Here is a 57272-nt window from a genome sequence, read left to right on the forward strand (position 1 = left end):
AGTACAAAAGATGCTGACCTGGTGTGCTTCCTTGCCCACCATACACAGTAATTCCGTAACATTACAAGCAGAGCAGACTAAGGATGTCTGAAGGTGTCCAGTTCTTTTAAAAAAGGCTCGTTAGGGCAACATTTACTACAGAACCAGTTGGAGGTGGGGGTGGAAATAAAAATAATGGATTTCATTGCAAACACTAAACAGTTAACTCTTCAATTAACATTTTTAAACCACTAACTTTTACCTAGTATGGTCAAGTAGATCATTAAAATCCAGCAATCTAAAAATCAAAATGACTATTACAAATAAAAAATTGTTTCTGTGAACAGCTACACAAACAGATGTATTTCTTTTAACAAATATAAACAAAAGTCTAATTTAGACTCCAATACAGCATTAACAGTTCAAACTTTAAGATGTTGAACACTCCTTTTCCACTTCAGTGCAGTGTAGGAAGAATAGCACACGTTAAAGTTTGTTACGAAAATAGAGTTTATTAAAAACACATCCCTATTGTTTTGAGGAGCTTTCACCGTTACCTTTTCTTAAATTAAAAAAAAAAATAGAAAGCACTTCTACTTCTGATTTGTAAACTTTTTAAAGTCAAAACTTTAAAAAAGTTACAGCAAAAATGGGTAATATTTTAATCATATCTTCAGTATCTCATGTTATGTTGTGGCTATTTTAAATAGGAGGGAAGCAATCAAATTGCTTACAATTCCCCACCAACTATCGAGGGGCTGTGATATAAGCAGAAGCAAATATGATACAGCAGACTGTACAACTCTAAAGCTCTACACTCCAACAAATGTCACTGTCATCTCTCAAGGACTTCCAGTCTTTAGCGAGGAGCCTCCGCCACTGAGCCCATCTCCTTCTCCGCTTGTTCCACAGATGAGGTAGCCTCGGATGTTAACTCTTCAGCAGGCTTTGCACCTGCAGGTTCAGACTCTCCCGCAGCGAGTTCTGAAACAATGTCTGCGTCTTTCGTTTTGCCGCTGTGGGAGTCGTGGTTTTTGTCGCCATCTGCCCTGTCTGTCATCTCTGCTTTCTCCTTTCCTCGATTTTCTTCCTTGTCTCTGCGGGACTCCCTATCTCTGGAATCCCTCTCTCTGTCTCGATGGCCACTGGACCGCCTGTTTCTGTCCTCCAAGTCTCTGTGCCTATCGCGCTCGGGGCTTCTTCTCCCCCACTCTCGCCTGTCGCGATTACCAGGTCGCTCGTGATCTCGGTCATCGTTGCGGTTCCCGTAGCGGTCGCGATCGTTTTCTACCCGATTGCTGAAAGATCTCCTTCCGTATCTTTCCTGGTCTCTGTTAGATGTGTACGTCTGCCTGTCATTCCTAAACTGCCTCCCATCTCTGTTATCCTCGGGTCCGCCTGGCCCCCCGCTTCCCGGCATCCCCCCCGGTCTCACAAAGTGACCCGGCGGTGGGTAAGGGGTTTTCATTCCGTGGGGGGGTGGCATCCCAAAGCCCCCTGGCCCTGGCGGGGGCCCTCTGTGCATCATGTGGGGAGGCATGTGTCGTGGTGGCATCAAGGGAAACCTCTGCAGAGGAGGGGGTGGCATTCCTGGTGGTCGCTGGAGTGGTATCAAACCAGGCCGGGCTCCTAAAAGGCCAGTGGAGGGAGTCTGCAACCCAACCACCGGGGCTGGAGGGGGTGGTGCAACTCCTTGAGTGCCTGAAACAAACAAACACACACAGGGGCAAAGTCAAATCAGAGGCTGGCAAGAAGGGACAATACAGCACTTCATCATTTAAAAAAATGCTCTGAAACTATCTCGTGAAACAAGTGACATTGAAATTGGGACGGAGAGAGCAGACTGCAGTTTGTGCTGGTTTACTTACTGTATAGAGATCACTGTCTTTAAGAGAAGCTTCTGTTGTGCTAGGCATAATAGTCAAATGGCAGTAAATAACTTATCCCAAAGGCTTCCTTTTGTGAAGAAGCCATTGCCAGTATGCAGGGTCAGAGCTCTTCCTGATCTGGTTGGGGACAAAACACCTTCCCAATAGATCATGCTTTCCAGGCTTCCTGATTAAAGATACCTCACCTCCTTTAGTTAGCTTTAAAACCTTTCTCCTCTATTACAAACATCAGTGAAATCATATCCAGCTACAGTGCTTGCAATTTGAACTGGGTCATAAACACCACTTTCAGCAGGTAAGAGGCACAGTATGCTGTGAAGGAAGAGGCAAGATCCCAGCCTGGCTGGAGCAGGAGCAGGGGATTACAGGGAATTCAATTTGCTGTTGCAAAGAAAAGGGATTCATCCAAGTTTAATTTTAATAAAATAAACCTTGCAATGTAAATGGGAAGGGAATGCAACAAGTGATTTCTGAATTTTATTTTTAAAATACAATTACCCATCCTTTATAGCACATACCCAACACCAACTACTTGCAATTGTTACTCATGGACTACTGCTTTAGCATGGTCTTTAGAACAGAAAAACAACTCTGCAAACATACCATTTGAGAAAGCTCAGCCCAAAGCCTGCTGACATCAACACAAGGAGATGAACTGAACCACAGATAACCAAGCTCCAGATGAGGACTTCATGCCAAGAAGCATAAGCCAGTTTATCTTGTGGACCTCCTTTTGTTTTAACTCTAACATTACTGTCTCATGTTCCCTGTAGCTTTAATACGGGATTTATCAGCCCTTTTTGCTCATTAGCAGTTATTTAGCAGACAACAAGTTCCATATATGAAAGTATGTTTGCTTTTTTTTTTTAAACTCCTGAACTGAAATTTAAAAGATTTGACTTTTACCAGCAAAAGCAGCGAAAATCTCTCCTAATCCATCTTGTGCTCCTTTGGACTATAAGTAATGTTTTATTTCTGCCCGTTTAATTAAATGGAAATTTAAGAGTGCAGGTTACAGAAAATTTTCTAACTCCTGCCCTGGGTAAAACCAGAAAGTGAAATATCTTTGTGAATGAACAGTAGAATTAAATACTTGGCAATATCATAAGTGAAAACTGCACTTTGATTTCAACTTAATGAGGACAGTGGAGCAGGCATCCCAGGTAACCTTCCATTCAGCTGTTATATCTTCCCTCTTCCTCTTTCTGAAACATTCATTATTGCAACCCCCAAATATGGCTGAACTTTCTGAAGAACTTATGTGTTGGCCTTTCACCATAATGCTTCTTATGTTTAAGAACATCCCTAACAAGACCTTTTCATCTGAGTGCTATTTATATTCATATTACAAGGAAACCAGATGTTGCTGATCAGGGAACTCAGGTAACAAAGTAGTGAATATTCTTCCAGTCCATGGTATCACCACCTTACCTTCCCCTCCAAGCAGTCAATTTTAAGACACGGCTTGACAGGCAACAAACAATCTTTGAAAGAAATGGTCCAGCAGCAACAGCAAATTTTATGCTGGTTTTTCCTTCTTTTTTTTTTTTTTTTCCCCCCTTCTCCTTTTTGATTTCCAAAGGTACAGCCCTCTTCCTGTTCATAACCTGGGCTGTAAGTCACCTAGTTTAAACTCCTCCCATGACTTAGCACTACAGGTCTGACAAGACAGGCATATGGCTGATGAGGTCTTCCATGGATGTTTCTTTACTGAATTCTGAAGTTGCAGGTTATTTTTGCTGATGACTAAATTCTTCAGCAGAACATCACAAGTAAGGGAAAAAGGAACAACTGAAATCTAACGAGCTGAGGAGAATAAGCATATGCTGCTGCTTCATAGCAGAGAGTGGATGTGGGTTATGACAGCATGAACATAAGGCAAGTGTGAAAAATTTTAGAATTCAACAAGTAAGAGTTATTTAAATTCTCAGCCTCATTTCTTCACAAAATGCAGCACAGAAGCAGCATAATGGTATCTGAAACCATTCTTTTCCAATCTCAACTACATCAGCAGGGTAGCTGAACACTTTTAAATCAGCCCACTCACATTCTCAGGCAGGCTGAATTACCCTGTAGGAAATGCTATTAAGAGCTTTTTTACAGGGCTGACAAACCAGGCACTAATTGAAAATTTACTCCAAAACACATCCAAGTTTACTGAAAATGCTCAGTAAAATTTGTGCTCCAGATTGCATGTGCAATGTCTCAGAAATTTAAAGCCCTTACACTTGTCTTACACAGGGGAAAGACCCTATGTAAAATTTAAATAGTTTGTCGAGTTTGAAGACATACCAGGGCTCCTAGAGAAGCAATAAAGTGATCTCATGACCTTCTCATACCTGTGCTGATGAGCGATGGAATTTATCTGCCCCAGCCTGTATTTTAGTCATTTGCTTATTTATAACTGCAAGCTTTCTTGTGGCAACTAACCTTGCCATCTTGCTTATGGGTATGAAATAACCATCCCTTTCAGCAGCTGCTTATTCTGCATAACGTGGCTAAGACATGGCTTTTACTGCATGATGTGGCTTTTAATATTGCTGATACAATCCTCAGATGTTAACACCTAATGTATTAATTCTAGTCAGGTGTGCAAAAATAGTTTGTTTTCAGAACTTTTATTTTTAAAATAACTTTCATGTGTGATGCACCGTGAAAGGTCCTCAGAACTCAGTGTTTGGCACAAAGGATGTGGATGCAAGTGTACTAGGAAAACCCACCGTCACCAACCACAAGTGTTGCTTCAGAGGTGCAAGAACAATCAGTGTCAGCAGTTTTGTAGTTTCACTTTACTAGCATGACAGAGCCCAGAATGCTACAGTTGTCCTGAAGAAGTGTCTTCTGTCCAGAGAGGTCACAGGAGTAATCCTCACTGTTTTGATAAATTAGGTGAAAAGCTAGATTTCTGTGTCACTGTAACATCATTTCAGTGTCACTGTAAGTTCACTTCTGAATATCTTCTCTGCTGGCTGGACAAATCCCACATTCTCTTGTGATAATTGCTAGTTACAAAAGCTCACATAAGAGAAGAGTAGCATTTGGTTATTTTTTTTAAACTTCTTTCTACTCAGTAAGTGACTGCAAGTGTCTCTTATGATCTGTTAAATTACTGTGCTGCTTTGCTGTTATGAGAAAGCAAGTGAAGGAATGGTGTTTTCTGATTGTGACACAGCAATCCTGCTTCAAATACACCTCCTTTGCAAATCTGATGGAAACAGGTATGAGAATATGAAGTCAAAAGCTTATGATTCCAGCAGAAGAGGCTAAAGGTTTATACTTTGAGTGTGATGCTGATATTCTTCAACATTTAGCACGTCACATTAAATCTCCTTTCAATCTCCAGCAGGAAATGTTGCATTTTAAAACTAGAACATTAAATACTACCACGAAATTACTGACAGAAGGACAATGCTTTAGGTCTTTTGTCTTTTTCTGGAGCTGGATACAGAATCCTTTAAATCAGGCCAAGACTGTAACAAAAGAAGCCTAAACTTGAGAGCCTAAATATCAAGTCACTATTTAAACAACCTGCCATAAATACCAGCACTTTTCAAGGTAGTCAATGTCCATCACTGAAGCCAGTAGGAGCTTGATGCTATGCACATAAGATGCTTGAACAAGGAAGTAAGAGTAAAACTACATTATCTGTACAATGCTGGCTACTGGTATTAAGATTCCTAAAATTTGTGCCCTAAAAACCCACTGAACTGATCCAGGTCAAGGGAATCATCAAGGCAAAACTGAATTCCATGAATGGTGCTTGAGAGTTCACATTCCCTTACCTCTGAGCTCTCATTCCTTAGGAATATGACAGCAATAGTCAGATATAAAATAAGCAAACACAGTGTTTGTTATGCTTTTAAAATGGGCTACCACAAGAAATCTGGAAATTTATTAAGTTGATCCCTGTATTAATAAAAAGCTCACCCCTCCTGTGAAGGACTTCATAATATAGTCGTACTCTGATGCAGAGAATTTTGTAGTCTTTTAGAATTTAATGCAGATTACAAAAAGACCATGTAGTTATTTAAGAACAAACCAGCAAGGGAGAAAAGAAAGTAATTCCACATGCATAAACAGGAAATGAATACCAAGTTTGATGAGAACTACAGCATAATCTTTGATAATATGTAATTATCATTGTAGGAATTTTGGTAAAAAGAGCACTAGACCAGAACCTACAAACTGCAATATGGTGTATTTAATCAAGATAAGAGATCACAGAATCTGAGTATTTGAAACAGAGCATCTGCAACAGCAGTTTATTACTGGTCCAAATTACAGCATTTGCTCAACACTAAGAACAAGTTGGCAAATCAAAAATTATTTAAAAGCCTGTCACTTTCTGCAATATGTACACTTAAAAGGAGTCTAAAACTATCTGCTTTGCAGATCATTAAAAAGAATTACATATGAGCATACACTCACAAAACCAGTTACAGTCTGGATAATCTTGTTCAAATTAAGAACAAGAGCTATAACAGCAGCAAACACGATCAAGGATACAACTAAATCAAAACAACCTGATGGTGGTTTTTAGAAATAAGCACAAAAAAATTCAGACACAATGTCCATGAGGACTCACTCCTCTGAAGCACAAATATGTCTCTGTTGGAAGTGATGAAAGAATTACACTGGAGGAACGAATGGTATTAGTGGAGATGAAACAGAATGTAACTTACATTACCAAGAAAGCATAAGAAATCTTACAGTAATAAATTTAGAAATACTTTGTAACATAGCTTCCATATAAAAAAATGAACAGATAGAAAGGTAAGCTTAATTTTTAAATTACAAAAATCAGAAAAGAGCTCCTGTGTTTGTACAGATTACATAAGGTGTTCTCAGGAAAGGTTATGTTTAGATTTCTATGGCAGTCTCTTCAAAGCCATCTTCACTCCTTGAATTCAGCCTGCTGAGGCAAGTTTCCTGCCCAAATATCCGAAGAATATTTCTTCATTCTTCATGTTATATTACTCAAGCCCCTTCATACCTATTTCCCCAGGCAGATTCCTCATGACATACTTCATGATGCTGTCAAACAAATCTTTCTTCCACCTTCTCATCTCAGCTTGGAGAACATCATGGGAATGTTTTAACAAGCAGTTTGAGGACTTCGTGAGAAACCAGTCACACAAACAGCCACCTAATTCAGATTGCTAAACCGTGTAAATGTTGAGGTCCTTTAGTCTGAAGCATTCCATTTCCCTTGTCTGCACTTTCCCATGGCTATCTGAGGATGCTGCTGTACCTACTCATTTCTTTTCTCCAGTCCGTTTGCCCCTGGCCTGTACAAGAGCACAGGTCAGATACTAAGCCTACATTTCATTGTCAAGACTGCAAGTACTTCTAGGCTCCAGGACCAGGATACATATGTAGATTGCATCTCATGTCCACACACGTGGTGAAAACCTGGCATTTCCCATGCTTTGATTTCCCTAGTGACACACAGAATGAAAAGGAAGGAATGAGGATGCATCCCAGCCAGCTCTTGAACTCAGAGGACAGGGAGGGTAAGACTTCAAAGGACACTTCTTTGCTATCTAGATCAGCAGGAGTGGTGGAAAACAATTTCTTTCATGTTTTTCTTCTAGCTTAAGGAGAGACCAGATCTGGACTCTCACATGCAGAGCTAAGCTCAATTGATAAGTGAATCAAAGTGATTTTTTTAAGAAGACAGTTTCATTTGTGTTAGGGAAGTTTCAGAAGCAAAGACAGCTAATATGAATATTTTATCTTTAATCATGTAAATGTTATAATCATGTAAGTATTATAATCTGTTTCTTCTCATTTTCTCATTTCTTGTAACAGATTGTGAGGAGTCCCCCTTGACCCCATAATGTCAGGCTAGAGGGATGCACGTAACTCCTTGATTAGAAACAACTTCTTGAAATGAGACACTCATCAACATAGAATGCTACTACTTAAGCAAGCACACAGATCTCTAAGTCACTACTTCAGCACTACTCTTTTTAAGCTGACATAAAAACTCTTCCACTCCCTTGTTGATAGGCCTGAACATTGAGACAAGGCACACTGGCCACACGAACAATTTCATCTCCCTCAACTACTCAGTAAACAAGTTAATAAAGACAAAAACCAAAGAGAAGTTCTTGATTTTAGATTCATCAAATTCAGCTTCCTTGGACTTTTAAGAATAAAACCAGCTACTGTTCAAATAATTGAGGGTATACAATTTACTTCAATCTAATTTTGTAAAACCTCTTTCTTTATGTGTACAGGAAATTGCTGAGTAACTTAGTACATTCCAAAGGCTTGGAATAAAAAGTTCACCTTATGTCAGACAAGATATAATATCACAAAAGTAAAAAAAAAAATCTGATAATACTGTATTGCAATTACAAGAAGTGTAACTTAACCACTGAGATGTGAGTGTCCTAAAAAGTACAGTCTGATAATCCCTATCACTACCAAATTCTATCAATTTGTGGTGTCACTGCAAAATTTTTTAAGCTCTTTCTCTCTTTGCCAAGTGTCAAAGATACTCTATAACATCAACTATTGGATTTGAATATCTTCTCCAATAGATTTTTAAAAGCAGACTGGTTTTCAGAGAGAAGCAGTTCTTTAGTTTTTGAAAAATGTCTTATAAAGGGTCTTATTTCAAGTTTTCAGCATGAAGGATCCAATAATCACGGCTGGAAAATTTAGCCATCAAATCCCATAGAGCAGTTAGTTGTCAGTGAGACAAATCTTTGAGTATTTTTAGTGTACACTGTCAAGTTCTGGGCAGAAAAACACTGAAACAAAATTAGCTTTATTCATTCACTCGTTATGCTCTCATTCAGAGGCCTGAAATCCCATAAATGTAATAATTTTATTAAAATTTGTAGGAAACAAGACTCAAGTATATTCTTGAGATTAACCCATAAAAGGCCAACTCTAAAATTCAGCAGTCTTCTGTAATATTTAACAGTATGCACTGCCTTTAACATTCTGACCAAGTTAACAGCATATAACGAAAAAGAATTTATGTAAGATATCCAAAGTTAGCTTGGTTTTGCTAGTCTAAATACCATTTTGTAATGTTTAAATGAGGTAACATTGTTAAAAAGGTTGCAAAAGCTGTAATACTACAGGGCTGCCTTCTTTTTTCTTTTCATTTTATTAAAATTATTTACTTCATACATAAAATGTATACTGTATTTTAACAGATACAAAGTACAAGAAGAAAATACTGTTTCTCTGTAAGCTAAATCTATACATTTAATAGCAGTGTATAAACATGTCATATAGATGTTTTGTTGTAAGTTAATTTTATCTATGGTATAGACCTCAATTTGTTAGAGGTAGACAGCATTTTGTTCTGTCTTGAATTTGTAACTTAAACGTTACGGTTTTTTTGTTTCTTCACAAAACATCTTTGGTAATAGAAAATGAGTGCACCATCTGTTCAAAATCTCTAAAAATAATTTAAAAGCCAACAGAAGGCCAGAAATCTCAAATGAGTTTAGAAAATTTAGCTTCACTTTCCCACAATCTGCACGTCAGGACCAAAATCAAAATTGTATTTCAAATTCAGAGAATAATAAAACTGAAGCATATACACAAAAATTAACTTACCAAGAAGTGGAATTGCTTGGGTGACAGGAGCAGGTACATTAGTAGGTGCTACAGGAGGTGGAACAGTCCCATACATTTTGGAACTATCAGTAGTTTCAGCATTCCCTCTGGCTCCAGAAACCACTGTTGGGATGGGATTTCCTACAGAAGAATCTTTTGTAGTGTCTTCATTCACACCAGTTGCTGTAGCTAAGAGATAATGCATTGACATATTAAAAAAAAAATGTCAGCTTTTCTGCTTTTCTGCCACCTGCCTAACATTTGTACACTTACAATTTGGGATGTTTACTGCTGGAGTGTGAGGAACAGATACTGGAGGAGTTATAGGTGGTGGTGGTCCAGGAGGAAGAAATCCTGTAAAAAGGTATATGTTGACACTAAGTACCACTTCACCAAAACATACCTGTGCAGTTTATATGGCAGATGCTTTTATTCACTATATGGTTAAAAAAAGGACTTGCAATTCCTAAAATTATGTAAATATACCTGGGGGTAAATGCATTGGGTTGAAACCAGGTCGTAAAAATGGAGGTGGTGGTGGTGGTGGCACTCCAGGAGCAAATCCAGGAGGTGGGATTCCTAAAGGTGCTGTGAAAGCAGGTGGTTGGAGCGCACCAACCACAGGAGGACCCGAGGGATGTGGTGGAACCTAGGAAAAAAGGGAAAAAATGTTACCTCAAGATGGAATGGACTATATGTTGTTCAGCTGTGGATTGCTGTCTTCTGTGCTTTTTCTATCAAAACACAAAAATTTAAGCTACTCTAAATTACTCTGCAACAATGTGACTTGTGTAACTGGTCTAGTTAGCAGACAAGGAGCTCCTACAACTTAAAACATGAACATTGATCTCATTTGCCTTTGTTCTTAAAGACAAAAAGTATTTTCTGCAATAAATTGATATTCATACATGCTGGTAACTCACCTAAATATATCCTTTACACTGTAGCTGGAATTATTTTTACCACCCAGCATGAAACACTATACTGCACAAAACTTAGGAGCAATTAAAAACCTAGTATTTTTTTTCCTGTTACCTGAGATTCTATATTGTTTTAGAGTGACTACTGTTTCCTTATTCATTAATTTTTTCTTAATTCTAGGTTGTAACGGGCTTTGAATAGAAACCAGTTTAAATTAAGCTGGTCTTTACACTCATAAGCTTACTATAAGAACATTAAATACATGGGAAATAAGTATTATCAAAATATGCTCCGCATTTAAAATTGATTTATTAAATCAAAGGAGAGCTGTGTACTCAAGTGATCATAACTGATTTACCTCCATGACCATCAAAATTTCAGAGCTACTACACCAAGACCCTTCATAAAATGCTTTATTTCTATAGTAAAGGAACAGCCTTTACTGTTTTATTCTCAGAAATTAAAGAAGCAGCATTAAGCAAAATATTCTCATTAAACATAGAGAAGATGCTCAGGCTGCCAAACACAAGCTGCTGACACAACTTCAAACTTCTGTTCCAAGTTCTTTACCAATGGCTGGTTTAGTGAGCAGAGGCACATTACAACTTGTACTATTAGAACTCTAAAATCAATTATATACAGCAGCCTGCTGATTAGGCCTTGTTCTGAAGTTTAAGGTAACTGAGCAAGATGTGAGAAACTACTGGACATGGCACAAGACATTGCCAGACGTGACAGATAAAGTGAGAAGCTGACAGAAGTTACAGATGGCACCGTAAGGGACGGCTGCATTCTGCAGGTGGTGAAGGGGGTGGATGCTGTGTGAAAAACAGCCAAATTTCAGAGAGAAGCAGAAAGGAGCACTGCTGACTTTCTGGGGACTAGAACCTTGCAAGACCAACAGTACACAAAAGTGTATCTAGGATACCATTTACAGCCAAGACTACATAGACAAACATCAACTTTGAGTAACCCTGGAGTTGTTTCCATTAATCACAATTAAAGCTTTAGAGAATGAGCTCCAAAACCACAGCAACCTAACAGTCTCAGCAGGTCTTTCTGCTAGTTTTACAGGGCACTCCTTCAAAGAACAACTTACAAATAACTCCTGGGCATAACAACATGACTGCTGATGACAGGCTGAGAAGCCTGTGGTTGTGTACAGATTGTGTCCTTAGCAGAAGGAATCAAGGAGATGTATCAAGAAGACAAAAAGTTTTCAAAAGGTGGGAAGCTTGCTAAGTACTGTCAGTTCTTAAGTAGCTAAAAGCTGAGAAAACTGTGGATGAAGCATGTGTACACAATGGCTTGAGAAGCTAAAATTAATAGTAAAATATTGTGATGGAACCAGAATACAAGAAACACTGAAGAAAGATGATTTAGATACCTATTAGAAGATATTCATACCTAAATATCCAAGCGTAATGGTATGTATTTTTTTCAAAGTTAACCCTCTAACACATTACTGTAACACATTAAAACCTTTCCTTTAAAGCAGAAAGAAAAAAGGAAGATGGTAAGAATCTGTCCACGAATGTCTCAACATCAAATTTAAAATACAATCAGAAGTATAAAAGTTTCTCTGTTAAAGAGATTAAACCAATGGCTAATAAACATTAACAGATACCAAACACAGAGGACTAGTGAACAGTTTCAGAATAATAGCTAATGAACTGAGTAACACAAAGTAACAGTAATGCTAATAGGGAGACCATTTTATTAATTTTTACTAATGACGAGACAAACACTGGGAAAAAGGTATTTTACTAGCACCACGGTAACTGTAGTAACTGACCTCTCAATAATTGAAACATGGACTTCCAGGTGCATCCCAGTGAACAGTTCTTGGGGTTTGGCCTGTGTCCAGGTGTAACTATTTCTTAACTGCACACCTTTCAGATTAAGATCTGAAGTAGAGTCACTGCCCCTATGAACTAAAGGAGCACAGTCTACCTACAGTGCTCCAAGACAGGTAAATATCTATTTAAGCACACCTGGAGTGTGCTACCAGCATAAAGACTACAAAGAAGGAGTTTTCCAGTTTCAATAGGAAGTGTATGGGATGAATAATGCACCAATGCCTAACTCTCAGATGTAGTTACAGGGAGAAGCAGCATGTGGGATTGAGAAAACAGGAAATGTGGGAGGTACACACTCCACTTGGACTCTGGTTTCTGGCTGAAAACCCATTAAGAAAAAGAACTTTGGGTTGGATTAGGAAACTTATGGAAAGGGTGGCCACGGCAAATTCCCTGGACTTCAATGTATAATGCTGGCAGGGTCTGAGCCATTGTAAAAGAATGGCAGTTTTGGTAGGGTAACATGAAGTTTTGCCAGAAGAATGGAACACCAATTACCCAAAACTTTGTTAATGAACATGCAACATAAGTGGTATCTCAAGTGCTGTTAACTGAATCTGACTCAGCTACCAAGAAATAGACTTAGGCTGATCCTGGAATCTGCAATGACTTCAACATCAACACAGACCTACCCTTAGGGCAGACCACTGAAGTGGATTACTCAGACATGCAGGAGTGGGACCGGATTCAGCAACAGCTCAGAGATCTGAATCTATAGGCAAGAAAAGGTCTCACTCCAGCAGCACAATCCAACAGAAGCATTCCACCTATCTTGCAAACAAGCTGGAATCCTGGGGCTGAGAAGACACCATGAGTGCTACTGGAGGTTGCACTCACAGATCAAGGTGATACTGGCAATAACAGGAAGTCATCCTGCAGTTAGTTACCTGCAGAGCAGGGCTCCATCCAGCCCATGCAGGGGGTAGCACAGAAAGCCAGCTCTTTCCCATACTACCTTTAAGCATGTGATTGTCAAGGCTGTGACAGGACATAATTCAAGGACAGTACTTAGGTAATTAGATCAGAAATAGCAAGTAGGGATGCAGCAAAATGGAAAACAGCAAAAAAATAACTAGGGGGGAATTTGTTTTGTTGGAAGGAGACTGAAGTGGAGAAAGGGCAGAAATAAAAACACAACCAAAAGGAAGGTCAAGAAGTGTAAATAGCGAGCAGATTTTGAGAATCATGCAGTCAAAACTGTTTGGGGTTATCTGTCAGGCAGAGCTATGCTTCATCACAGTAAGACAATGCATGATGCCTGTTCTGACCTACCACCAAATCTGCTTCTCCAACCAGAGGGTCAGCAGGGCCTAACAGGGAGCACCCAGATGGATGCACCGAGCAACCTGGTATCACTGTACTGGTTGTGCTCATTCAGAGCTATCCAGCACTTAGAACAACTTCCACACCTCTTACAGTTCCAAACACTGAAGCCAAATACAAATGAAGGAAGTTCTACTTGTATCAGAAGACAAATACACATCAGCTATATAAAATGCAATGGTGCTTTACAAGTTAATTAAACAAAAGAAATGGATTATAATTAGCTTTTTCTTTTAGCTATAAGGTCACATTTGCATACTACAAAACATGTTACTTTACCACTAACATCATTACAGCTGAATTTCATAGCATCATAGAATCACCAAGGGCTGGAAGGGACCTTTAGGATCATCTAGTTTCAACCCCACTGCACAGGCAGGGACACCTCCCACCAGATCAAGGTGCTCAAGGCCCCATCCAACCTGGCCTTGAACATTTTCAGGGATGGGGAAGCCACAACAAATTTACTTTATAAATATTAAGAACTATTTACAAATTATTAAACTATTGTAATTTTATGTCCAGAGAAAACAATGCTGTCAAGTATGAGACAGCATTAAAAAGTTCATCATGAAAACAAAGACTCTCATGATGGCATGAATTTGTGAAGACACAAGTTTCTTTGGCCACAGTGAAAAAATTAAGTTGATGAGGCTGAGACAAGAAACCAGCACACCCAATATTCTGAAGTTGTTGTTTTTTCTTTACACTTTCTTTTTCAGCATGGAATTAAAGTACTACTATTTAACACAGTTAATGGCTAGTAAAGCTCCCTGAAATTAGAAAACTGGCTTCATTGTTCATGTACTAATAATACAGCAATTCGGGACTTCTGTGTCAGAACAGCACAAAATGTACTGAAATCACATATTTGGCTAAATTATATACATCTTCAAAGAATTTGAGTTGTTGATCTTTTCTGAGTGTCTGCCATACTGTAGTTCATAAATCACATTTTCTCAAGATTTAACAAACCTTTAATTCACACCTTTTCCCATTTGGGAGAAGAAATACTACTGCTTTAACAGTGACAAGAAATAAACTATTACTATGAAAGTAGTAATGCATCTGTCAATAACTAAATCTAAAAGACATACAGATTATAAAGCACTGAAGAGAGTAATTCTTATTACATGCTACTTAAACAAATGGAAAAATTTCAGTGTTGTTTGATAGCTTTGATAAAAGTACCATTATAAATATAAAGGAAGAAAATGAAAATTTTTATAATAAATTCCCAAAGGCTTATTCAGTATGCACAATATGAAGGAATATGAAAGCAATGTGCATATTTTAGAAGGTCTGTAGCTTAACCCAATAGTGAAGAAAATTAATTAGGAAAACAAACAAATGCAATCATAAAACTGGAAGGATGCAATTCAATCCATTGATAAAAAAATGTCCAGTGATAATTTACCCAGGACAGTGAGAGCAGATTGTAAGTACAGTCTCACAGTATTTTATCATTCCCACTGACTCAGTTCCCAAGTACATGCAAACTACATCACTTTTCAGGGAAATCAGACCAGATGCTCTGCTCCTGCTGGACAAACAGCCTAATGGATTCAGGTTTTTTCAAGTCTTCCATTGCCACTGTGACTTAGAAAGTTCTTCTAAGAGACTGTATTGGTCTTTCACATGAACACTCCCAGATAATGGATTTATGACACAGGAAAGCTATTTTCATAAATGGACAGCATAGCCAATCTGCTAACACGAGCATTTTAAACCAGGGACAACATGACAATCACACACACAAAATCAGCTAGTTACCATTCACTGTATTTCTTCCCTCTCTTTAACTTAATAATTACCATACTAGATAATTATTTAAAATAAGTTTTTGTTTAGATAACCAAAACAATGGGAAGCAACTCTCACCTGTGGAGGAGGTACTGTTATTGGGGTGGGCATGGGAACGGGAATTGGAACAGGTAAAGCTTTAGGTATAGGTGAAACTGGCTCATTATGTGTAGCTTCTGCACCTCCATTTTGAGCTACTTCATTTTCAGATTTCTTGGGAATTCCCTTCCACTCTGTACAAAAAACCAACAAATCCAAACATACGTGGATCAGCTCAGCAGAAGCACACAGTCAAGTAACTAATCAAGTAAAACTACCATGTTTTGTGATACAAAATACATAATTGAAAACATTCAGATAATTAGAAGCACTGAGCTAAGAAGCAGTTAAGCGTATTTCTGACAACAAAAATTCCAAATTACTCCAAATACAGCACAGCAAGTCACTGAAGCATAGCAAGTAAATTTATTAATTTCACTGGTCATTTAACAATTCATTGCCCTGACAGCATTTCTACATGCCCGGGACTCTGAAACACATTATTAGTAACAAAAACAGTAAGGCTGCCTACGGACAAGCTTTCAACAGATTCATTTCATTGCTCTACAGAAAGAAGGCAGTAGCTTTTTTACTAATTTGAGAAGTCATTTCTGAATAATCAACATTTTCAAGAATACAAGAATAAAGAATTGCAGCAAAACAAGTGAAACATCAAATACAGCTTTTAAACTAATTTTACTTAAGACACATAGCTCTCCTCAGTGTCAGAACTTCGTGGGAAAAGACAACATAATAGAAAAACAGGATGTTAACAGACATTATGGATAAGAGAAAAGCACTGAGAAAACTGGAGCAAATTGAGGTTATGTTTATCATTCATTAGACTTTAATTTTAAGTATACATTCAACTTATTTTCCTGCATTTATCATGAAAAATGCTACTATTTAGATTAACCTGCACCTAGCATGGGCAAACTGGACGGAGTGACAAAAGCCTGAGGTAATTTTTCAGTAATTAGACAGCACACTTTACAATGGTTAGAACCAACACAGTAGTCAAGAGTACCAATTCAAAGGTCTTCAAGCAGGATCATTATATTCATTGTAATTATTTAGCATTACTTTTAAAATCACAAGAATCAGCACACTAGCAGCTCTATATTGATTTGAAGCTTGTAATTGACTTGAAGCTCCTGACTGTAAGAAGTGTCATTTTCTTAGTGCAACCACAGAAGCCTGCTATGTTCACTGCTTACATACAAAACAACAAGAATTCTCTTTAGGCCACTATAAATACAAGACTTGCTAAAGGAACTGAAAACATCACAAGTGTGAAAACTATAGGCACATTTTTTAGAAATTACCCAGTTGCCATCAGCTCATTTGCTACACCATTACTCCACAGGCAGGCTCCTTTGCTAAGGGTGCCTAGTACAAAGTGGGAAGTGGGGGAGAGGAGGTGGCATAGGATGATGACACCCAGCCTGGCTCTGGAGCTAACAAGCACAACACACTTGCATCAAGCATTATCATCAAGGTTAAACACTAAGCACGGTTGAAAGGTCATCTGGTAGTCACATGCATTTTTAGCCCAGCCTCTTGTAACACAGTAGCACACCTCCTGATGAGGGATTGTCATTAACTGCTTCCCATCTTTCCCCAATCTATAGTTTACACATGCTGCAGTTTCTGCATATTTTGAGGATTTTATATGCACTTCATAGTCAGGAAAATCAGCGACACCAACTGCACTGCATTAGCACAAAGGGCACTTTTAAAAAAGAATTCTAAAATGTAGCAATAATTCTTTACCTGGACAAAGAGTTTCATTATCCAACATTCCTCCTTCACAGAAACTTTCAAGATCTTCAGGTTTCACTTTGTCCCATGGTATGTACGTAACACCTAATTCTACATCCCAATACTGTTTGTAATCTGGCTTTATTCCTTTATTCAAAGCCCATGCAATCTAGGGGAAAAATACACATGGTCACTAAAATGTTTCCATTTTAATGGATTTAATATTTAGTTCTCTCTAAACAGCATTTCCATTTGAGGCTAAAAAAGCAAAAATAATATTCTAATTGAAGGAGCGGGACAAACAGGTTACAAAACTCTAAAGTAAGAAGTTTTTAAAGCAAACTTAGTTCTTATTTCTTGGTTTGACACCTGCAGGCAATTTGTAAAGACAAATAAAGGCAGTTTCTTCAAATATTACTCACTAAGACTAATTCTATTGCCCTTGAAAGTGTCACACTCTAAACATGGTGTTCTACAAAAGGAAGAACGTCACAAATCAAAGCATTCTTCCTTATTTTTTAGTACTCTTTGTAGGATCAATCATTATATGTAATTAAACTCAGTTATAAGACAAATAACTAGTAACAAGAAAAACAGAGTCCACTGTAATGACTAAAAGGACAGCATTTTTGTTGGTTAAATAGGCAATTATCAGCAATCCTTCAAGGAAACTGGTATGAGTTCCATGAGTCACATCACAGAACAGGAAGAAAACGTATCTATATAAAAGTGGTACTCTCACATAATATTACATAATACCACAACAAAAATATACAGAAGTCGAAAATAACCAAAAGTCTAAAAGAGAAGAAAAAGGATTATTACAGTAACTTTAGAACAGCTCAGCATTTCCCAGCAAGTACCTTTATAGATTTCTGATTGACTTTGAAGTTTCCTCGGCTCAGTTTTTGTAGGGCACGGTAAGCATCTTGTCTGTGAACCATTACAATATAGGCACATCCTCTAGGTGGTATCATCTGTTTGTATTTCAAGGGAAAAAATGGTTTTGCTAGAACATTAACAAAGTATTGAACAACATACAACCATTCAATTACAGTAAGATGGACCATCAGAAGGTGTTTAAAAAGGACTTTGGAAGTATGAAAGAATGTAAGCTCAAGAGGCTATGATACACACTATCTTCTGGAAATAAAAATTTCTAGTAAATTAAAAACAACATACGGGAAAAATTTTAAACTCTGTTCTGTGTGAGTATATGGATGACTTGTATTTTTAAACCTTTGAAACTTAAATATTACTGTAATATAAATGCTATGATCATGTAATTGGGTATTCTGTTAGAAGAAAGACAACACTCAGTATCTCACTTCATTTCATGTTCCACAAGCTGCCAGCTGTACTTTCACATTCAGTTTTATCTGCACTTTTGTATTAATTTTTATTATTTATAATATATTTGCAAAAAAATTTCTACATTCATTTACAAAATTTAGGAATAGCAAGAAAAGAGCCACTTTTTCTTTGCTTAAATTTTTTATCTACCAAAACAGCTATCATTTATATATAAAAAATATTCTTAAATACAACAAAGCATGACAATAGTTGTCCATGTTTTTGACTGAAATGACAGAAGAGAAACAAGAAAAAGAAACAAAAACACCACCTCAGAGTCCACATCTCTAATCAAACAAAACTGAGCAGACAAGGAACTTGCTAACAAAGTATGTATTTGGTACTCATCTACTCAATAGCCCTCACATTCAATTCTCTCCAGAAAAAACACAATTTTTATGAAAACGGGTAACTTTCTCTCTTAATCCTAAGAGCATTTACTAAGTTGCAAGAGACTAAAGCAACTGCCTTCTTTTTTTTCTAAAAGGTTGCTAAATCAATAGATTCTTCATGTTACAAAACACAACCATATAATGAGAGATCTTGCTTCTTTTGAATGCATCAACAGCAAAGCTGTCTTAAAACAGTCTGAAAAGCTTTTTGTAACCAAGGCATATCAAAGTAGCACACTGCACCATTCATACTTACATTTATTGATTCAATTGGGCCAAACTCCTCCAAAAGACTTCCAACATCCTGTTGAGTAGTCCTTTTGTCCAGTTGTCCTACCCAAAGCGTAGTACTACAAACTACAATCAAAGAATTAACACAGATTGTAAGAGCATTTGGAAATACAAGTCACAAGACAAAATATCAAAACAGGGATTTAAAATAGTCAGCTATTCACATTTAAAAGCTAGCTAATATTAAAATACAAAGTAATCTTTGGGAGTGTTTGACAGAAACCTTTTTCTTGTTTACCTCTAGCTGCATTAACCAGCTAACATCAGCAATTACACCAGAATCACTGTCACAGTACAACTCAATACGAAGCTCACCCGGTAACTAATATTGAAGTGACCTGCAGATTCTGATGATCCTGAGCTCTTGTAAGCTCTACAAATCATCACAGAAAGGAAAACCATGTTTTGCTGCTAATACCACATGGCATATCCCAACACATACAGTGGGTATTTCACAACAAGGTAATTCACTCTGCTTAATATGAAATCCAAGCCACAGGCCACCATCTCAAACTGTGGATGTTGCTTACTGGCAAGATGGCAATTAGATTATTTATGATGATACACCCTCTACTAGCATGATTTTCCTCCAAAATGTAGTGATAATCAAACTACAATGACCATCCAAACTTTTAACCTCTTTAGTGACCTATTCAATGCCATTTCTTTCTACAGTTTAAAGAAAGAATTTTTGACACAAGATTTTTCTTTCAGGAAAAGAGTAAGCAACACGCTTATCTCACTTCATTCTATCCAAGGAAATTAAGCAGCAGATGAGTTCAAAGAATCACACTTGCCGAAGACTATCACAGCCACCTGTATTTCCCCACTAAGTGATGAAAAACCACAAACCCCAGGAAAGCATTATGTGACAAGGAGAGATGCTAGCAAAAGCATATATTACCCACTGTCACAAAGCTTTTAATGAACAGCTACTAAGTCTCAGTAGTCTTTTTAGACTAATTGTATGTTATTCACAAGGTTTTGGCTGGTTAAAACTCTGAGTTTTTGTCCCTTTTATATTAAAAAAAATGTTCTGCTTTTATTTAATGACTCCAGCAAAGTGTTCACACTCTCCAGAAATATTCAGAAGACAATACTACATTTTGTCTACAAGCATAGGCAAAGCCAGGATTATTTCAGAAACCTGAATGTTAGCTTGGGTGTTTTCCAGGTCAAAGCTCCCCTCCAAGTTTCAGACAGAGATAACATTGAACCATTAGAAAAATCATAATAAAGTGCTTAACTTATTGTTGTACAATGTGCTTTACCTGATGTATCTCAAATGAAGGAAAAGAAAAATATTCTGTTTCAGCTTTTTTTTTCCCCTCCTTCATTTTGCAGCCCAAATATTTCCAACTTGGAAATATTAAGAAAACACTAAAATTAGAGAACTATTTAAAAAATGCCAAATTGTCTACTATGAGTAAAGGCAGGCACATGCAATGAATTTAATTCTTACCAGCTTTAAAGCAGTTCAGAAAACAAGTCACAGTACATTTTAATTTTGTTTGGATGAGTCTTTGAACACATATCAAATAGCATTAAACCCAAGGATTAACAAAGGAATAATGAAAAAACATAAAATAACACACATCAAATTAGCAGCTGTCTTCTGGGATAACCTGAGCAGATATCATATACTGAAGGTAAGTGGTCTGGTCAAGATTAAGTTTTAAAAAAAACCCTCTGATAACAGAAGTTTATTTCTTACAGTTTTTCTAAAATCCTCATTTGCCTTGTTAGCATTACAGTTTACATATGCATAGTATTTACTGTAGTACTTCCACTTGCTCAGAACTCTAAAATTCTTTAAAGAAAACATTGGGCACAGACAAAAATAATCCATATATAAACCAGGAAGATGTCGAGCATCTGAAAAAATGATACTGCAAGAATTTGTTGCATCAGCAACAAAGAGAACTTACCACTAACAGTTTCTGATTTGATCTGAGGAAGGCCTTTTGACCTTCGTTCTCTCTCCCTCTCCCGTTCCCGTCTCTCCTGTGACCGAGACTTAGGAGAGTGCCGGCGTCTGTCCCTGGACCGAGATCGGGAGCGGCGATGACGCGACCTTCGGGAGCGGGAGCCAGATCTTGAACGTCTCCTTTTAGGTGACCTAGTTTAAACCAGCAACCATTTATGCTTGATCCTTCTGACCCAGGCATTGACAGCTATGTAACTACTTCAGATATCTATTTAAATAATCAGGCACTTTCTCATTCAGTAAAAAAGAATAACATAAATCAAAGTTTCTTCACCTGACATTAGACCTAGAACTACTGCAGTAGCTTATTAATGACACAGGATAGCTGATTATTCTTCAATTTCTTATCTTCTAATAATTTTGTATTGAAGTTGATCATCAAAACATTAATGCGGAAAAAAATGGTATCTACTTAACTCAGGAAAATATTTATTGCTTTTACACAAGAATGGCTAAAAAAAGAGATTAAAAAAATATTCTGCCAGTGAAACTATGTTTTACATCATGCTGAAGTTCTAAACCACTCAACGTCTGGGAGTAAACCTTCAAAGAAATTATACAAAACTTGGCAAAAGAGAAGATTCCTGGTAAGAAGATAGCTCTACTTTAATACTGGAGCCAGATCTGTTAGGTTAGCATTTGAAATATTGCCTCTGACAGTGAGTCCATAGCACACTGGATCACAAATTGATTCATAAGAAAATTTCTTTAGAGCACAGACAAAATTAAACTATCATATTGTGCTTCCCTAAAATTTTCCCAGTATTGTTGAGCATTGAAGTTACTCTCTTCCAAATAAGACAGAACTGTACAGGTAGTCAATTTTCTTCAGAAGGTAGATGACTTGCAGAGGTTCCCAAGTCCTGTAAGTCACTAAACTAATCTGCTTCTCATTGCTACAGCACTGAAGCACATACAACATTTAGCTGCATTTTAATACAACTCCCCTTAGAGGTAAGACATTGAAAGCGGTTTTTTTTTTAATCTCTTACAGAAGGGGAATTCAACTAAAGCCCATGACAATTTTGATTTTACCAATAAATTTCACTAGTGTTTTCCATACGGAGAAAAATTCACAGACAGTACTTTCCTGCAATTAATCCTTAAATGAAACGGAAATGGATTCTTCAGATTAATCTATCTTTGGCATTTGGTCACAGAATGCAACCTGTACAGCAGCGATGGGTTGCAAGAAACCACCTCAAAGGCATTAGGCTGACCAGGACACCCAAGAAGCCAATTCAAAATACGGGTGATAACAGTATGTCCTAAGGCACTGAAAAAGATCTCCCACAATATTTCATGGAATCTGCTCACCTCTCAGCTATTTACTGTCATCTCAGTTAGAAGCTACCATCCCCATTGTAGAACTGGCAGCACAAAACGAGATTCTCTGAACTCGAGATAATCAGCGTAACTCTCCTCAGTATATTAGTTGTACATTAGTACAATTCAAGTCTTCAGACATACCACACAAATTCCTTGTGTTAAAATCCGTTACTTGATTTAACATATATCCTCACTGTCTGAACTTCCACTAGTTTACCTTGATGCAGACCTAGATCTCGACTTTCTGTTGTCAGAAACATGTCGTTTTCCCTCTTGAACAGGCGGCTGTTCCACTTCCATATCCTAAAATGTTAAATTTATCAGTGTTATAGGTGAGTCGCACAAGCATTTGATTTCATTTTATGCCTAGACTAGATTATTTAACAACACTAAAATGATACTGAATGTTCTCATATATGAAATTAAAATGTAATGTGACTCTCCTCAGAAGCTTCAACACTACTTTGTAGTTACTAATACGGAGACAGTCCAGTACTAAATTAACACAACCACAGCAAAATCATAGCAAAAATAATTTACACTAAATTCTCATTTTCAATTTGCATGTTATTGTTTTTCCACAGTTCAGTCAAATTCTGTAATGCACGTATCTCCACAGAACGTGACTATATTCCTTAAAGTCAGTCAGTGGACTTATATCCGTGATCAAAATCACAGGCAAAATAAGATCTTCTAGTAAGCCTTTCACCAAGACATTACAGGAAACTACTATAAGTCACACATATATATAAGTACATTACAGTACAATCAATTTGAAAAAGGAAGAAGTACGTAGTCAACGTAACACATAAAACACAAGAACCTGCTTAAAAAAGCCCCTCTAAGTTCAACACAGCTCTTCCTTCCTACCCCAAAAACTACAGCTTCCCACTCCAGATGATACTATGTTCCTGCCTAAAATTTCAATAGTCTTCATGATGAGACCCTGAAAGGGAACATCCAAACAAGCAATCTCTCAGAATGCTCTTGATCCCACAGACTTCAAAACTAACAACCCATCATGAAAACTTCCTGTCTTGAAATGATACACATCCAAGAAGGACAGGTATCAGACCACTTACATTAGGTTTATTGCAAGGAGTCCTCACCTGCTGATGTGGTTTTTGCATGTGTGATTCACTTTGTACTGGAAAAGGCGACTGAAAAGTTTGCTGCACAGGTGCTGTTGGTGGAATCACTGGCTGAGCCATGGGTGGGAACTGTGGGGTAGGCAGGAGACCAAAACTTGACATTTGCCCATTAGGAGGAAGAGGAACCTTGGGAGCAGAAAAAATACAAAAACTTCCATTTAGGAAAAAAATTAGTAAATTACTTTATCTTTCCCAATTCACTAAAGTAAAATTCTATCTTTGCTCCAAAGTCACAATAAAAGACCAGAAGCCCAAGAAAGATGAAGTAGGCCAAGCATTCAATTGCATAAAATAAAAATCTTGTTCTTCAAAGATTTACTAGGACAGAGAACAAAAATATGTTTCTTGAGAAATTTAGAGGACTAAGCAATAGTCACTCTCCACTATTAGGAACACCACATCTTTACTTCTCTTACAAAGAAAACAAAAAACCCTTAAACTGTAACACAATAGAGGAACAAGGGAAAGCGCTGAAGTTACCTGGTGACGCATTGGATCCTGTGGCATTCCCATCATTCGCTGTTGGAAAGGATCCATATTTGGGAGTTGAGGAAACACTTGCTGCTGTATACCTTCTCCTGGAAATGCACTAAAACCAGTAATAGTTTGGAGAGACATGTCAGTAGATACACAGATTAGGTGTCTTAATTTTAAATAAATCAATATACATTTACACTTTTTTGCTTCTAAAAATTTAGACAAAAAATTATTTTTATTATGATCTCATTTCTCCCTAAAAAAGTGGAAACAAAAAAGGCAAAAGAATGGTTTCCTTTTCTTTTCTCCATTGTGAGCATAATCCTTTAAAATTTAAATAAATGCTACATAAAAGTTTAAGCCACTATTCCCCCTGTACTTGTAAGATCTTGCTAAAGATCTCAGTTTAGGACAATTTTTCTTTAAGGCTGTCTGCCTTAGACTAACTTTTTTCCTTTCCAGTTCCTCTTTTGGACAAAAGAAATAAGCCTTTTCTTCAAGGAAAATAAACTGGCCATACTTTTTGCTGAAAAAAAAAAACCCAACATTTCAGTTTGGGAGGAATTTAGAGCAGAAGAGAAAGGGATATGTATATCACACAAGGAGTAACGTCATTCACTTCCTGATTCATCACACAGAATGGACAGTGCTCAGGGAACTGATGAGGCCTGTGCAGTTAATGGGATCTGTTTACAGTTTGTGGAGGGAGTTTGTGTAAGAAACTAAACAGGAAGATAAAAAAATTTCATGGTGATGTGAAATGGAATTTGGTTGTATTTTAAGACACAAGTGCCATACAATTCTTGGATAATTCTGGACAGATAAGTTTTTCTTACAAAGTATTGGTAATTTTGTGTGCCCAAAATGAGACTACTGGGATCCAAGTCTTCAGAGACATCTAATGAAACTAGAAGGTAATAAGGATGGAAGCTTTGAAGCATTACAAACAGAACTAAACAGGATAAAAAAGTCTACTCTAATGATGTCTAGTGGGCATATACAAGCAGTGATTGTACTTGATGCACCTCATCCTTCTGTACTCCAGATTTCCACCTGTATTATACGAACATATACTACCAATTTACTTAAAAGGTATTTTAATTAACTAATACTGGTGGATTATTGTATTCAAGGTCATAAACACACCAAGAAAGCTTATGACAAAGTTAGTGATTCTGGTTTTGAGAGAAGGGTTTGGAAGGCATATACAGAAAATAAGACATGGGGCCACATACTGAAGCAGGGAAAAAAAAATAGTGACTAACCCAGGTATTGAGCACCATCCAGCCTGTGCACTGAATGAGAGAGAGGTCCTGTGGAAAAAACTAGTATGTGATCATGTAATTTAAGACTTGATCATAATGCATATCAAAAGGGCAACAGGGGTCTGAGTTAGTTTGTGTGGGCATTTAATGTTTGAGAACAAAGCTGCAAAGCCAATTTTAATTTTTTTAATAGTCAAAACTACCAGAATGTTGGAAACAGCACAAAGCAAACCAGCTGATGACTAACAACACCCTAACACACTCAGCTGTGCAACAAAACCATGGAACTCACCCTGAAACCAAAACTGAGTTTTTCTCCACAGAACACATTCCTCAATCAACATGCCAAATACAACCCAGCTCACCAAAGACAAGAAAAAAAAAACAACCAAAAAACAAACAAGCAAACAAAAAAAACCCAACCAAAACCCAACAAACAAACCGAACTTGAACCCAAATCACCAGATATTGTTTGCAATGTTTTAACTTTGGACTGTAACAGTTAAGCACTGAAGTAACTTAAAACTTTATTTAGCTTTCTGAACTAGAACACAGATTTGTTAATTTTATTATGATATAAAACTTACAAAGCTGGCTGAGAAACTGAAGGAGAGGGAGCTGAATCTTCTTTCTTTGAATCTTCCACTGCTTCTGGTTCATCATCATAATCAAACCGATCTAGCAGCTTCTGAAAGAAATTACATTGAGCCAACTATTTTTTCAGTATCTTACACAACTGGGAGCCAAATATCCCCATTATTGAAGCCTTACTACATATCTAACAGCTCTGCAATTAAAGACAGGATTAGAATCAGGAAAAAACAACCAACCAACAACAAAAAAACCTGACAAACAGAATCAGAAATTACCCAAACCCAGTTTTATTCAGCAACAGCTATAAAACCAGTAATGCAATCTTCAAATGGAAAGAAACAAAATTTGTACCACTTTTCCTCTAACAAAGGATAGGCATTGAGGCAGCCATCAACCAGTCTTCTGCTGAACTGAGGAACATAAAGAACAAATGAAGACTTACTTTGTCAAATGATGTTTTTTGCTCAGGGGCTGGGAAAGCAGCTTTTTGTTCTGTTGGTTGTGCTGCTGTAGTTTTCAACTGAGCAGTAATAGCTTGAACCTGAGCCATCACAGTGTTATCTATGACTGGTGACTGGGGTTTTTGAGGCTGTTGAAAAGTCTGAAGAATCTGCTGAAGCTACAAGAACATGTATGGTATTAAGTAGATATTCGTATATAAACACATATTATTTAAAGAGTTATAAGATACAAATGTCACATCAAACCAGACTACAGCATAGGATAAACATGACCAACGACCCAAATCAACTATGGAGAACTTTCGGCAAGGCCAAAGTCACTCTCTCAATACTTCAAGTGGCAAAATTCAGCAGATCCCAAAATTTCAGTATTCAGGCCTTTCAACACTTGCAAACGTTTAAGTGGACTGAACAATAAAAGTCAACATCTTGATATATTCTGTCTCTTCTTGAAATTTTGTAACTGCATCAATTCAGAACTAATCCTTTAGGAATATATAGCCAAATTTCTCAAAAACCACCATTACTGAGTAGAAGCATCACAGATCAAATACTGATGATTGCTTTTACATGTTTTCCACTGAAGACTCCACAGATGCTTTTTGTTTGGCTTCAAATCAAAGCTACTACACTTCCTCCATTGCTTCCCCTCATGTAACATGAAAACTGAAGTCAGAAGGGAACCAAATATAAAATGGTTACCTGTTGTCCTTGCGTTGTCTGGAACAACTGGGCTACAGCTGCAAAGGCATCAGAACTGGGCAACTGTGGCACAGTGGGTACTGAGTTAGCAGTAACTTGAACAGGTTCTGAAGCAACTTTTGCTGGAGGGGGTGGTGAGCCTGCGAGTTTCATAGGAATTGAAAAAGCACTACGTTACTCCAAAACATTCACCTTACTCTTCAGTACTTGCATATACCTCATCAAAACAGCTGTCTATCTATGATACTCTATTTAACTGAAAAAGTTCTAATTCAATTATCCCAACTGCATATTTGTTTTGCCTTTAACTGCTTGCTCCATTCACTGCTGTACAATTTTAGAAAATTAAAAACTATTACTCAACTAGTGTTACACAATGTTTATCAACACGCTTAAGGAGCTCCAGAGGGCTGAGCATGTCTCCTGTGAAGACAGGCTGAGAGAGCTGGGGTTCTTCAACCTTGAGACAAGGCTCCAGGGAGACCTTACAGCATCCTTCCAGTACCTGATGGGACTACAGGAAAACTGGGGAGGAACTTTTGCTAAGGGCATATAGTGACAGGAGGAAGAATGGTTTCAGATCAAAAGAGGGTAGATTTAGATTAGGCATTGGAAAGAAATTCTTCTCTGTGAGGGTGGTCAGACCCTGGCACAGGTTGCCCAGAGGAGCTGTCGCTGCCCCCTCCCTGGCAGTGCTCAAGGCCAGGCTGGATGAGGGCTCTGAGCAACCTGGTCTGCTGGGAGATGTCCTTGCCCATGGCAGTGCAGGATGGAACTTTAAAGACCCTTTCAACCTAAACCATCCTGTGACTCTGTGATTCTAAAATATTAGTTCTGTTTGCAAAGTACCAGACTCATTGTTTTGGATGGGTATTTCAAATTTGTCATGGTTCATTTTAAGAGCACCTGTGTTCTCTTACCATTTTTTGTTTTCTAGCAGAAACTGAACTTTTGCTGAAGTGTCTGATGATAATAAAAGGGTTTTTAATTATTTCAAAAGAACTTCTTCCTTTGATTAGGTTTGTTTGCATGGCACTTTTATATAGGCACAAGCCAAACCTCCATCTGATAGATAAATCTTCCTACCAAAAAAATCAGTTTTTACTAATTCTTCCAGGAAAAAAGCTCCTGTTTCCACTAACCTTTATTAAATCTGAGATCACATTTTAAGTCATGTTACGACAAGTTTTGGCGACTTGTGCAGCTTTCCCATTCTCTTTTCTTTATAAAGCATTTTTTAAGAAGCATTTTGTCAGTACAAAGTAAATGAGCTGAAGTACCATCAACTCGTAGGAGTTGATGCTGTGAGCAAGTAACTTTTCTATAGCAAATACATTTAATGGACTACTATAAAACTGTATGACAGACAGTTAAGAAAATGCCACAGATAGAAATATTTTTTTTTGTTTGAGACACTAAACAAACACTATACAAACTTCTTCAAAGCCATTCATCTGCTGTTTGAGTAATGGCAGTGTTGACATGCGGCAAGCAGAGACAAACATGTTGAATAGTATTTTCCCATAAGTCAGATGCTACATAAAAATACGGCAAAAAGATACCTGATTGTTTTTTAATACAAATTAACTCCCAAATTACTTCCTGTATATATTCAGGAGGATATTTACTTGCCCAAGGGAGAAAATTTGCATTACTCTCTCTCTCTCCCTCCTTTTTTGGCTAAGCAGACTTTATAGCATTATAAGGTTCAACTTCACATAGTGCATTAACACATTTTTTATTATTATTATTGATTAGCATGTATATTTTGGGGCAAAACTTATCCCCTCTGGTGCACTTGAATAACTTCACTGAAAACAGTCATTCTATACACAAGAATCTATGCAGAAGGCACCAAACCATTTAGTTCCTAGTGATGAGACAAAGGTGGAAAAATATGGCCACTCACTTGTCACACCAGAATGAAATCATATAGCCACCAGTCTGCACCCAAGTTCAGACACTAAGACATTCCCTCCCCCTGCCATGTTTATAAAACATGTTAATAGTATACACTTTCATAAATACTCCTAAATACCACTGGAATGCTTTCACTTATGCTACTGTGCATCATTATTTTTTTGTCTGTCATGACACCTTGTTCACTGCACTACATTTTACTCCAGTCCTGCTCACACACACACAAGTGCAATAAATAAACAAATAACCAAATAACCAAAGCTAAGTCTGAAACACAGAGTGCAAACTCAAGATGAATGCCCTCCAGAGAAGTAGAGAACTGTGGTATGCACATTCTTGCCCGCAATTCAGTAACCTCATCTTTTTATGTGGCATAAAACAGATCAGTGAAAATACTGTGGGCAGACTGTCATTACTTTTCTCTTTAGGTCAGTGGTATTCAACCAGAAGTCTGTGTAAAAGCCTACTGCCAGGCATAAATTTGCTGTTGCTTTCAGACAGTAAGTTAATTTAAAGAAAGATGAAGCTCTTGGAAATGTAAAATCATGATTTAGTTATCTGTATTCTAACAAAAAATTACATCAAAATTTAAAAATTCAGAAACAACAGGAAAATATTTCAGACAAAAAAAAAAGATTTTTATAAGAGGGGACACTGAAGTACTCTGTAAATGAAGTGTGCATATATATACGTACATATGCATGAACACTGTTAATTTCAGATATTTTCCAAATAAGTGTTCACATTCTGACAATTTCTGAAGTACAGTATCAGCATTTACTTAAAATTAGTCCAGCTGTTCCACATAATTGTGACAAGAAAGTTAAGTTTATTAATATGTTACTGTTGAAATGAATAGGAGAAGCTTTACTCTGAAAGCAAACAAGTTATTTATTATTCAGCCTTTTAGAAGAAGTTATACTGTCATTCATACCTTCATTATTAGTAGCATTTTCTGTCATTGGTGCAGTGGCACTAGTTCCTGCTGCCATATCCAGAAGAGGTTGAATTATTTCAATTTTAAATACTCCATTTTTCTGCCAAAGGTTCAGGACACGGACTATTTTGCTCTGTTAAAACACAAGCAAGCATCAATGCTAAATATAGCTTTCCTAAATTCACAAATTCCAAATTTATCTTCCATACATTAAGAAGCATTTGAACAGCACAGGACTCCAACAGCATCAGCATTTAACAACCCTTGCATTGCCACACAAGCCAGCAAGACCTTTTATATGGCAAAGATAAAAACTGTCAACTTGTTTTACTATCCACTTTAACAAAAACCAACTTGTTTCATTTTACTAAAATTGTTCTGGCCAGTCACAAAATCCAGTTTTGATATACCATGGAAGGCAGTTACATCAGCCCCACCATTTTTTCACAGATGGTCATAAAGGGGTGAAACAAACAATGCAAAAAGAGAGAAAATGAAGATGAGCTGGAAAGCCCTAATGAAGAGAAGTGCAATTAGATCATAAAATGCTAGAAAGAAAGCTTTAATGTTCAGAAGATGGTTTGCTTGAATTTTTTTCTACTAATCCAACCAATTCCATGTTAGCACTAGGAAACTCACTTCTATCATTATTAAAAAGATCAGGAAGGCAACTGGAAAACATTCTGATACTGCAAAAAGCTTAAATTAGAACCTCTGCTTGTCAGCTATTATTTCAAGCTCACTTATTTTTTTAACATTAAGTACAGTGAAGCTTTGAAGGAACAAGCTGGAAATCAATTTTTTCCGTCTTTAACCCAGTATTAAACGATAATATCTAAACAGTTACGCTCCTTCATTTGGGATGTACAAGCAGGTAATAGTCAGAATATATGCTTTATTGACATACTTTTCTTATTTGTATCTGAAATATGACTTACAGATTTAAGTGCTTTTTACTTCTACTGTAGCTGCTAAGAATGAATCTATTCTGTTCCTTCTTGTATCAACAATAAAATTCCTTACTGTGACTCCATTATATAGAACCAGTCATGCAAACCCACATATGCTTTTATGAGCTACATGATGAAAGAATTTCATAAAATGTTTTCTACAATAAGATCAGTTAGAGAAAAAATTGAAATGGCTATGACAAAATAAGATTTTTGGTCTGAAAAACAGTTAACTTTAAAACAGCTGCATATTTTTCGTTTTCAGTATTCTTTCCCTTCAGAAGATTTGAAAATAATATGAAGGCCATAAAAATGAATAAATCAAATGCTCTTGTTTTCAGTCACATATTAATCTTACAAAAAGGATGTTAAAAAAAAAAAAAAAAGATAGTATCACCCTCTTTAGACATCAACCACAGGCACTATGTATCTGCAGGTCAGTTTTTTTGTTTGGGAACTGGAAATTCATGAGAGCAAGCATGTTTCCAAGTAGCAGTATTATTCTCCTAGTGGAAAGCATTTTAATTACTTTAGCAGTGAGACATCAGGTAGTTCCAGAAAGGAGATGGCTAATCTAATTCATTTAGATGAACAAAAATGGCAACCACAAAGACAGAAGGAAGAAAGAACTGCTTTGTTTCACCCAGATATTAACCTAGAAGCTCCAGAACGTCAGATTCAAGGCCTAAAGGTCTAAATATTCCACATTCAAAAACTAGAGCCTCAAAGCTTTCCAAAAGCTTAGTTAGAAAGTTTGAAGAAAAGTCAGTTAGAAAAAGTGCATTTTGTTCTTGAAGGACTACAATTAAGAAAAAGACTCAGATTTTCTGGAAACTAACTGGCAGCTCATAAAACACAGTCTTCTCAAACTGTTCTGACACAGGGGATAAAAGCCATCTTCTGTTGGTAGCAACATGGACCACAATGAGTTCAGGATACCTTTGAGCCTCTGTTCTATTAGCATAACAGTAAAACTAAGAAAACCAGGGCCTTAGGTCTTGACAACAGAAAGCAGCAATTAAATTCTCAAGTATGGGATTTGTAAAGCATGAAGAAATTAACAGTGATTTTCTGAGAAAATGTTTGGGAGCATAACCTTTACTGCTTACAACACTGGAGCTTTTTTTTGTGGGAAGCACCACCTTTCATAGTAAGCTTTCCTGAAGGGGTCTCAAGAGTAAAAAATCTGGCACAGTCACACACAGTGCTGAAGTGTTCATATAGGCAAAACAGAACAGATGAAGTTAGGTAAAATAAAACATTTTCATTAGAACTTCCATTTAACTATCACCTTAGATAATCTTTCTCAGCATGTTTTCCTATTCCATGTAACAACATTCACTACCATCAAGAAAGAGATGCATGGAATCAGCTTTCACATAACTGGAAACACCAAGGCAGCACTGCTACCAATTCACAAGATCACTCTGGAAATTACAGATGTACCTTGTCTTCAGATGGACAGAGATACAAATACTGGAATGTGGCAGTAATATTTTTTGAGAATCTTGGCCCAAAAACATCTTTGTCTGTTCCAAACTGGTGACGAGACTGACGAACAATAGAGTCAATAACGTACAATCCAGGGACTTTATATTCTGGTTTGCACTGAAAAAACAAAAATAATAATTAATTATGCAGTGATACTAACAAAGTAACAAGCATTCACATCATATCCTTAACACAAAATCTGTATTTAGTATAACTGGGTAGAAAAAAAAAGTTAATTTTATGTAGAACTCTTAGTGCTTTACTTTTGTTTATAGAAATGGAAAAGAAAGGAGAAAAACACTGCTTTCATATTTGGGACAGATAAAACATACCTGGATAGCTTGAGGCAGCCTTAATCTTCTCTATTACTGTTTCTAAACTACCTTTAGCTTGACAACATACAATCACAACAACAGGTGATTGCAGCAGTAACCATCACAACACATCACAACTCTGCTATCAAGCCACCTCACACTCAATACGCTGAACTACTTCTACCAACCCTATTTTCCAGCATTTAATGTGAAGTTATTCTCTTTGAATGAAAAAGAGTATGTTTTCTGTTCCCTCAGAGGAGCTTACTTTAGGCAGCACAATGGTTTGGTTTTAGAGAGCATTACATCCTAGCTGGTTCTGTACGCCTATGCAAGCATGAAAAATGTATTTTCTGAAAATATGTTATCTCAGACAGCAAAAATTAGTTTGAAGTTCAGTACCTCCAGTTTACTCCCTAGCTGCTGGATGGAGAAGGAAGGACAGAATTTTACGTTTTTGTCTACCCTGCTTAGTGTACTACAGAAAACTAAAGGAGATTATATACACAAAGAGATACCAAATGTAGGAAATGCTAACAAAACATCATTTCCTCCCACAGTCTCTGAATAACAGAAGCCTTTCTGCTTATTTACTAGCCTTATTAATTATATCTAGTAATGGATGCAGATGGTATCATCTTTAGCAGTAGATTTTTAATTTTTTTTTTACCTTTTTGATAAACTTCTCTACAATCTGGACAACATGCTTGTAGAGCTGGAAAATAAAGACATTAATTAATCATCTACTCAACAGTGGCTCAATTAGTATTTCAACTCTTTGTGCTTACCAGCATTTAGGAAAGATTACAAATAAAATATTGTAGTCGCATTCTAAAAATATGTATTTTATTAAACTAAGTTAGTCAAGCAGAGAGAAAGAGACTTCACTAGGGAACAGACATAAATAAGATATGCTTTCTTTCCAAAGTATGCCAGTATACACATAGAACATACACAACTTCTAAAGCATTATTGATAGCTTTCTGGATTTACTTTCAAAGCAAGCTCACTGTGTTTTAATATGCTTCCATGCACCTGCATCCTGCAATATTTAAAAAATTTTTATACAGAAAATCCCAGCACCCTAGTGGGTGTAGCATTAAAAAGCAATGATTCAAAAATAATCAAGATGGCATTATGCTACTTGTCTAAAACCAAGAGATGACATATTCACCGCCCACTTTTTTCTAGATAACAATATTAACACTAGGCTAGTACAAAACATCCATGTAGCCAAGACTGGGACATTCAGAGATGTATTAGAAATGGAATTATAAAACACTGCTACTGTTCCAGTTTTGTGTTTGCTTTCTTGTATTTTACCTTAATAGCTTTAATGGCAGCTTTTGTGATGAGAATCATCTTTGCTCGGGAAATAGGAGGTTTCATCTCCATCAATGAAAATAGCTAAACAGAGAAAACAAACATTAAAAATGTATTCTGAAGTTTAAGCAGTTAACCAAAGACAACATTTCAGAAAACTGATTGACTACTGACATTCCAAAGTACCACCACAATGCTGGCCAGTCATTGTAACAGAGACTAACAGGCAAATCTTTCCAGGCAATGTTCAAAACTGTCTTCCATGTGAACTAACCCATATCCACTGATCTACCAGATTTTTGCTGCCAAAGTTCCATTTGTCTTAGAATTAGTATCTGCTAACTTAAAGTACAAGCACTGCTAACCTACAGCATGTGAACTTGCTGCTTCAAAAGAGCAATATAAACCAGAAATAACTGCAGCTTAATGTAGTCTGAATATATGCTTACTAAACAGAAATATTAGGATGGCCCTACAGATAGCTATATATTATCCTATAATCCTAAAATAATAGGCATAGAAGTATAATAACTTTCATCCATCAAGGTGATCAAATCAATACTAGGCTTTCAAATTATCCCTCTATATACAGGTATTGCAAATGCCTTTAATGAGAGATGTTTACCATTTTGTTTGCTTTCACCATACCATATTACTATTATTAACTGCAACTGTTTCGCAGAATCCTCTGCACTATTATCCATACTAATGTAGCCCAGTAGAAAAGTTACTTCCTCAAGGACAAAGCTTTCAGAAGCTGCGACACATTTATATAAGACAATTTCAGGCATTCTGTGAACCCAACTTAGCAAGTAATTCTGATCTGACTTCAAAAAACATAGTCCAGGCATATTACTTCAAAGGGGTTTAATCATATCAGAAGTTAAACAGTGCTATTCTGTTAAGACCATTAAACACAGAAAGGGATTCTTGCAGTGCTAGATTTAACTTAATTTTTTTTCTTAAGTTTGGATTCTGAAAGCATATTCTATATTCAAATCCTGTACGATACAGGTAAGAAGTTCAGCTTTTCAAATCTCAAAGTGTAACTCTAAACAAAAAAATCATATGAATTTAATTTTCAAAAAGGCATTGCCATGACTTGCATCTCATGTGTGAGGACATTTATTATACAACACTTTCAAGATGTCCTGAACCTGATCATTCAGAAAAGACACCACTCTGCTGTCCAGTATTGACCACTGTAGAGGTTTAAGGCTGGGCCAGCAACTTAACCAATGACTGATGTTCTCTATTCTCCCTTCCCAGAAAGGGAAAGGAGAAAGAATAATAAGGGAGAGAAACTTAAGAGTTGGAAACTACACTACACTGTGCTTTAATGAAACAGTAACAATGAAAAACAATGAAATATATAGACATATACAAAATCACTATCACGCTTTCCCCAGTAACAGTCCCATCACCACCAAGACAGGCAGGCCCTGGGAAAGTCCCAGACTGGACTCCTGAGTTGACCCAGGAACAGACTGGAACACACAGGTAAGAATCAAGGGCAGAAAAAGCCAGGAATCCTCACAGGATGTGGGCCCACAGATGGAGAGACCTTCACCCTCATGATCCCTCAGATACAGAGTACAACACCCATAAAATGGAATACTTAATTTGGTCAATTTTGGGCCACCTGTCTGGTCTGCTCTTCCCCACAGGAGGGTCACAGGTGTGACCCCTTTACCTCCCTTTCATTTCCAGATCACAAGTAGTTTAGCAGAACCCAGGCTTGCTTCTGCATACCATTCCCTCCAGCAGTAACTATAAACATCAACATTCATCCTGCAAGCAGTGACTGTAAAAGAGCTAATTTCAGAAAGTGCAGTTACTTAAAAGAAACCTAACTGAAAAGTAAAATTACAAAAAATAAAATTTTTTCTGTCCTGGCAACCAGGACAACCATAACTCTAAAAACACACTTCAGAGACCAAGAGAAACAAACTTGCACACCGAATGGTCAGAGCTGATGAAACATCCATGAAGGGCTGACAACAGAAAGCTGAGGGAAGAGGAATACGTTTTCCTCAGGTCCTCAGCACTACCTGAGCAGTATGACATTCTTTGTACTTAGCCTCCTGTAGAGAATTTGAAAAGAAGAGAGAAATGATGAATTTGGGGAAATTTGCTTTTAAATAAGTCAGGCACTCAATAAGCATGCACGTGCACACACCAGAAAACACCAAAATCCAGTGCATATTTCACCAGTCTCTAGACCACTCTGCCTAGTCTGGATTTACAATGAATTCTAAATACACCATAAGCTGCTGTTGTAATTTCACATCATAAAACAATCAGCTGCAAAAACCACACCATATGCTACACTAGGTTTTTACAGCATACTGTGCATGCTTCTGTTATACTTGTCATTGGACCTGGAAGCACACTTTGGCTTGTTAAGACTTTTCTCCAACTTCCTTCCCATCTTTCAAGCAGAAGGAGAAGCCAGGACATCCCGGTACTAATTTTTAATTCCTCCTTCTACATCATGGTTAGGTGCTCTGCTTCACTAAATAATATTTTCTACTCTTCCCATAAATCTAATTTGCTATTTCAGCTATGGCTTACTAAAAGTAGAAGAATTAAACTGTCATGATACGTATGATGCAAAAAAAAAAACCAAACAAAACAAAACTATGAAGATCTTCAACATTTCCTATTCACACAATCATGTTTACATTTAAATATTCTCCAGAAATTATAGAATAGTTTTACATTACATAATTCAACTTTGCTCTTCACAATAAAGAAAAAAAGAGAGTCCTTGCACACTAGCCAAAAATGTAATCAACTGTTTGCCACAAAGCATGAGAGAATAGAAGTATCTTCATTTGATATGTAATGGAGAGTAAGATGTCATTTTATAATTTCTTTTTTTTCTATAAATTTGAAATTGCAAGATAACTCTGAATTACCACGCTACACAGATTTCCCCAGTGTCTGGGGGAAAATAACAATGCAGAAGAAAAAAAATAGCCAAATATTTAAAGGCAGGTAAAGCGATAACTTTTCAGCAATACAGAATGATAGTCTTACACCAGTCAAATACAAAAGGAGTAGACACAAAGGTTGTTACTTTCTAAATTTGATTCCTATTCCAGGATATGAAAGCAGAAAAACTGTCCTTAGAGACAGAAGGAGACAGATACCTTTTCCAACACCAAAACCAAGTCAAGATCATGACTTTTCATTACTAATCTCCATAAAAAGCAAGTTCTACTGCCAGAATTTTTTATTTTTTAAAGCCATTCTAGCTGTAAGACATACTTCAGCTAACACCCCTGCTTGTAAGAAATCACAGTATGGATAACTAAAAATTGTCAGATAAAAGACAGGAGAGATGTCTGTAAGTTGACTTGTTTTGTAAAAAAAAATTTTTTTTAATTTTATTTCTCTAGAATAAGTGCAAAGAGTCTTGATTATTAAAGTCACTGCTATTACTAAAACCCCGTAAAATTTAAGAGGTAATGATACATAAATAAATAATTCCCAAAATCCAATACCCACCATCAGAAAGTTTAAAAATTACATGAAAGAGAAAAAAACCCCAACATTAAGACAGGGACCAAGAAGCAACTGGCCTTCCAAATAAGTACCCAGTCCCATATAAAAAGAACAAAGATGACAGTGTGAAAGCAGCACTTCAGTGTTCATACTAGAGGAATGCAGTCAGAGACAACCAGAAAACTGGGAGAGCTCATAGCAGGGGAGAGGATGACAATAAAAAAGTGGCAGCAAAAAAATAAGTGTTTTAAAAAGGTATTTCAAGAATCATGTTGCAACTAGGGAGGGAAAAAACAAAAATAATCCATGGAGAAAAACCGACAGAGGGCAGGAAAACGGGAAACTGGCTAAATCCACTGAAATAGCCAGAAAGGATGCAACAAAGAATATGGTTGCTTGGATAAGTCATTAAATAAAGAACACAAGAGGCTGCAACTAAAGCTAATACGGCAGGAATAAACAAGAGCTTTAGAAGAACAGGACTGAGCAGAGCACTGGAAATTACAGTTACACTCTGGGCCACAGCAACAAAAACACAGTAAAAGCAAACAGGTTAGCACAGATATTTTCAGCTCTGAATGATCAACTGCTGGAACATGCAAATTGAGATGCAAATTTTTAAATATATAAATACATATGCATACACACATATACACACGTGTATACGCATATATAAATATGTGTGCATAGATATGTATTGTTCCTTCTCTTCACACATACCTCCATCACTCTTCCTCAGTATATGGAAGCTTTGTTGCCTTTTTAGTATTTTGGTTTTCTAAAATCTTACAAAAATTTATCTTAAAGCTCATTTTTATTTAGTTTTCAGTATCATAGCTATGTGTGCCAAAACCATGTTTTAAAGATGGGTAAATCTACAAGTTAACTACCTTACTAGCCCCTTGCAGATTTCACTGTTAGAGGGAAAACTTATCAGTAATATGCCCATGTACTTTAGACTTGGCATTTGTTCTTGGATCCTCTTGACTTGGATCTTCTTTCATACATATTTCCCAAACCAATAAATGAAGAAAAAAACACCTGCCTCACAACAGGAGCCTGTCCCTGCAGTTCTCTGACACCTAAAGCTTGACCTGCTAGAAAAGTGGATGTTCAGTGAAAGAAAACAGCTCTTAGTTGTTCCCTACCCCTTCTCCATAAGTTGATACCACTGGCTAAAGAAAAAAAGCATTGAGCTCTGCTTCTATTTCTACTGCCCACTGCTCCAAGTACCCAGGGAATCCCACTCATTAGGATGGGGTGGTATCATGTTGCGAGAAGCAGGGGAGATAAATGAAGTGAAACTTAATTTTTACAAAAGTAATTAATCCAACAACTATTCAAGCTACCTTTATTCAGTTTCTATAAATTCAACAGTTTAAGAATGGTCTCCTGCTGTCTGCATTGATTTTTTCATACGCAAGGAAGAACTAATGCAGAAAAAAAAATCCAAACAAAAAAACAACCCACAACAAAACCAACAGAGTAGAAAGGCTTAGCCACAATATTTTATCAAAATCATTAAGGCAAAGGTCGTAAGAAAAACTTTACTATTTCATAAAATGGTTTGGGTTGGAAAGAACCTAAAGGCCATCTATCTCCAACCCCCCTGCATAGTCAGGGACACCTTCCACTAGACCAAGTTGCCCAAAGCCCCATGAAGCCTGGCCTTGAACACTGTCAGGGACGAGGCACCTGCAACCTTCCTGGGCAACCTGTGCCAGTGTCTCACCACCATTTCAGTCTCACTTGTTGGAAGTAGCATGAAAAAACAAGACTTTTGTGTTACACATGCTCTAGTACGGGAAACAATTTCAATTTAAGAATTCCAAAACATTTCTAGAATGCCCTTCCCTCTATCCGAAAAATCCACAGAGAAGCAACAGCACAGATAGAAGCATGAGCTACTCAAAGAAACAGTGTTGGTTAGTCACATATATTTTCCTTCCCCTGTGAAACTCATTGCTTCCTTCACTCTTCAGGTCCCTAATCTTCCTCAAGCCACTAAGGAAAGAAGAAAGATAATGATGTGTTAGCTAAATTTGTGTAGCTAAACTGTGTCTCAGAGGATCAATGTAAGTTTTAGATTCTTCACCATCAACTGTGAAGAATTCCAAGTATTAGGTACTGCTGAAGGTAGCAGATCACCATAAAATTCATGGCTGTCAGGCTACATTCCTCAGAAACTAAAGTAAGATTTTAATTTGACCAGATATGAACCCCAGGCAAGGAAGCTAAATAGTACTTAATCAGCTACACTATTTCTAGTGGCCTAAAAAAGACCATTCACAAATTCTGAATCCCTGGGGAGAAATCTCTTTACAAAAGACACTCATATGAAAATGACACCATAAAAGTACACAGAGCAGAATTTTGGGTTTTACACAATTGTTTTTTGAAAATTATCTGCCACTTCAGATCAGTGCTGTGTTAAGTAAGTAAAGCATGTCCCCTAAAAAGCTGTTCATCTCATTTATTTTCTTACCAAGAATCTCTAGTAGAATGCCACAGTTCTCAAAACTCCTGGAAACAGTTCAGTCCAGAAGCAACAGACACAGCTCTTTCAGGATCACAGAAATTATGGCCCCTCAGTTACTGTGATAGTCATAAAAACAACAAAGCAACTTCCATGCCAAGAGCTGTACAATACTTCTGCAGTAATTTCACTCTGGGTCTGACAGCCTGAAAAAGGGACTAAATTCAGCCAAACTCTAGTAGCACTCTCCTATCTTTCTTTCCTTGTACCCCATCCAAATAGCATTTGAACTGCTGCTTAAGCACACTCTCAGGACACGTGGAAAGCAGCAGTGATGCAAAAATACAATTTATTGCACCTACTGGAATATGGGTGTAATTTTAGGCAGCTACAACATGCAGCAGCTCTTACTGTTTTATGAAAAAGACAAAGGGTGCCAAAATGCACAAAAGACCACTGAATTCAGTAGCTGTGTCCTTGCTGCTTTGCTGTACAACAAAAGATAATCTAACTAGGGTTCATGAATCTCAGTAGCTGCTGAAGAACCACTGTGAAGGATATCCTGCTAACCTCTATTTATAGGACCTGGGGAAGGGAAGAACAGGGAGCAACAGATTGTTATAGAACATGCAAAATGAAGTCTTACCATCAGCACAAGGTAGCTGTACTAGATAAAAAATACAACTGTCCAGGTTACTGGATGTGAATAAATTGTGAAAAAGAAAACCAGTTCTAATTTTAAAAAAGTCCACAAAATATCCATCCTGCTTACGATCCAGGCACGCTTAAGTGGAATATAAACTGCTTCAGTGGTATAGATTAACTATTATCAACCTGAGAAGCACAATTATGTGAATATCCTGCATTACTCAATGCAAACATAACATTACAAAACAGCAAATTCGACTTTATTCTACTTCTAGCAGCAAGACTGTGAAGAAATCTCATATAACCAGTAAATTATCCCACAAATTTTTCAGATTAAAGGAAAGACATAGTCTCTAAATTAAAACATAACGAGGATTAAAACCTTTTTAAACCATGGCAGATGTGTGGATCAGTGTTTTGCATTTCTTTAGAAAAATATTAATTTGTTTTCTTAAAAATGTAAAAAAAATTTGAACTGCTATCAAGCTACCTTCTTATTTACTAAGACCCTACTATTAATTTAACACACCATATACACCTAACCAGATATGAATTCTAACTTATTCTTCCAGGATACAATTGGAATTAATTTCCTCAGGGAAAATAAACTATTACTACATAACTGTCAAACCCCTCCTATACAGTCAGTGCTACCTGCTTAGGGTACAGCTGAATAAAAATAAAGCAGCAAATGAGTTTGGTCGATACAAAAACCGTGCTAGCTCCCACAGAAAAAATACTTTCAAGAGGCACATTCAGTGGTAAATTTACATTCAAAATATAAGCACAAAGAAAAGGACTAAAGGAATGGGGGGCAACACAATCAAACGTGATCAAACTATACAACCCGTGTAAGTTACCACCCATTGCAAGAGCCAGACTATTTGACTCAAAGTGTGCTTGCCACAATTGTTAAGTGCAACATGCTAGCTCAAACCTCTACACTTAAGTTTCACCTCAGAGTTCAGATAGACAGTTAAGATCACATATTTATCACTATTAGCTGACAAAATCTTGCTACTTCACTGCAGCATAATCATATATATCATCAGAAGCCTATGACCCAAGTGGCAGAAACTGAACTTCCAAGTACAACTGGAACCTGAGTCAGCCAAACCTATTAAAGATTTCTACCAGACTGGGTGAACAGCTTCAACCAAATCAAAATGGTTCAAATTGCATAAATTAAAGTGGTTTTCTCTTCCTCCCTCAGCTCTTTTGTCAGAGAAGAGGATACCAACATAATAGCTTAGAGGATGTCTAATTCACAGCCATGATTTGAACTTTGACTCCCACTATTCAAGAAATCACTGGAATCATCAAACCCACCCCCAAAAAATCCCAAAGGATGGTATCACCTGGAGCAGTTATGTGATACCTCCTCCTTCATGCAGACTGGCAAAGAGCTGATGGCTGCCACCTCCAGAGGAAAGAGCAAAGCCAGAAGCACATCATCTCTAATGCACACTGGAAATCCAGCACAAAACTGGACAATTCTCTATCAACAGCGGTGTTGTGCAGCCATCACCCAGAAAGTTCAGGAACTCTTGACCTACAGGGTATTCTGCAGACACCCCAATTTTCACTGTTGAAGGTATTCCACTCTCCATAAAACAATTATTCAGTGAACAGCAACTGGTATCTCTGTAGTGCTCACATCTCTGCATTGTTAAGACAGTCTTAAAGGCAATCACAAGTTCACACACACTCACTAGCCTGCACTGTTCTCACCATTCTGTGAATAACATTGGGACTTCTGAAGAAAAGCTCTTTTACTTTCTCTGCTTTCGCTGCAAAAGCACAGAAAGGGAACAGTATCTGTCTGTACATCTTCCTATCTTCAAAAAAGTTTGAGATAATTTATTCTAGTATGTACTGTTTTGCACGCTTCAAGGCAACACATACTTGTAAGCTAAGAGAACAGTTTAAGAACCGGACTTTATGTTCTTAGCAAATATCATAAACATGCCTCCCGAGAACAGGACAACAATTATACAAATCCTGAACTTATTAATCTGGTAACTTTACCCTGTAAGTAGTCCTGTGAAACCAGCCGTATGTACGAATGACTGAAGATTTTAAGTAGTGGTTTTCTTCCTCATAGGTGGAGTTCAAATGAAATCCAGTGTTTTAGTATTTTTCAGCAGCTAGACAGCATTTCACCCAGTATCTGACTTTATCAAACAAAAGCTTTATCCTCTTACTAAATCTTAGAGAAGAACATCTGAAATAAAATGCTCCTACTTCTAAAATGGGGATTAGTCACAGAATTCCAGAAACATTGCTTTCACTCTAAAATTACACATACTTCACCACCAGCAGAAGAGTGGTTTTTATTGTCTGAAAAACACTAAGCACTGCCTGTACAAGTTTTATCAGGTAGTAACATGTTGAAATTAATTAAGTCAATGCAATCAGCTACTACAACTTATGGTTTTATTTATGCAGGTAAGTATATTTTTGTTGTCTGTCTACACAACAACTGAAAATGCCACATGCATGTCTTTATTTTATTTGAGGTGGTCGTTTTGTACCATTCTATATCCCTGGTTCAAAACATGCAAATAAATAAAAACAAAACTGTTTATAAGAGGGATATGCTACTAATTTTTCCCTTTGTACTTCTAGAATTGTTTTTGAGGATGAGTAGATTTTCAGTTTGTATCTGCATGAGGAGCAGTTACAGGGAGTGAACTTTACACAGTTTGACTTCATCACATGAGAGTCGTCTGCCATTTTTCCTGTTTCTGTTCAGTAAACATTCACAGCTATCTAACCTTCAAAACGTATAAAACATCGTGGAATAGGTTCTAGCTCCACTTTTAACGGATTATCTGCACTGATAACGTGTGTGTTCTATAGTCCATACAGGTCCTGCAAACTTCCAATCAGCAAACTGAAGTGGGAGTGTCATCTATTACAAAAATCGGTTTAAGTCGTGTATAACTTGTATAAATGTTTCAGTGTTTTGCTATACATTACACAAAAAAACCCAAAACAAACAAACAAAAACAAACAAAAAAAAAAACCCAATCAAACACAACCATGGCCTATTTTATTTCCAATTCCGATTGGCTGATTAAGGAATGGATAAATAAATAAATAAACGTAAGAAGACAGGAATCTTCCGTGTAGCATGAAAGGAGGCCTAATTTCTAACCTAACACCCTAGCGCTGGGGTCGATCCCTAAGTGTCCCTCCCCCCCTCAAGCGTTGTTTCTATACGGAGATAAACCCCCTCGCGGTTTTCCCTCTCCCTGTTGAACACCCAGCCGATCCTACGTGCCGCCTCTTCACATGGCAGGTCTCTCGCCAAACCACTGCCAGGAAATAAAAAGTGCTTGCTTCGCGCCCCGAAACGCGGCTTCCCCCTCCCGAACAACACGCACGTAGTGGAAACGCCTTGTAACAGGGATCCCAACTCGGTCGGTAACAAAACTCGGAGGGGGGCGGGAAAAGGGAGCAAAGAAGGGAATCCGAAAATCCCCCCTCAGCACCTCCCCACCCCCGCCCGCTGCCCGTGCAGGAACTCGGGCTGCGCCGTCGTTTGGGTAACGCTCCAGGCCGTTGCAACGGCAGCGGCGGGACTGACCCCCTTCGCCTCCATTTTACTCAGGGGACCCGTTCTCCCCTCACCATAGCCCTCCCCACCCCGGAACCGCCGAGAGGCCCCGGGTCGAGCCAGGCCGTGTGCTCCCCAGGCCCTCGCCAGCACAAGGCCTCTGGCGGCGCCACACCGGGCCCGCGCGGCCCAGAGGCGGAAGCCGAACACGGGTTGGGGCGGAGAGGGGGGGAGGAAGAAGGGGGGAAGCGATGGCGGTCGCCGCGGTCCCCGACCCGACCCGGCGCGGCCCTCCCCGCTACCCACTCCCTTCCCCCCGGCTCCTACCTCCTGGTTGAAGGCGTTCACGGCCTCCATGTTGGCGGCGGCGGCGGCTGATGCGGGCGGGCGCCCGCTCGGGGGAGGGAAGGGGGAGGAGGGGCAGCTCGGTCCCGCTCAGGGGCTGCGCGCGGACATGGCCGTTTGGCGGCAGCGGGGGGGGCTCGGGCTCTTTTCCCCACCCCACCCCCCCCTCCCCTTCTTTCCCTCGCTTCGCCCGCTCCGGTGCAGCGTCTCGCTGGCAGGGCCCCGGCACAGACCGTCTCTCCCCGCGGGATGGCGGTGCCCACGCCGCGCACAGCACCCTGGGATCGCACAGGCCTCCCGGCCCCGCGCCACCCACAGGAGGGAGAAGGGGAGGGAAGGGAGGGGGAGGGGGGGTTGAAGGGGAAGGAGGGAGGGAGGGAGCGCGCGCGGAGCGGCCGGGGCACCACGTGACCAGGGGCGGGGGTTCCCTCCCCGTGCGCCGCCATGTTAGCGCCGGCCCCGCCCCTGGGGAGGGGAAATGGCGGGGGGGGAGGCGGGGGAGGAAAGGGAGGAAAGGGGAGCGGCTTCTTATTTTTGCTTTCGGCGGGGTTTTGCTGCTCTGTTTTTCTGTGGGGATGGGCAGAGCACCGGTGGCGTTGTTAGGGTAGGGCCCGGCTCGGTTCGTTGAGGGACGTGGTGGAGCGCGAGTCCAGGCCGAGGAGCTGCGAAGGGGCTGGGGTGGAAGCGGCGCCCGGTTCCGTGTGTACAGTTAAAAGGGGGTTTTGTGGGTTTTTTTTTTCGCTAGTGTCGCAGAGCACATGCTCCGAACCACGGGAAGAACCGGCGTTGCTCCGCTGCTTCGGATCGAGCGTGTGGCCGGTGCTGTCACAGTGGAAGAGACTGAGCTGTTCACTTAAATATTAAGCAGCAAAATTCAAAGGCTCGGAGTCAAGTGTGTTTTCAGCAGTAAAGAAGATCTGAGTGAATACATTCCTGCTCACAGTGGGAGCTGATCTTAATGGGAAAACTGCATGGGTGCTCGAAAATGGAGTTTCAAGGGCATGAGCAGGCTACAGATGTTAATTAATGTTTCTTAAGAACCCTGTCAAGTACTATAGTATTTTGTTGGTGTTAGTGTCTAATCAGTGATTTGAGGCTTGAGGAGTCCTGTGCAATGTAGTCAAAGTTTTAATGTTTGATTTGACTCATTCTAGTCCAGTGCATCTGCAAGCCACTAAATTGGAAAAAGGAAACTCGGATCGTTAGAGAAATCTCCCAGAAAGTGCAATTGGCTCTATTTTGCATTCATTAAACTGTCCTGGTGTTAGAGCTGCTAATCAAATGCAGTTCACTTTCAGAAGTGTCTTCTCCCTGTCACCAGTGTATGTCTGTCCAGTAGGTAGCTCTCTGTAAAACCAAATATGACATTCAAAGAAAGCTGACAGAGTAATAGGAACTCTTTTTCTACTTGGGATATTAAATGCTTAAGGGGTTTGCACAGAGTTACATGGCTGATATTCAGAGGAATTTTAATGGCAAATGGAAAGCTTTTCTAGATGTAACTAATTTCTATAGGTTGATCTTTTTACTGGAAATAAAAATCAAGTGTGTATAGTTCTTTTTTTAAAGAAAGCTGTCAAGCTAGAGAAGAGTAGGGGTGGAGGGAGCAAAAAGATGCTCCCCATCTGGACTCAGGGTCTGTGCTTTTTGTGGTTTGCCAGTTACAACATGGTAAATTACGTAGCTTTTGCTACTGTTCTTGTTCAAGTCACTGTCCAAAAATTCACAAAATGTAGCTCATTCTGACACCTAAAAAGTATGAACTGCAATGCAGAACTGAAATACATGGTGAGAGATTGAAAAATGCAACTTTTCTCTGTCCAGTTGTTGCATCAGGTAAAACACTTTCTGAGAAGGATGATTTATTTGAGGGCTTTTATGTTGTGGAGGGAGGGAGAGAGAGAGTAAGTATCCTGCACTGGTGATCAATTTTAGGGTTTGAAACCTTGGTGTTAAAGAGGTAATGTCTGTTTCTATAATGCTGAGTACCTGACATTATGCCAAATACAAATGCAGCTCTCTCAACACACCATTAGGAGCCTATACAGAGTACAGAAAAACAGAACCACCTCAGGACAGAAAAGTCTGCCAGTGATTCTGGAAATCCAAATTTAATCTGGAAATTCAAATTTAATTTGGGTGTTCTTTTCTCTATTAAAACTTAAGTTTGTTAAATAATATATTTACCTTTCACAGGCTGAGACTTCTAGAGCTAACTGGTCTAAAAATTGGGTGTTAAGTACTTTCAGTTTTATTAGTTGCTGGTTTTGTATTGGACGTTGGTTTAGTATGAGTTTTATTTTTTAAAGAATCTGCTTTGTAGCATTTTGCAGTCAGGCTTTGTGTGTAATTGGATTTTATGTGATCTATAGGGGAGAGAGGGGGAAATACTGTACGTGTACCCCAGTGTGTTTCAGAATTGTCCAGTTCAGGTGCTGGTGAGTGCAGTGCCTTGGTGCTTGGTGGGCCAGCTGTGTTATTGCTTACTTTGCTGTGCTAAACACTGTCTCTGTTCCCCTACCAAGCTAAAATCTGCTGTTGTTGTGTCTGTGCTCTGTACTATGGTCCTGGTTCCACCTGCACTGTAGACAAATCCTTAGGATCTGTAGAATTATCCCTGGCAACTTTTGTTCATTGAGAATTAAACTCTGATTCCCTGGGGGTTGAATGTTAGGATTTAGTGGTGGGAAGGGGTGAAGTAGGTTAATTACTGCAGCTATAGACTTAAGTCTGGGCTTTATTAGGCTACAGCTTTGCTGTTAAAAGCAGATCTGCTTCATCAAGATAATATCCCAAGTAATTTTGAAGTCAAATTTGCTGTTCCTTGCATTGTGTTATATCGGCCTATAGAGAAAGGAGACAATCATATAATTTCTGAATTAAAATCATATTCTTTTCATTATGCTTTTTTCAGCTTTACATTTGCAGGTAGTTAAGGTTTTAAATACTAATAAACCTGGCTGGGGGTAAACCATGGCAGGTTGCTTTTATAACATTAGGCATCATCTAAATGGTGTATGGTGTATGCTGCCCAGCATTATGTTGTGTATTTGTACAATATAAATGATGGACCCTGCTTCAAAGACCATTCAGTCCAGCGTGGCTCATAGAGCATTTAATAACATTCTTATCATTCATGTAATATATTTTTTAAAGTACCATTCCATATGTCTTTTGTTTAACAGTTTTAACTTGTGTTAGTGCATGGGCTTAGTTTGTTCAGCTTGCTTACTTCTGTTTCTGACAGATGGGCAATAAATGGGCACACCAATGCATGGAAATTGCCACTGAGAACAAATTATGGTTACTTGATGTAATAATTCTTTTTGTCTTTGTACCAGCTGATGAAATACACGTGCAAGTCTTATTTGAGCTTCTTGAGAGCTGAAATGGTTTTGAGTTCAGTATAGTCCTTGTCACTTTACACACAAGGAAACAGAAGTTTAACTGAATTTGATTTAGCTTAAGCATTTAAAGATTTTTACATAATGATATGTCTGTCATTTTTTCTTGCAAAAACATTAAGTCTTGGTCTTTGAAGATGTTAAGAATCCTAAATTTTGCTCAGTCTCCTAGATTATTATTAGCATTGTGCATCTTTATTGAAAAAGAAAATGATTGACAACGATCATACATTAAAATATCATATTCCCTGTTCTTTGATTATCTGTGTCTGCCTTTCAGTGTTTCTCTGACTCATTTGGTAAGGGTTAGTTATCGCTAGCACATTGTGACTCTCTAATTTAGTCATGTAATTCAACTTCTGGTGCAACTGGGTTTTTTTACTAGAATGTCCTAGAATCCTGTGTTCTATAGAAAACAGGACTGGTTTTCCTACAATGTTCAACGTGTTGCTGTAGCTTTGTACTCTTTATTAAAATAATACTGTACATTTTTACTGAATTTAGAAGTATTACCAACGTTTCTGGCACTCTGGGTAGCTCTACCTCACATCATGGGGGGGAAGGTGTTTACTTATTGTTCTCTAAATGTTGGTGTCAAATATAGGCCACTCTAAAATCAGATCCCTGCAATCAATGGGTCCTTGAAGGAAGGGTTTCTTTCCCTTGCTGTTTGTACTCAGGCAGGATTAAACTTGTAGACCTGGCACTATACCAGAGGGTTAAACTGCTGCTTATCATTGTCAGTATATTCCTCTGATATTTGTAAACCTAGAGTATCACAGACTAACAGACTGTAGTGGCTGTGCTTTGAAAGCCTTTTGGAAATTTCACAGGACAGGGAGCATTTGCCTGCTTCCTCAGTGGAGTGAATCACTGTGCACAAGCTTTGGTCAGAGCTAGTTTTCAGTTTCATTTTACATTCCACCCTAAGTGTGCAGGTATAGTTAAAGGTTCTGAGTTCTAACCTAGGAGGATGTGTCAGGTTTAACAGCTGGTGGGTTTGGAAGTCGTCTGACTTCATTGGCACTGTTGGAATAATTTAAGTGACCAAGGTAATTTCTGCAGGCACCTTTCTGATGCAGACATGTGGACCTGATGTTTGCACTTAAGATATTCTTGGGGGCTTTCTCTTGTATTCCCAGTGAATACCAAGATTTCAACCTAGAGTAAAATACTTCTTTCTGGACAGGAAGGTTCTTTTGAACTATTTACTGTGGGAAGTTGGAGCAGGGGGATTTTTTGTTTTGTCTGTTAGAAGTGTTTAGATTTTTATGCTCTACCATAATTCTACTACTGTAGACTTGGATTTAGTGTTAAATAAATCAATAATTTTTTTTTCTACTGCTGATTAAACATTGTTTAAAACTGCAGTTGCTGACTAATCACTGAGGGTGTGGCTTGGCTGTGTCTGATGCGTGGTGTAACCATTGTAGAGGAAGCCTCTACCTTTAACAAAATATCTTGGATATGGAAATAGTACTGCCCGCTAATCCCCTGTCTCCAGTGGATCTTGAACATGGCCTCTGTTTACAGAGATTCCACATCATACAGCAAGATAATAAGGAGCTCACTGCACAGCTTCTTAAGTGGAGGTTTTGCACTTGAAAGATGATGGGATAGAATATTAACTTGGTAGAAGACAAACCACTGTTCAGGTTTTGTGTGCAATCTAGACTCGCTTTTGCCAGTAGACACATGAGAACAGAGTTCCCACTTTGCTCCACTACAGTTGTCTTACCACCCTCTTCTGGTCTGATGTGGAGGATTGACAAGATAGGGACTAGACAAGGTTTTATTGTAGATGCAACACTGCAGATCAAAGTATGTCAGAAATTACTTCCCTCTCCAGTAATACTGTGGTACTGCTGTTCCTGCTGTCCATCAGAGGCACAGAGACTTCTGAGAGCATTAATTAAAGGCTAATTCATTCCTTTGAAAAATTCGGTGTTTAACTGTGGTCTAAGCAATGATATGAACAGGTGGAATTTAGGACATGGGGCTTGGAAACAGATACAGAAATACATGTTATATGTGATGGCTAATAGACTGTCCAGCACATTGTGGGGTTAGTAAGAGCAATTGTAACAGATATGTTCACATCATCACATTAAAATTAAATATTCACTGCTTTAGAAAACCTACACAATGAGAAGTTGTTTTGTGCTTGTCTGTGCTTGTCTGTGCTTGTTGTTTTTCAATTAGGAATCACAAATGACATGGTTTTAGTTAATCATTTACTTGGGAGGGAAAAAAAAGCCTGAAACCCCTAAGGCAGCTACCATGAGTTTGAGTAAATTTCTAGGCATGCGGATAAGCCAAGAGCAATAAAAATTTTCAAAATGTAAAACTCTTCCTGGTAAATTTGTGGCCCCTAGTTCTTTGTCCTCTTTCTGCTTAGGTATTTTGAAATAAAATATTTAATTGTGGTTTAAATGAAATTTGACTTTGAAAGTTATTTCTTACCCCTTCTCTAAGAGAAGTGACAAGAAGCAAAAAAATGTCCAACTCCTTAGGAAATAGATCTTTTGGGGTTTTTTTTTGTGTTTGCTTGTTTATTTAGGAGAAGAAGATCAGATTACACAGTCAACAGAAGCAGAAAATGCTGTCGTTATGAAGCTAGCTTTCAGGTTACTGTGTTTCTCGTGATCAAAGCCTGGGAACTACTTTTTTCTAGCATTGATACTAGTTTTACAAAATCGGTTCTGAATAGGATCAAACCCTGGTGTCCTTATTAAAGTTCTGTGCTTCTGAATTTCACTGAGATGATGCTCCGATGTTTCAGTAGGTTTCAGTGACAAGTTATTGCAGGCCTCCAGGTCATCTGCTTTGTACTTTGTACTCCGTTTGTTTACTGTGTTCTTAACCTCCTGCTGACACCCTTAGGTCAGGAGCATTGGGGGCTTTTTTCCTTTGTGGTTATCACAAAACCCATCTCGATCACTTCAGGTCTCAAAAGAACTTGTGTCAAACACCTTGCACAGAAACAATAAATAGTTCCCTGTTGTTCTTTTTAGCCTCTCTCCTTCTCTTCCCCTATTATCTCAGGCAAAAAGTTTTCTGTATTTTACTGTGATTTCTAGTTGAGTATTGTTTGCAGTATATCGAATGATCTGTGTTTACAGTAACACAGTCTGTTGAACCTGTATTGAAGTGCCTTATTTTATGTTGTCTATGTCAGGCATTCAAAAAAACTTGCTCGGTCCTTTTTTCCTTCTCTGTAATGAGTGAGACTCACCACCAAGAACAGTGGATGTGTGCTGTAATGATCTGTGTTCTAGCTTTTGGAAGTCTGGTTTTTGTTGTTTGGTTTTTTGGTTGGTTTTTGGTTTTTTTTTTTTTTGGGGGGGGGGTGGTGTTTCTTCTTCACACTGATGAGAGAGATTCATTTTTTTCAGCATCAAAATGTTCATGTAGTCATCATGTAGTCACTGTTTAGAAGATGGGATTTTACGGCAGCTAGGTGTCATGGGGTACAGTAAAATTATGTGTACAAGCAATGATACTTGATTTACTATGGGATGTCACCACAAAGTGTTTAAGACTAAGAATGAATATGTAACTAATTAATGGTTAAGCTTTTTATCCCCCAATATTCTGGTATAAATCTCTAGTTTGATTACACTTGAGGGAGGAGAAAGAACTCCTATGCAAGAGGCAAATATTCTTAGGCCTAAGTTCATAAGATGTGGCAATAGGTAGGCTTCTCAGCCTTCATGGGACATGCATGGACAGATTGTCAAGATTTACTTGATTCAGCTGTGTGTTTTCAGTAGAGTTTTTTGTTGCTGCAGTAGCCCAGCAACACAGTCCAGGAGTGACAAATGTCAGGCTCCCTGAAGTTCTACCAAAGTGCCCTAAGAAGGATTTGAACATTTTTCCTTGGTACTACTGAGAAGTCCTGGTGGCACAATCCTCATGTGTGGCATCTGTTCAGCTTTTCAGGTTACAGCATGTTGGTCTTGGGAACACAGGAAAAGGACTTTCTGAACCACTGGCTGCAGCTATTCCCACCTGGGATGAACTACATTATCTGATTAAAGATGCACCTAAAACCAGAGCTTTTTGTCTATTTTTCTCCACTCTACCAACATTAGAAACATGTTTGAAAATGTGACTGCTCTGAACTTCAGGAATAAGCTTTTACCTTCCAGATTAAATTTTCTTCACATGAAATCTGTAGACACTTGTTCTTTGTCCACTGCTATCTCTAGAGCGAACAATTCTTCACAGGTTTTACTCCTTAGCTTTAAAACCGTTGGGGTTTTTTGGTGGTTTTTTGGTTGGGTGGTTGGTTTTAGTTTTTGGTGGATTGGTTGGTTGTTTTTTTGGTTTTTTTTTACTATCACCACTTCTCTTACCGTCCCTGTTGTGGCCAGAAGATGGCACTTAGGTACGCAGTAAGAAGGAGTAAATGAGGCTAATACAATTTAGCTTTGCTGATACTGTGTGGAACGACAGTAAACATCTTGGGCAAATGATAAATCACAGGATAAGAGATCACTTTGATCTTGTAGCACATGAGGGGCACACATTCAAGAACAAAGTCCAGGAACTTGTGACTTCACATAGAAACTCTTTATTTCCTTTTTCAATAATAAGCATCTGTTATGTCCCAGAAGGCAACTGTTGCACAAAAATACTGCATGTTTTTGTGTTTGGTTGGTTTTTTGGTTGTTGATTTTGGGTTGTTGTTTTTTGGTTGCTGGTTTTTTTTTGTTGTTGCTGTTGTTATTGTGGGGTTTGGTTTTTTGGTTTTTTTGTGGGGTTTTTTTGTTTGTTTGTTTGTTTGTTTTTTGGTTGTTTTTTAAGGAGAATAACGTAAAAGCGGTTTCTAACTCTTAACTTGTTTTCCTATTCCAGATGAGACTTTGTACTTCACATTCAGGCCTGGTCTAGAGATTATTTTCCACTGAAACAGCTTTGTCACCTATGTCCTTTATGCTTCTACTTACCCTTCCTTCCCAAATAATGGTATTTATATCCATCACGTAGACTGAGTTGTACTGTTCTACAGCAAACTAACTTCCCATGCCCATTCATGATAAAGCCATCATAGCATGAATATTTTTATCCCAGTGTAACTTTATCAAATGTCAGAGACAGTGCTCTCAGCTAGTCTTGTTAAAGCAATACAGCTTTTCTGTGTAGCCAGGTGTCACGGTTTAACACTGTCCCGGCAATTAAACCGAATAACAGACTCTCTCTATTAATCTGTCTCTCCTTGATAGAGAAAGGAGAGAGAATAAGGGAGAGAGACTTATGGGTTGGAAACTAAACTACACAACTTTAATGAAACAGTAATGATAAATAGGAAAAATTACTAAATATATACAAATATACAGGAAAATGGAAACCACATTCCTCCCCCCTCTCCCCCAGTAACTCTCACGTCACCACCGAGGCTGTAGGGCAGCCCTGGGAAAGTCCAGGCTGGACTCCTGGAGTCGGCAGCAGTCGGGAACCGGAGGCAGGAACACACAGATATGGGCTGGCACGGATCAGGACCACAGGCAGACGAACGGACAGGATCCTTCCAGGATGCCAGGAAGGAAGGGAAGCAGGAAATCAGGAAAAGATCTGGCTCGGCCCTCGTGATGCCTCAAATTTATACTGAGTGTGACGTATATGGGATGGAATACTCTGTTTGGTCAATTCTGGCATCTATCTTGTCTGTTCCTCCCCAAAGGAGGGTTCAGGTGGGACCTCTTTACTCCTTCTGGAGGGTAAAATGTTTTCCTCAGAGCTGAGCAGTGTCCTTGGCTCTGCATACCAGTCTCTAGCAGTAACTATAAACATCAAGTGTTATCAATCCTAGAAACACACACTGTCTGAGAAACTTGCTGTTAATTTCAGTAAGTGCAACTATTTACAAGAGACTTAGTTAAAAATAAAAGTACAAAACAGAAAATCACCTTTATCCTGGCCCAAACCAGGACACCAGGTTTGAAGGGATGGAGCTCTGAACATGTACTTAAGAGGTCAAAGGGGAAGGAGATAAAGTGGCTGCAATTCATCTAGGCAGTTTCCCAAGGCTGTCAGAGTTTTTTTAATTATTATTATTCTTTTTGTGCAGATCAAGGCTCATCTAAACATGAGCAGAAACCAGAGCTGTTTGTCTGGCCTGCTGTCCATGTGGTGGTACTGCCTAAAATCCCTGGACTTATGCCTGTGGCAGTCTCACAGGGTTAGGATTCAGCCTCCCTATTATTGTCAGCCTCCCTCTTTTATCAGGGTCTGCCAGGGGTTTGATGTCATTGTCAGTTCATTATGCCAACAGCTGCAGTCACTGATCCTTCATGACCTTCTGTCTCTTTCACCTGCCATTGCCCACAGCCTTCTTCCCACCACCATTTCTTGTCACTGATTTGGTTTCAGAGTTTGCTTCCAGACCTTTTGCTTTGCTCTGTCAAAGCAGTGTTGTAGTGGAGAGTGCGTCTAGGCTTCCCCAGACTGTGAGTCCTCTTTCAGTCAGAAAACTCCTAAGTGTGAGAACAACTTGAAAATCTGTTTCCTTTGTGTTTTCATTGGTTATCTCTTGGTAATAAATAAATAAATTAAATCATTATTTATATGTATGTGTATATATACATACCCACACGCACACATATTGCACTATGGTCACTAACAACCAGATTATTTTCCACATTGCTAGGGTTCTTGCAAGGGATGCTTCATCCACTGTCTCTGGTAGTAGTTTTTCTGATTCAAGACCAAATTAAGCCATATCAAACCCCAGCCTGAAGTCCTTTGAAGATCTACCTGCAAGTGCTAAGCCCCTAAACAATCCAAAGGGCTCCTGGACCTTCTCAAGTCTGAAGGAAATGGTCTCAAGTTGCACCGGAGGAGGTCTAGATTAGATATAAGAAGCTTCTTCACTGAAAGGGAGATCAGACACTGGAACAGGCTGCCAAGGGTGGCTGTTGAATCACCATCCCTAGAGAAGTAGAAGTGGTCCTTAGAGACATGGTGTAGCACTGGACTCGGTAGAGTTAGGCTATTTAGACTCGACGATCTTAAAGGTCTTTTCCAACGAGAAGATTTTGTGATTCTCTGATCAACGAGTGATAAAAAAGACTATGAGCTGTGAAAGGAGGCAGGACTGCAAGGAGCACTGGGGATGGGCTAGCAGGCTGTATCCAAACCCGCCACAAGGAGGCTGCAGTTTAAGTAAGTCCTGTCTCACTGCTGGTCCAGAACAGGATTCCGAACTGGGATGAGGCACAGTTGTTCCTCAGACTGCGTGCCTTCGTATTTTTTGTTTTTTTTTGGTTTTTGTTTGGTTTGGGTTTTGTGTGTGTGTGTTTATGTGTGGAAACCAGGTCTCACTAGCTCTTTGACTGACTGGCTTGGGGTGCTTGGCACTGAGTTGTAAGCCTTCTGTTGTTCCTTTGCACTGTTCAGCTGCATGGGTCACGGGCTTCAAACAGCTCTTGGCAGTGTGAGTGTACCTGCTACTAAATGCATGTGTAATAGCATGCCTTCTTTGACCATAAACTGTTAGTCCAACTGCTAAATGCTTCATCTGCAATATGAAAAGATGCAAATTGCTGTTGGTGGTTGGTCGCATAGCAACAGCAGAGCGAGCACAAAATCCCAAGTATTGCCAGACTAGAGAGCCACGGCGAGCTTTCAGAAGGCAAGAGAGTACAAATATGTAATGAATCTCCAGAGGAACTGGACAGCATAAGGAAACACTGCTCTTTTTAACAAGAAATTAAAAATTCCCCAAAAACCCCACATTACTTCTCTGTTCCCATGAGATATGGGACAGTCCAGAGCTAAACACTGCATGCCCCCACAACCATGGGACAAGTTGGGCTGCACCCAGTCAGGAGTCACAAGTGGGGACTGTGTTCACGTGTGGTGTTCCCCAGGGCTCAGTCCTAGGGCCAGTTCTCTTCAATATCTTTATCAGTGAGTGATCTGTACAGAGAGATCAGGTTCTCCCTCAGTAAGTTCACAATGGTACCAAGTGGGGTGGCAGTGATGATCTGCCTCAGGGTAGGAAGCCTATACAGAGGGACCTAAACAGGCTGGGTCAATGGGCCAAGACCAAAGGGACTGGTCTTGTTTAACATTTTTGATGTTTAACATCTTTGTTGGTGACATGGACAGTGTCATTGAGTGCACCCTCAGCAAGTTCATATCAAACTGTGTGGGGCAGCTGACACGCAGGAGGGAAGGGATGCCACCCAGAGGGACTTTGACAGGCAGGAGAGGTGGGCCCATGGCAACCTCATGAATTTCAACAGGGCCGAGTACAAGGTCCTGCATCTGGGTCAGGGAAATCCCAAACTCTGATACAAGCTGGGCAGTGACTGGATGGAGAACAGCCCTGAGGAAAAGGACTTGGGACCGATGGGGGATGAGAAGTTCAACATGAGCCACCAGTGTACACTTGCAACCCAGAAAGCCAACCCTGTCCTCGACTGCATCAAGAGAAGCGTGGCCAGCATGGAGGTGATTCTCCCCCTCTACTCTGCTCCCCTGAGACCCCACCTGGAGTACTGCATCCAGGTCTGGAGCCCGTTACAGGAGGGACATGGACGTGCTGGAGTGTGTCCAGAGAAGGGCCACGAGGATGATCAGAGGGCTGGAGCACCTCTCCTATGAAGACAGACTGAGAGAGTTGGGGTTATTCAGTCTGGAGAGGAGGAGGCTCTGAGAAGACCTTATTGTAGTGTTTTAGTATCTGAATGGGGCTACAAGAAAGTTGGTGAGGGACATTCTGAGGATGTCAGGTAGTGATAGGATTAGGGGGAATGGATTCAAACTAGAGGAGGGTAGATCTGGATTGGAAGTTAGAAGTTCTTCACCATGAGGGTGGTGAGACCTTGGAACAGGTTGCCTAGAGAAGTCGTGGAAGCCCCATCTCTGAAAGTTTTTAAGGCCAGGCTGGACAGGGCTCTGAGGAACCTGATCTAGTAGGAGGTGTCCCTGCCTCTGGCAGGGAGTTGGAACGAGGTAATCTTAAAGGTCCCTTCCAACCCTGAAAATTTCTATTCTATTCTACTCCTATTCTATTCTATTCTATTCTATTCTATTCTATTCTATTCTATTCTATTCTATTCTATTCTATTCTATTCTATTCTACTTGTATGACATTCCACAAATCTGAGTTCCAGGTCCTGCATTTGGGTCACAGCAACCATGTGCAACACTACAAGCTTGGGAAAGAGTGTCTGGAAAGTTGCCTGGTGAAAAGGGACCTGAGGTTGTTGTTTGACAGTCA

At 38.7% G+C, this 57272-nt stretch overlaps 1 protein-coding gene across 4 annotated transcripts; it reads right to left on the bottom strand.

The window, feature by feature from the left end:
• Positions 1-471: 471 nt before the first annotated feature.
• Positions 472-44919, bottom strand: SCAF4 (SR-related CTD associated factor 4). Of its 4 annotated transcripts, none has more exons than XM_030452277.1 (21): positions 44619-44919; positions 34096-34179; positions 33443-33487; positions 32414-32575; positions 30015-30150; positions 27161-27300; positions 26440-26616; positions 25991-26091; positions 25404-25451; positions 24142-24250; positions 23620-23787; positions 22728-22813; positions 21123-21313; positions 19160-19260; positions 18022-18135; positions 17171-17327; positions 15437-15591; positions 9939-10101; positions 9726-9806; positions 9453-9641; positions 472-1680 (listed from the first exon to the last, which is right to left on the bottom strand). In XM_030452277.1, exons 1-21 carry the CDS (start codon positions 44646-44648, stop codon positions 839-841), a joined length of 3279 nt encoding a protein of 1092 aa, XP_030308137.1. In that variant the 5' UTR covers positions 44649-44919; the 3' UTR covers positions 472-838. The 4 variants fall into 4 exon arrangements, with proteins under 4 accessions (XP_030308137.1, XP_030308145.1, XP_030308152.1 ...); XM_030452285.1 differs by having other exon boundaries at positions 25991-26088; positions 44619-44896; XM_030452292.1 differs by having other exon boundaries at positions 22740-22813; positions 44619-44896.
• Between the last annotated feature and the right edge of the window lie 12353 nt (positions 44920-57272).

Source organism: Calypte anna, chromosome 1, assembly GCF_003957555.1.
Source record: "Calypte anna isolate BGI_N300 chromosome 1, bCalAnn1_v1.p, whole genome shotgun sequence".
In the NCBI taxonomy this organism is placed as follows: Eukaryota; Metazoa; Chordata; class Aves; order Apodiformes; family Trochilidae; genus Calypte; species Calypte anna.

Excerpts from the sequence above, each read along its gene's own strand:
- SCAF4 (XM_030452277.1), bottom strand. The coding sequence starts at position 44,648 with ATGGAGGCCGTGAACGCCTTCAACCAGGAG. Across the intron at positions 33,488-34,095 it reads CTGCCATTAAAGCTATTAAG|CTCTACAAGCATGTTGTCCA; the intron begins GTAAAATACAAG and ends TTTATTTTCCAG. Across the intron at positions 1,681-9,452 it reads CCAAGCAATTCCACTTCTTG|GCACTCAAGGAGTTGCACCA; the intron begins GTAAGTTAATTT and ends TGTTTGTTTCAG.